At 49.4% G+C, this 70,129-nt stretch overlaps 3 protein-coding genes across 3 annotated transcripts; all 3 read right to left on the reverse strand.

The window, feature by feature from the left end:
- Window positions 1-7,292: 7,292 nt before the first annotated feature.
- GPR174 (G protein-coupled receptor 174) lies at window positions 7,293-8,273 on the reverse strand. The gene has a single exon (XM_054388643.1). The coding sequence runs from the start codon at window positions 8,271-8,273 to the stop codon at window positions 7,293-7,295; it is 981 nt and encodes a 326-aa protein (XP_054244618.1).
- An 11,812-nt stretch (window positions 8,274-20,085) lies between these two features.
- Window positions 20,086-21,201, reverse strand: LOC128972601 (putative P2Y purinoceptor 10). Its single transcript, XM_054388671.1, has one exon. The coding sequence runs from the start codon at window positions 21,199-21,201 to the stop codon at window positions 20,086-20,088; it is 1,116 nt and encodes a 371-aa protein (XP_054244646.1).
- An 11,100-nt stretch (window positions 21,202-32,301) lies between these two features.
- Window positions 32,302-33,324, reverse strand: LOC128972628 (putative P2Y purinoceptor 10). Its single transcript, XM_054388704.1, has one exon. The coding sequence runs from the start codon at window positions 33,322-33,324 to the stop codon at window positions 32,302-32,304; it is 1,023 nt and encodes a 340-aa protein (XP_054244679.1).
- Between the last annotated feature and the right edge of the window lie 36,805 nt (window positions 33,325-70,129).

Consider the following 70,129-nt stretch of genomic DNA (forward strand, 5'->3'; position numbering starts at 1 on the left):
TCTAAGTTTGTAGTCTGAAAAGAAATGAAAACATTTCTGCTTATCTGGGACAGCTGTGCTGCAGTGCAAGCTGCTCTCCCTCATGTCTGAGTTCCTCCTGCTCTTGTCAAAGCTTTGCTGTTCCTGCTCTTGACAACTCGCTGGCTGCCATTGAATCAGGTGGGTATCTGAGTGGCTGAGAAGCAGGAATGATGCTCCAAAGACAGCCTCCTCCTGACTGCCTGAAAGTTTGCTTGGGTAGAGGTGGCTAGAAGATGTGTCTATGGGTGGAGAAGAGCTTGCACCTAGAACTGCTGAGTGCTGGTGTATTTCTAAGGCTCTGTTTTCACTGTAGATAGAGACCCTTGATTTTTAATAGGCCAATGACTCATACTAGAGGGAAAACAAAGTTTCTGGCAGAGAGCCTTGAGTGTAAAGGAGTGAGCTGCAGATCTCCACAACTTCAGTGTTTCTTTTATAAATATCCTACTTGCAGATAGACTGGATGGGTGCCCTTATTTGCAGGCTCACAATATTTGTTGTTTCTTAATGGAGCTAAAGGTTCCCAACTCCAAAACTCCTCTTTTTGCTTCCTCAGCACCTTTGGGTTTCTTCTTCTTCTGTGTTTTCATTTACTTTTTTTAGGATAAAAACTTCCAGTGCTACAAAGTTGGGTCCTCTCTGCAGACCTGAGATCTACAACAGAACACTGACGTTTGGATGAGTTCATAGAATGGTCCTAGGCTGGAAGGGACCTCAGAGATCATCTACTCCAACCTCCCTACTACAGGCAGGGATGGCTCTCAACTAGACTTGGCTGCTCAAGGCTTCATCCATCCTGGCCTTGGACATCTCCATGGAGGAGGCATCTGCAACCTATTTCAGAGTTTCACCACCCTCATACTGAAGAACTTCTTCCTAAACTCCAGTCTAACCCTGCTCTCCCTCAGCTTCAAACCATTCCCCCTTGTCCTATCTCTAGACACCCTCAGGGAAAGTCCCTCTGCAGCCTTCCTGGAGGATCCCTTCAGGAATTGGAAGGCAGCTCTAAGGTCCCCCCAGAGTCTTCTCTTTTCCAGGCTGAACAACCCCAGCTGCCTTAGCCTATTCTCATAGCAGAGGTGCTCCAGCCCTTGGATCATCTTTGTGGCCCTCCTCTGGACTCACTCCAACAGCTCTGTGTTATCCTTATGCTGGGGACACCAGAACAGAGTAAAGGGGCAGAATCTCCTCTCTTGTCCTGCTGGCCACATTCCTCTTGATGCAGAATGGCAGGCTGGAGGGTAAATGCCTCCTTTTCTGTCCTACAGAGAGAAGGTGGCCCTTGCCCAAACTGGCCATCAGAGTTTGACATCATAGAATCATAGAATCAACCAGGTTGGAAGAGACCTCCAAGCTCATCCAGTCCAACCTATCACCCAGCCCTAAGCAATCAACCAGACCATGGCACTAAGTGCCTCATCCAGTCTCCTCTTGAACGTCTCCAGGGATGGTGACTCCACCACCTCCCTGGGCAGCCCATTCCAATGGGCATCACCCTCTCTGTGAAGAACTTCCTCCTAACACCCAGCCTATACCTCCCCCAGCACAACTTGAGACTGTGTCCCCTCATTCTGCTGCTGGTTGCCTGGGAGAAGAGACCAACCCCCACCTGCCTACAACCTCCCTTCAGGTAGTTGTAGACAGCAATGAGGTCACCCCTGAGCCTCCTCTTCTCCAGGCTAAACAACCCCAGCTCCCTCAGCCTCTCCTCATAGGGTTTGTGTTCCAGACCCCTCACATCATGGGAGACCATTGGGATGGGCCAGTCAGGGACAAATGAACCCAGAGGTAAAAAAGCTTAGGGTGAAGGAACCCGCAGGAACAGCACCACACCGGTGTGGGCAGGAGTGCTGCTGTTATCTTTGTGCTTGTGATGGTGCTGCTTTTGTTTTTATAGAGTGTTAACCAACAGGAACAGGCTGAGATGGGATGGTTACTGTTAATTCTCCTAGCTAAGAAAGCTCTCACTGAACTAGAAACTCACAGCTGGATGACTTCTGGCTTCTTTTTTCCTTAGGTCTCCAGGAACTTTCTCTTTGGCTGTGCAGACCTCTGTCTGACCACAAGGAGATACTATTTCTTTGTGGATGGACTGTGTCATGTAACAGTGGAGGTTGGGCAAGATAATGGTGGTGAACCACAGGACTGTTAAACAGGCTGACAGCAGGTTAGAGAAACTAGTCAGCCAAGGCAAGAGTTGGGTGGCTTAGGCACCTTAAAATACAGTTTTTTGTCTTGTGACTCCTGTGAGGTGAAGCTGGCCAAGGGGGGGTTAGAGCAGACCATGGTAGCTGCACAGCACAGTTGATAAAAGCCATGACCTTTGCTTATCTGGAGCCTCACCAAGATAGTCCTTTCTTACATCACTGCTGAGCCCACTAGGAAAATGGGCAGGCAGGTGAGTGAAGAGATTTGTTAATTCTCACAGTACCTTGTGCCAAGTGGTGCCATCCTTTCTGCTCATCCCACCTTTGTTGGTTGTTCTGCTTTTGGAGTTGTTCATTGTTGGTGGTTTTTTTCTCTGAATTCTAAGTTTAGAGTAAGGAAAAAAAAAAGCAGGGGTGGAAGGGAACTTGATCAGACTGGCAACAATAATTACCTTGATTATAGCTCAGCCACTTGCTGACTATGGAGATATCTAAACTCTGAGAGGCTTCATTTTGCCTTTCCATGTAACTTTGTTGGCACCTCTGTGTATGCTCAGACAGAGCATTGGTTCTGAGTGGGACAGGCTTTTTTTTATTTGAGGTCCAGCTGGTGCTGAAACAGGCTCTGGGCTCATTGCCAGACCTGCTTTCTTAGAGGTAGCCACTTACACATGGGCAGGATGGACATTCCTTAAAATGGAGCCCTAACTGCCACCAAAAAGCCCCACCCAAGGCCTGCCAGCAGCTGGGGATGTTTACAGAGTGTATCCCATGTTAGTTTGACATAAGCTACAGAAATAGGGCTGGAAGCAGGAACAAGCACCCAGGTCTTCCCCATTGAGGAGACAGCAGTAACTGCCAAAAGTCTCATTCATGCCTGTTCCCTGTACCCAGGAACCTGTGTACTGGGCTGTGATCTTTTCTTTTTCTCCCACTGATGGAAGAGCAGAGGGACCACCCAAAGGCATTTTCCTATTGAACGGAAATAGGCAAATCTCGTAAATTGAGGAATTTTAACCATTTTCCTTCCTTCTTAGGCAAGGACTTTACTTATAGGAAGGGACAGTGACAGCCTTTTCCCTTGCTCACGTTAGGGCCCTCCCAGAGAGATTCAGGTGATGCTGAACTGTTAGAACCCCCAATTCTCCATGGAATCTAACCCTCAGTGTAGCAGATGGATGTGCCTGACCCTGGGCCAAGCATTTCCTCCTGTTGGCTCAGGAGTGCTGTGTGAGGAAGAGAAGGATGACAACCCCAGAAGCAGACAGATTGATGCCCCAAGCAGCCTCTTTTACGGATGGAGATTATTCCTAAAAGCAGTGCAAGGGTAAGGAGCCTTTTAGGTGAACAAAGCACATGGTCATTCCCCTCCTAGCTACAGGAACCACAATGAGAAAGGGCATTTCTGTTGTTTCTGTCCTCTGGTTGCCCTGACTTTGGTGGAGCAGAGCCTTAGACAAGGATTGAGCCTTCAGGATTGCACCAAGGACACCCTCTCACATTGCCTGATTTAATCTGAAACTGTTGTGGTGTTCATCCCCACTTCTTCCTGGGAAGGTCAGTGGTGGTGTTAACAGCAATGAATGAGCATGCTAGTACCAGTAGCAGTCTGTGTGGAGTCCAGGCTCTGGAGAAAAGGAACCTCATCTCTCTCTTCAGCTCCCTGAAAAGGAGGTTGGAGCCATGTGGGTGGATTCCCAGAGGTCTCCTCCAATCCCCATCATGCTGCAGTTCTGTGATTCTTTTCACACAGCAAGGAGGTCTCTTGCATTATGTGGCTAGCTCATGGGCAGTGGCTGGTGATGGCAGAGAAGATCAGATGTGTTGGAGGACTTGTTCTGTGGCCAGGGTGCAGCTGTGGGGTCAGAAGGGGGCAGAAGGTGGCTGGGAGTCCTGAGCACAGGCAAGACCTCACCTACACTGAGTTATGAGTTGTGTGGAGGAGGTGAAAAGGGAACCAGTCACTGGTGCTGCAAGAGGAAAGGATGTGGAAAGATGTCAGGTGACTGTCTCAAAGCTACAGCAGTGAGCTTCCAGCAAGGCACCTACAGTGTTGTGCATGCACAAGTAACAAGTGATAGGGCAAGAGGAAACTGGCCTCAGGCTGATCCAGAGCAGGTCTGTGCTGGACATTAGGAGAAATATCTTCCCCAGAAGGGTTGTCAAGCCCTGGAACAGGCTGCCCAAGGAAGTGGTAGGAGTCAGCATCTCTGGAGGGATTTAAAAGCTGTGTAGATGTGGTGCTGTGGGACATGGTTTAGTGGTGACCTGGTAGTGCTGGGTTCATGGTTGGAGTTGATGATCTTCAAGTTCTCTTCCAAACAAAACAATTCTGTGATTCTAAAATCATGTCCAGTCCGAAGGGATTGGTGAACTCAGGTGTGTGGTGGTTAAGCAGGTTGGAAAAGAGCTTTTTGTGGCTCTGGAGAATGATGCTTTTGGTGCAGCTGCAGGAAACCTCACAAGCAGTGTCTGAAGGGGGCTGTGCCTGGGCAGAGTTGCTGCCTACAGCCCAGTGTCTCAATGCTCTCCCCAAGCCCATCATCAACAGCACCTTTGGTGATCTCTGGTATGGCTCAACACAACTATCTCCTGAAGGAGCAAAGAGGAGAACATGAAGATGAGCAGGTGTGTGCCCTCCCAGCTCCAGAGGAGGCTTTGCTTCCAAGTAGAGCTTCAAGTCTCAATGTGCAAAACCAAACAAAACCACCACCAAGTCTTTTCTCTTGATGACTGTGACAAAGGAAGCTCTGAAAAGTGTGATGAGATTGGCTGCAGCTGCTGCAGGCAGCCCTTGCACTTTCCACAGTGCGTGGGTTTGGAGCCGAGCTGCTGTGTGGGAGGCCATGGAAATGGGGGGCTGTGATGTTTGGAAACACACCAAGGGCTCTGCTTCCACCCAGGGCTGTCTCAGCCTCATTTGCCTTGTTTCATGTATGAAAAGACCACCTAAAAAAAAGCCTCAATGCTGCTTCTGAACAGCTTAAGATCCCTAAGAATCCCAGCATGGTGGAGCTTAGCACCCCTCTAGGGGTCATGTAGTCTAACATCCTTGCTGAAGCAGGATCACCTACAGCAGGTTGCCCCGGCTCAACTCCAGGCAGGTTTGGAATCTATCTAGAGAAGGAGGCTCCACAACATCTCTGGGCAACCTGGGCAAGGGATCTATCACCTTTGCAGAAAAGAAGTGTCTCCTTATGTTCAGATGGAACCTCCTGGGTTCCAGTTTGTGCCCATTGCCCCTTGCCCTGTTGCTGGGCACCAATGAGAAGTGTCAGGGCCCCATCCTCTTGCTCCTTGCTGTTTTGGTATTGATGAGCATTGATCAGATCCCCTCTCTGGCTGCTCTTCTCCAGGCTAAACAGTTCCAGGTCTCTCAGTCTTTTCTCATCAGAGAGACACTCCAGGCCCTTCAGCATCTGCATAGCCTCACTTTTTAGCAGGGCCTGTTGAGACAGTGCAAGGGGTGATGGTTTGAAACTCAAAGCGGGGAGGTTCAGGCAAGATGGAAGATGTCCTTGCCAAGTCTATGAGGCTGTCTTAGATGGCCTTTAAAGATTCCTTCCCACCCAAACCATCCCATGATTCTATGATTAGCAAGGCTTATTCAGCCAACTCCCTGGCTCAGACTCCTGTAGGCATGAGGTGGTGAACTTTTAGTTTATTACATAGAAAAAACAGAACTAAGTCTTTGTGTTCCAGCACTCTGTGGGAGTCACATTGTTTGTTTGGGGTTTTTTCCTACAAAATATGGGGGGGTTGTCATAAATTAAATCTAGAAAACAACATTTCCATTAAATAAGCCCAAATATGTTCACAGTATTTTTACAGCTCAAAATGTAACATTTCAGATGCTCAAAGAAGAATGAGTTTCACAAGAAGGTGCACATGAAACACCAGTCAAGCCCAAAGCTTCTCGTTTGATTTTTAAACCCAGAAATGTTATTTAAATACATCCATGTTTGAGCCTTTCTTAAATCTCTTGTAGCCTGTTGGTGGCACCTTTGACTCTGCTTAGAGTGAGTCCCCTTCACAGTAAACTGAAAGGTTTGGTGCCTCTGACTTTGTTTGGATCATGCTGCTGTTAATGAAGAGGAGATGGGATGGGGCAGGGTCAGTTATCAATGAAAGGGATGTGGTTGAGGCTCCATCCCTGGAGACATTCAAGGTCAGGCTTGATGTGCCCCTAGGTGGTCTGATCTAGTTGGAGGTGTCCCTGCTGACTACAGGGGTCTTGGACAGGATGACTTTTGAGAGTCTCTTCCAACCCAATGCAATCTGTGAATTTACCTCATCTTTGTGGAAAAGAGGACCTGGAAGGTTTGATGGGTGTCTAACCTGACTAACTGCCCTCAAAGCACAGCACTAGGAGTTGAAGTTTCTCCAAGGCAGCAATACAGCTTCCAGCCAGAGGGCTTGTGAGCCAGAAATGGGAGATGATGGCAGAAAAATAGTGTCTGGGTGCTTCAATGACTGTGATGTGCAGGTATGTCCCTTGCTACACTCCAAAAGGGAGGGCTGCTTGATTATTTGAATGGGAAGTCCTTTGGAGCCACCTTACACTCCTCTCTCTGTGGTCAGCATGGTTTGGGGTGAGTGCTCTTCATAGAAATGAGTCACTGCTGGATTTTCTTTTGCTTCGGAAGTATTTAATACTGTGTCACCCTCAGATTATTTCTGCATATCAAGACGCTAAAGGCTTTGATGCCTCTTGGTGAAATCGCAGTGGGTGGCCATGACATGGCCCAACATCAGCATCCCCTCTCACCACACGTCCACCTCTTCTTCTTACAGCCAAAGATACCTGCTGCTGGCAGCCCATCTTAGAAAAGGGGCCTGTGGGAATTGCAGGGAAAACTTGCAACCAGAGTATTAAATCAAGACATTTTTGGTCAGGGTTGGGTTCTGGTGGGGGAGTTTTTTTTGTTTTTCTCCAACCCTCACTGAAATCAGCAGAAGCTTGTCTGAGTCAGCACTCTTAAAGTCCTGGGGGAACAAAACAGTTAGGCCAACCTCCTCCTAGGCTGGACTTGGATGATCTTAGAGGTCTCTTCCTTCCTGGTTGATTCCATGAAAATCTAGTGACCCTTTGAAGTTCTGGCCACAGCTTAGGGAAGGCCACTGCTAGCAGTCCGTGGCATCCTTCCTCAGCATGTCCCTGGAAGTCTTCCTCACGTAACCAAGGCTGTGGAGCTGAATGCTGTCTTGCAAGTCCTGCCTGGAAAGACGTCTCCTGAACTCATCTGTAGTAAAGTAGTAGATGACAGGGTCCACGCAGGAGTTGAGGCTGGCCAGGCACAAAGCTATGGCATGGAACACCGAGATCACCTTCTGGACACACTCGTTCCTGATCATCTTGGTTTTGACAAAGAAATCCAAGGGGAAGCTGATGTGGTATGGGGCGAAGCAGATCAGAAACACCAGGGCGCAGGTGAGAATCATCTTTAAAGCCTTTCTTTTCTCTCCGAGGTCACGGGAAGCAGAATTCTTTTCTTTCAGGGATAAGGCAGTCTTCCAGGAGCAGTAGAGGATGATGAGGAGGGGCGTCACGAAGCCCAGCAGCTCTCCGCCGGTCATCATCACCACGGAGACGGAAAGGTCAACCTGCCGCACGGGGAGATCCACGAAGCAGGTGTTGGTGGCGTTGGTGTGGAGCCTGAGGAGCGGGAACGGCAAGCAGCCCACGCAGACCACCACCCAGCCGGCCAGGCTGACGTAGATGTCGCAGAGGCGCTTGCAGTCGCTGACTCTGAAGGGGTGCAGCAGGAACAGGCAGCGCCGCACGCTGATGCACACCAAGAAGTAGATGCTGGCGTACATGTTGACGTACTTCAGGTAGAAGCAAAGCATGCAGAGACCTCCTCCAAATTCCCACGTCCCCGTCAGGTAGTAGAAGATCCTCAGGGGCAAGGACAAGACCTGCGCTAAGTCGGCGATGGCCAAGTTGATCATAAATATCACAGCCCTCTTGGTCTCTTTCATGTAGCCATAGAAGACCCACAGAGCTAAGGTGTTTCCTATCAGCCCAGGCACCAGGATGCAGGTGTAGGTGATGGCGTAGTAGGGCTTGAGGTCTGGTTCGGTGCAGGTCGAGCTGTTGGTCATGGTTGTGTTCCAGACCTGTGCTCAGTCCAGGCATGATACCACAGAATGGCAGAATAAGGAACCTCTGGAGATCATTGAGACTGTGTTCTGCACTCAGGTCCTGCAGCCAGATTGTCCTCAGGTTGTTGATGCTTAGATAAAAAGGTTCAGGCCTGGCTTTGGTGTGTGAGGCTTTGGTTACCCAATCATCATGTCCGGTCTGGGGAGGAGCTTTGTTATGGGCTGAGTGAAGTAAAGTCCTGCTCGTGTGCTCTGCTCATGCTCTTTGTTAGAGGCTATCAGACCTTACTCTGGTCACTTGCAGGGTTGGCATCCACAACAAGAAATGCATTGTTCCATGCTGAAGTGGTCAAGTTCATCACTGGAGCTTCACCTCTGTCACTTTCTTGATGGCATTTCAGCCACTTCTGTCAACGCAGGAGTTTGACAAGTGAGGTGACCCTGCAGCCAGAAAACAAAGTTAGAATGCTGCTGGGAGACACAGGTCTTACAAAGCCAGGAGTATGGGAAAGCTTGAGGGAGTAGCAGGACACCTCTCCAGCAGAAACCTCTAACTAGAGGTATCTGTGGTGATAAGCTCTTCTGCCTAACAAGGGCCATGCCTTGCCCAGTGAAGTGAACTGCAAACTTACTGAGGAGTAAGTAGGAAATGTGTTTAATTGCTGCTACCAACCAGCCTCCCATGCTGTACCACCAAGCAGAGGTCACCCCTGATCACAGGGTGTATTTAACTTGCTGCCAGCTTTCTGCAGCTGCACCCTTCCTGGCTCCAGCTTTTCCATCCAGTTGCATTGGTGTTCTCATGCCCAAGTGCATGGCAGGCACAGAGATGCTCCGATCAGCACTGTGCCTGCATCCCACCTTATCTCTGTGCTGTGGGCAGAGGGATACTCTTGCCTCACATAGCACTCAGGAGTTTAATTCTCCCTTGGTCTTCCGAGAAAAGCCCTTCAGAAACATCCCACCCACACCACAGCTATAGACAGCCAAGAGGACAGCACAAACTCTGCTCCTTATGTAAATGAGCCTGACACACACCTCAGAAAGGAACATTTTCCACTACTGCTGCAGCACAGAATATAAGTCCCAGGCTGGTGGCTTTCACTGAATTGAGGTCAACTTCTTCAGTTATCTTTCATAAATAGATTATAAACTATACTTGCAGCTTGCCCAGGATCACAATCTCCAGGTGGGTTTGGAATCTCTCCAGAGGAGACTCCACAACCGCTCTGGGCAGCCTGCTCCAGAGCTCCAACACCCTCACAAGAAAGAAGTTTTTCCTTATGTTTAAATGTAACCTCCTGGGTTCCAGTTTGTGCCCCATTGTTGTTTGTCCTATTGCTGGGTAGCACTGAAAGGAGTCTGGCCCTGTTCTCTTGCCTCCTGCCCTTTAGATACTGATCAGCATTGAGAAGATCCCTTCTCAGTCTTATCCAAGCTGAACAGCCCCAGGTCTCTCAGTCTTTCCTCCTCACAGAGATGCTCCAATCCCCTCATCATCTTTGTAGCCTCCACTGGACACTCTCCAGTAGTTCCTTGTCTCTCTTGAACCAGGGAGCCCAGAAGTGGACCCAGTAGTCCAGTTATGCCTCTGCAGCGTGGAGTGCAAGGGGAGAACAATCTCCCTCAGTCTGCTGGCTACACTCTTCTTAATGTACCCCAAGAGAACACTGGCCTCCTTGGCTACAAGGGCACATTGCTGGCTCATGGGGAACTGGTCCACCAGTGCCCCTGGGTCCTTCTTCACAGGACTGCTTCCCAGCAACTCAGGCCCTCACCTGTACTGGTGCAGGGAGTTATTCCTCCCCATGCACAAGATTCTGCACTTGCCCTTGGTGAATTTCATGAAGTTCCACAAACCTAATGTCTCAGTCCTCTCAGGTTGCCTTTTTGCTTTAGCCTGAAGCATTAACCTAGAGCTGTTAAGTGGGAAAAGTTTGTAGGTGCCCCCTGAGATGCCAAGGCACGTTAAGAGAGGCAGAATGATGCCCTGCTGCAGCCCCTGATGCTTCTTCCTCTGTATTAAAACGTGATCATGAAGCTTATGTTCAACACTTGGCCAGGGAGATTGCACTGAAACTCTGAAGTAACTTTGAGTGGAAACAGAGCATCTCCTACAGAAGGAAATGGCTCAGGGGGCAGCTTTCCTGGGTCTCTTTGTGCAGTTTCTGTTGCACGCCGTTGCGTAACGTAACCAGAGCGGCTCAGAACAGAATCCTCTTACCCTTCAGAAGCAGTGAGTAATAAGCTGCAGAGTTAATGATCCTCTTGTTCAAAGACTTTCCAAGACTTTTATTAATTCTCCACCAACCTGCACCACAAAGGCTAGAAAATGTGAGTAATCTCTCTGTCATGCAGGGAAACTAATCGGTGCTCACCTACTCCTTAGGTTTTATCTGTCACTGGCTGATAGCATGGGCTGACGGCTTCCATTTCCAAGCTGGAGCTTGACTGGTACAAGTCAATGGGAGGAGGGTTTGGATGTGGCTGGTCTTTGGCAGTACCTTTCACATCCTGGGTCATTAGAGCTCACCTTCTGCAGCTGGCTAACCCCTTTGGGGCTTCCTGACAGTGGCACCCACTTTGGGAGGGTTCCTCTCTGCTCCTCGGTGCTGGGACTGAGCCAAACCAGTGGGCCAAAAACCAGTACATCCTTCCCAACTGGTCACAAATTGCCTTGCTGGGTTTGAAAAAATGCTGAGTGTAGGTGCAGGCAGAGCAGGCTGTGCTGGGAAAGCATCCAGAGCTGTTTGGTGGGCACTGGCACATAGGGAGGATGGAAGGGAAGCTCTCTTTTGCCTTGGTTTCCCATGGTGATGCTGAGGCCCTCTGAAAAGGTGTACATCTATACTGTCACAGCAAACTCCTCATGGATGTGTCCAGATCCTGCTCCTGCTGGGCTGGCTGGGCAAAACAAGTGTTGTTAGATTCCTGGGCTGTGCCCAGGCCATAGGACTGAGGCACGAGTGGCTAGGTCTGTCCTCTCACTCCTGGGGAGCCTCTCTATTTCTCCTTGGCTTCCCAGACACCAACACTGTAGCCCTGGACACGAGCAGCCTGCCTGGCAAAGTGAGGGCATCTCACAAGGAACTGCACAGCTTTGCCTTGTGTTCATTATTTGTTTTTTCCACCCTAAACTCCTTGCCTGAAGTTTGCTCTGAAGTGCTGGCAGTGACTGTGGTGCCATCACTTGCTGCCCATACAGGTGTCCTGCTCCTGCCGCTGCCCATGTGCCCAGCTGGCACCACTGCTGTGAATGCTGCTTGGGCAAAGCTATGCCTAGACCACATGCAGGGGTGTTTGTAAGACAAAGCCCTAAACCTGTATCACTCAGCTCTTCCTCCAGTGATGTTTCTAAACCAGCTTGTCTTTCATCTCTTGCCCAGGCAGGGAGACTGAATCATGCTCCTTTTCCTCTGGCTGCATTCCCAGCTGGGAAAATCCACCCTGCCTGGGCCATGAGACATGTGAAGAGAATGACAAGGTGCAGCTTCAGCCCCTCTGCTTGCCCACAGCCCCGTGGACACACACACACACATGCATACCAGCATTTTTCCTGCTGCCTTCCCAGTGTCTGAGTTTCTCCATCTATTCCTGCAACACCATCCTCTGTTCCTTCCAGCCCAGGGATACACTTGCAGCACCTTCTGCTTCTCCCTGGGGCTGCAAACCTGCAGCATGAGGCATCCCAGAAAGCCCAGCTCAAGCCAGGGAGCAGTGAGGGTGCTCAGCCAGGGCACCCATAAATGCCCCTGTGAGAGCAGCTGCCCTCAAGCAGCTGCCCTCAGAGGAGAGGTAAAACCACAGCAGCGTGAGAAACCACGCTTTGGAAATCCTGAGCAGTAAGGCTGCACGGTTCAGCCAAATATGCTATGTACAAACCAGCAGGATGCTAAAAAAAAACCCTCCAGAAAGAGGAAACTTTGTTTCTTGTGCTCTGTGCTCTCTTCCCCTCAGTGCAAGGGGCTGGCTGCAGTGGTAGGTGTGAGACTCTCCCTTTCCTTCTTCTCCTGAGCCACCTCCACCCCTGTTTTACCAAGGAGACCCCAGAGTCATCCCTCTCAGGGCACTGGATGAAGGCTTCTCATTTGTATTTAATGAGTCACACCCTCCATGAGGAATCAGGCTCCTCACCTGCCCAGGTCAACCCTTGTATCATTCTGTGCCTGCCTTAACCCAGCCTGGGCATCCTTGAGGCTCCAGCAGCAGCGCATCCCAACCTGGGTACCAGTAGCCTCCAGAGTACCCTCCTCTTGCCCAGCATCTGTTCTACACTACACATCAGGTGTGCTCTGAGCTGCTGGAATCCATTTGCTGATGTTGTGCAAAGGAGCATGGATGGGAGCAGCACTTTGATTGTGACTTGGCTGTGGAGCACAGAGCCATTGCCTCTTCATCCCATCCCATCTGTTTCTGTGGTTGCCTGAAACATGAGTCATTAAAGGTGGTGAATGTCTGTTCCAGGGGAAAATGCAGTGAAACAGGCAAGATTATACAGGTTAGGAGTGAGAGGTGTTGGCACAGTGGGGTAAAAAGGTTTATTTCTATTTATTATTCCATTAATTTCTCATTTGCTCATTATTCAGTTGAGAGAGTGTTCCTGTGCTGCTCCCACCCCCTGCCCTGTTCATGCTTCCTGCCTTTCTGCTCATGCACGTGCTGGGAGCTGCTGGAATCTGCTTGAGGAATATGCCCACTCTGGCACTGAAAACCTTGGGAAGGAGCTGTGGGGCTGGAACCCTGGGGAGCTCACTGGCAAGAGGGACTGGGCTGTGCTGGTAGGCAGTGAGTCAGGCAGGCAGGCAGGGACACCAGGGGGGGATTTTGGCTGGGTAAATTCCAAGAATATGCAGAAAAAAATAAACCCCCTGATTTAATGCCATGGGAAATACACTGCTTTGGCCTTTTAATCCTTTGCAAAAGCTCTTGTCCTCCCTTGTTAATATTTATCCTGGTTAAAAAGGGAGAATAAACCCAGAGTAGGGATGTTGTGCATTAACCTAATCCTCAACCCCTCTTCTGCCTTCCCAGTACACCCTGACATCCCTGGTAGATGTGCATGGTAACAAGTACCAAAGCAAACTGTCAGCACACACTCCAGGAAGGAGCAGCTGCTGCCTGCCAGGTTGTGAGCAGTGGTGGTGGTGGCACAGCTAACCCTGCCTCCTCCCTCCTGGGTCTAGCAAACCAGTGGAAAATTGCTGGTGGAAATTCCTCTGGCTGCCTCTTGGGAGGAACAGATCATTTAGGAAAACCACTGGGCAAACAGGGTGAGAGGAACCCAAATGAGATCTGGAGCATAGAGTAAACGAGAGCAACTATCCCTGTGCTTGTGGAGATGGGGCTGTGTGGCCTCAAAGTCTGCTTACAAAGCCATTCACGAGCAGCTATGGGGTTTTCAGAGGTTCAAAACCACTGCAGTTGGTGTGGTACTTTAAACACAGCTTCTTGACACTCACCTAATAGTAAGAGAAAGTGGGGCTTGGCTCTCCTGCTGCCTGTTTTGGCTTGAGCTGTCCCCCTCCTCTCCCTTGGATGCACAGAACATCTCATAAGTGCTCACAGCAGCTCACTGTGCTGCTGATCAGTGGAGATACCAGCTCCCTGCCCAGACCTTAGCCTGCATCTCCTCATCACTACTCATTTACTTTTGGAGATCCTCAGGGGTGGGTGGTTAATGCTGCACCCTCCTGACTCTCGCTGCGTTGTCCTCATCCCCTCTCAGCGCTTCCAGCGTAAGTAGGAAGAGCCACCAAGTTATATGTTGCAATGACAACAGAACAAGTACAAAAATTTCAGCCCACCAGCCCAACCCAAAGATAAGTGGGGATAAAAGAACACCAGTCCTACCTCTGCTGTCCCTGGAGGCTGCTTTGGTGTGACCCTGTGGGTGCTGGCAGCATGTCCCCACCCCTCTCGACGTGCAAAGCAAAAGTGCAACTGCAGCTGCCTGCGCCCGCGCAGGAGGGGAACAAAGTGAGGCCCTCCCCAACCAGCATCGCTTTCCGTGCTGCTCCTCCTGCCCCCGGGGCCGAGCTGGGCTGCACCCTATCTCCTTTTTCCTTTGGTTACCTCTGTGTCTGTGTGTGAAGGCACCGCTGGGCTTGGAGTGTTTTGGAAGCTGCTGCTGCAGCCTGGCCATGGCTGTTTGCTGTGAGGCTGCTGCCCATGATGGGGACCTGCAGGGGTTGATGCTCTGGCAGCACCCTGCTGAAGCAGTCATGCTCCCGTGGGTGGGACCCTGGGACACTCCTTCGCTTTCTCTGTTTGAACTTTGCAAAGAAAAATTAAAAAGACAGTTTCAAACCATCACACCCTGTTTGCAGGGCTCCCTGCTGCTAAGGACACCAATCTAACAAGTCTGAGGAAGCCAGATGCTTCATCCATTATTTCCTTCTCCCTTCCCCAGCCTTCTGGGCAAGGTTCCTTCACTCTCATCAGGATGTTTTTGCCTTCATGCTTCGGAAGGGCTTCAAAAAGTCACTCTGAAGGTTATCAGGGTCTGGTTTGGGTTTCTCCAAACCCAGGAACTTCTCCATGGTCATTATTTTCTAACTCATGGATTTCTTGCATGGAACAAACCAGGGCAGCACTGAAGACTCGTCTCATCTGGATGGATGCTTGTCCCATGAAGTGGTGATGCTCATCACTGCTTTCCTGAGCCACCAGGGCCTCTGGCTCTGCTCAGCTGGTGGTGGCCATCAGCAGAGGGCAGTGGTGGCTGTGGCACAAGCTGCTCACTTGCAGCTTCAAGTAGGCTTCTATAATTGTCCATCCAGAGACTTGAGATCAAAAAGCTTGGAGGGCTGGTGATCCAGTTGGTTGCTTTTTAACCATTTCCATTACAAATAGTTTCAGGGTGAAATGCTGCTTTTTTAATTTGCATTTATTCCTTTTTTTTTTGCTTTTGTTTTTTCCTTGCATGTCTGCTGCTCAAGAGAATGGACTTACTTTGCAGCATCACTTGAAGAGAGGGTTGCAGCTCTGCAGAAGGGTCATAGATGTGCCCAAGGGTTGGGTACTGTGCCGTGTCCCCACCACAGGAGCGGGAACCAGGTTCTCAGTGACATCAAAGCATTATTGATTTACTCATATAACAATCCCAGGGGTTTGTAGCTCTGTGGATTTTTTAATTGTGGTTTATAAGAAATTAACCTCTGGGGCACATCATGGCCTTTAACAGCCTCACAGTGTGCCAGGTTTGTCATCCCTGCCATGGCACAGCTCTTTGCTGAGGCTGTGCAGCTCACACCTCCCAAAAGAGGGGTACTTGCCTGTTTCAGCAGCTAATGCTCCTGCTGAATAAAGCTTTAGCCCTTTTTTGAAGTCTGCTGTTTGCTTAATGTGCCTTAATTAATCTTGTGTGGGAGCCAGAGCTTTCAGCACTGTGGGATCCTCGCCGCAGAGTTGTCCCCTTGAGTGCAGGGATGGATTCATCTGCGATGCTTTGGGACCAGAAGTGGAGGGTTGGGGTTTATTGCTCAGACAGGGCTTGTTGCTGCTGCAGAGCTTCCTCTCTCTGTGTTGAGCTCTCTGTGGAGGATGCCAGCTCAGTTCACATTAGTCCTGAAGTGTTTCTGTAATTGCAGGGGGATCTGGGCTGCAGTGGGATCTTGGACACAAAAATTTCCCCATGCTTGCTGCCTCCTGGCAGCTGTCTCTGCCATCTGCTTTTCAAAGTGTTTTCACTGGAGTGACCTAAAGAAAACCTTTTAATTCCTTCCCCCTCACCCCAAAATTCTGTCATGTGAAACCTGGCAGTCCCCAGGCTCTGCCCCTACCCCTCCAGCCTTTTCCTGGCAGCCTCCTGACTCTCAGAGTGATTGTGGGGAGAATGGTTTGGACACTGCTTGGACAATAAAACTGAGGCCAATCTCAAGAGTAGCAGTGGTACCATCATCCACCATGGCTCAACAGAACCTGGGCTCTGTAGACTATGTTCCCTCTCTTCTCCCTTCTCCCTTCTCCCTTCTCCCTTCTCCCTTCTCCCTTTCCCCTTCCCCCTTCCCTCTTTCCCCTTCCTCCTTCCCCCTTCTCCTCCCCACTCATAGGTGTGATGGATGCTCAGTTTTGCCCTTTCATTTCTGCAGAAGCCAGCCTATTTATCAGAAGCACAGCCTGCTCTCAGGGCAGCAGTGTACCCAAAGATTTTTTAATTTCAGAAGCACTTCTCAGAGGTGGAAACAACCATATCCTGTTTTGCTGGCTCCGTGCTCTGGGTGCAGATGAGCTTCATGACCGCCAGCATCCATCCCATTTCTCGTCACTCCAGGAGTCATTGTGTGTGGTGGCATCAGCTCAGCTGCTCCTTGGGCTGTGTGGGTGGGAAGTGGAAGGTACCCTTCTAGTTCTGCCTTTACCAGCAGCCAGGGGCTAAAGCCCTGGACTTTTGTTCCCAGCTTTGGTGCCTGGCCTGTCTGCCTACAGTAGGGAAATTCTCTCTTAAAAGGCAAAAAGTTTCCCATTAGAGGAGCAGGACTGAGAGATTGGGGTGGCAGCTCCTGCTAGGAAGAGATTTTCTGGCTGTTGCAAGGTTGAGGTTTTGGCAGTTTCTTGGGGGAGAGCTAACCCTTACAGTGCTGAATGTGGCTGTGACATCAGCACAGAATTCCCAGATCTCTTTTCCTTATGCCAGAAGCAAGACCCTGCAGTGCAGGAGGGGCTGATGGACAGTCCTAAGACAGCTCTAAACTGGTGCTGTCCCATTGAGCACCAGTGCCTTGGGTGTTGCAGGGTGTTTCTGACTGTGCCCATGGATGAAAAATTGGCCCTGGGTCTGATGAAATCATGGCTGTCTGGAAAGCTGCTTCCTGGCTTGGCTTGGTGGAAAGCAGCAGAATTTGCTTTCTGTGCAGTTGGGCTGCACTCAGAACTGGAGTTGTTGGTGTCTGTTCCTTTGCCAGCACTTTCCCCTCTCTTTGGTGTGAGGTGGGTGGATGGAGAAGCTCATAGCCAGCAGTGGTGACTGTCAGTGCTGTGCCAGAAATCATCTGAGCCTGACTCTCGCTACAGAGTTGGTGGTGTCAGCTCTGCAGAGAGCTGAGTGGTTTTCCAGAGGCAAAGTCACTTTGCCAGGGCTGGGCTGGAAGCAGACAGTCATGGGGGGAGACAAAAGGTATTTTTAGCAAAGAGAAAGGCGACCTTCCCTCCTTCCTTTTGCTGCACTAGAAAGTGTTGTGCACAGAGGTGGCTGCTTGGATACTCCAAAGTGCTGCATAATTTGGGGTGTGTGTAAGGGTTACCTGTGCATGTGTACATGGATGGACACATCTATAAAACATAGGTCTGTTGGAGCAGGACCAGAGGAGGCCACAACAATGATCTGAAGGCTGGAAGCCCTCTGCTGTGAGGACAGGCTGAGAGAGTTGGGGTTGTTCAGCCTGGAGAAGAGAAGGCTCCAGAGGGACCTTCTTGTGGCCTTCCAGTGCTTGAAGGGGTCTTTAAGAAAGCTGGGGACAGACTTTTTAGCAGGGCCTGTTGTGACAGAACAAAGGCTGATGGGTTTAAACTTAACTAGGGAGATTTAGTCTAGATAGAAGGAAGAAATTTTTGCCACTGAAGGTGGTGAGACACTGATCCAGATTGCCCAGAGAGGTGGTAGATGGCCCATCCCTGGCACCATTCCAGGTCAGGTTGTTTGGGACTCTTAAGCAATCTGCTTTGGTTGAAGAAGTCCCTGTTGACTACAGGGAGGGGGGACTAGACAATCTTTGAAGGTTCTTTCCCACTCAAACCATACCGTGATCCTGTGTCATTGGTACTGGTCGAGATCTGGCTGAGCTGCCTACTTTGCTGTGCTCCCTGAATCCTCTTGTTCTTCTCAGGAGGATGTTTCTGGAGCAAAGTCCCAGTGGTGACTGGAGCTATTGGGAATTGTGGAGCTGGTGCTTCCAATAAGCTTGAAACTGCAGTCTGGGCTTTCTGGTCAGTCAGCAGGACATACAAATATCTAGCTGTGGTTATTGAGGGCTACCTGAGTGTCCACCTCAGCTACTCAGGGTTATATTATTCCCAAAAGACAGTCCCAGGCTAAAACCACACTCCCAGTCAAGGTGCTGGTGGTGTGACTGGTCCTGTCTGTGGAGCCTGCTGGACGTGGCTCTTGCCAGTCAGAGCATCAATGAGGTTTTGCTTGGGTTTCCTGTTTGCCTGCACGCTGCTGGCTTTCTGCCCTCTGGAGCAGCTTTTTTTCAGTCCCAAGCAAAGAAGGAAAATGTCCTTCTGGTTTGCTTTGTGTTGTTGTATTTTAATACAAGAGGAGGAAGAGATCTGGGACGTAGCACACTGCAGGGCAGTCTGGGTTTTGCCTCTCTCAATGTTTTCTGTCTTTGGCACCCTCTAAGTACCAAAGCAACTTCCTCCAGCTTGTCTGGATCTCCCCCTGTCGTTGGCAATGTGAGGGGTAAACCACAGCCCACTCTCTGTTTCCCAGAAACTCTGCTAGGGTTGGAAATGTGCATCCAGTCATTGGCAGAGCTGTTTTCTATCCACCCCCCCCCCTTCTCCTTTGCCTCTGTTTACTTGTACAATGCCCTGAGGGGTTTATGGCATTGCAGTCGTCGATGCCTTGGCCCACAAGCAAGGAAACCTTGCAGCCCTCATCCTGGCTGCTGTGCAAGGGACTGTGGTAGCAACAGGACCTCTCTGAGCCTCCATCTGGGGCTCTTCACCTCTGCAGATGATCTGGTTGCCCTGAGAGCAGATGTGGGGCATAATGAGACTATTGACAAGCACTTAAAAATAACACCCATGATGCTGAAATGTTTGTTGAGAGAATTTTATTTCCTCCCAAGTCTGAAGCTTTAAGAACACATTTGAGTCAGTTTTGTAAACTTTCCTCGGTACCCAGCCAGGGCCAGGACCTATTCTGGGCTTTAAAGCAAAACTGAGAGGCTTGAATAACATCTTAATCTGCAGCCACAGGCCTTAGCAAAATGCCAAATAACACAAGACTCCTAATAACACAAGAGACAGCAACACCAACTCCCTTCTGCAGCTCATGCTGGGTCTCTGTGAATAAATGTGCCCTGGGAGAAGTCCTTCATCCTTCCTCCCCTTTGCTTGTGGCATATCCAGTCTCAGTCTCTCTTCCTGGTATTCATCCCCTATTATGAGCTGAGCAACCCAGAGCCCCCCTGAGTCAGAAAGACTTCCTTGGTCAGCTTCTGAGCTGCGTGAGCAGAGCCCAGTTCATTTGAATCTCTTCCTTTTAACACTGGTGTGGTTAGTGGTTAACAACCTTTGCTTGATACACGTTGGTAAGGTTACAGTCTTGCAGTCTGGATTAGGTTGGATGGTTGACATTTGCAGGGGGAAGAGGCTCAGATGACATGGAGATAATTTGTCAACTGTCCTGGTCTAAAGCCTCACACAAGCACAGTGGATGCTCTGAGTCATCATGGGCCACAAGTAGCTGTGGTCAGGGCTGAAACCCCCATGGTGCTACCTCCCTGAGCTGTGCTGAGGCTGAGCCAGCCGCTTACACCTGGGGATCCAGAATGAGTTTTGAAAATTACCAATCTGTAGAAGCACTGAAACAACAGAAAGAAGAGGGACCCCAACCCATCTGCAGTGCAGCACGGGAGCAGTATTGGTATCAGCAAGAGCTATTTCAGGTAGTTTACCCATATCACGATGGAGAACACTGAAAGGAAACAGTCCCCAGCAGCAACACCACAACCAGCAAGTCTTTCTGCATCAAAATCTCCTTCTGGGTCAGATCCTGGCATCTGCTGCACACAAGAGTAACTCAAGATGTACTTGGAGACCTAACACGATTTTCGCTCCAGCTAGGAGAAGCCCCTGCGTGGTTTCAAGAGATGGACTCCAGCAGAAGCTCGTCGGGTGGCACGGGAGGGATTTCCCTGCTGTTTATTCTGCTGAAGAACTTGGGAAGGGACCAGAACTTGAAGCCCCGAAGGTTTCTCCTCTTCATGCGGATGCTGTGCCCGATTTCAGCCACGGAGAGGCTATTCCCCCGGCGCGGGAAGCGAGCGCGCAGCACCGCGCAGCTGTGCCGCAGCAGCTGGTCCTGGAACTCGGAGGTCATGAAGTAGTAGAGGACGGGATCCAGGCAGGAGTTGAGGCTCGCCAGGCAGAGGGAGATGGGGTGGAAGCGCAGCGTGCTCCTGTGCACGGCGCAGTCCTGGATGATGTTCTCGATCACCATCATGAAGAAAGGGAAGTTGATGTGGTAGGGGGTGAAGCAGATGAAGAAGACAGCCGCGCACATCAGGACCATGCGCAGAGCCTTCTGCTTCTCGCCGGCGTTCTGCAGTTGCGTGGGGCACTCCCGCAGCGACTGCCACATCTTCCACGTGCAGCCAGCGATGATGCCGAAGGGCACGACAAACCCGAACAGCTCCGCCACCGTCACCAGCGCGATGGAAGCCCCTGGGCTCAGCTGCTTCACCCCCAGGTCTGAGAAGCAGGTGTCGGTGCTGTTGGACAGGGCTGGGCTCCTCACCACCAGCAGGGGCAGGCAGGCTGCCCCCACGAAGAGCCAGACGGCGGCGCTAATGGCCGCGTCGTACCGCCGCTTCCAGCCCTTGGCTCGGAAAGGGTGGAGGAGGAAGAGGTACCGCTGGATGCTGATGCAGGTGAGGAAGCAGATGCTGGCGTACATGTTGAGGTACTTCAGGTAGAAGCACACCTGGCAGAGGAAGCTTCCGAAGGGCCAGGTGTGGTTTATGTAGTAATACATCCGCAAGGGCAGCGAGAGGACGTGAGCCAGGTCGGCCACGGCCAGGTTGATCATGAAGATGATGGCTTTGCTCTTCTTGCTGATGAAGCGGCACAGGACCCACAGGGCAGCACTGTTTGCCAGCAGGCCGGGGATGAAGATGAGGGTGTAGGTGGTGGCATACAGAGTGGACTGGAAGGACATCTGAGGACCAGTACAGTTCCCGGAGGACACATTGCTCTCCATCTTGACTGAGTCTCTTCGCTCATGGGGCAGTTAAGGTGGATGGAAGCTGCCTGCGGGGAGTAAAAACAAACTGTAAAGCCAAAACCTCTCCAGTATTTCCCCACATGGAGTAAATGCCCTTCAGTACAGAGGAGTAAGCTGTGTGTAGGTATGTGGAGAGCATGTGTGCAGGTCCATGTGGGGAAGGTTGTAGAGCCAGGTCCCACTCACAGGCTGTGATCCTGAGCACCTTCCACAGAGCTCTGCAGGATCTCCTACCCTGCTATTGAAATTCAGCTCTGTAGCATTAATCTCTTTATTGCTAATGCCAGAGAGCTTCTCTAGCTCCCTGGAGTTTTTCAGGCCCACTTTCACTGCAAGTACTTTTCTGTCAAGTCCTGGCAGATCAGTGCTCTCTGATATGTCCACAAGCCATTTTGGTGGGACTGTAAATAAATAGGGACTTCAAATGAGCCTAGACACTGCCTGCTCACATCCATGCAGTGATCTGACACGAAATCAGCAGCGAGGGCAATAATTAACATTGGCAAACAGCAGTGGGGGTGGGCAGCTGACCAGAGCAGAGGCCAGAGGGAGAGGTGCAGACAGATCTATCAGAGCTCTGGCTCCGGATTTAAGGCTGGATTTATAAGCTAATAGCTGGCCAAGCACACGCCAGTTGCTCTGCTGGTCCTGCTAACTCAATTCCCTCACTCAGGGCACATTGCGCAGGCTTCATGTTGTAGCAACAGGAATGACCCACCAGCAACAGCTCAAGACATGAAGGAAGACAAATACATCTGCATTTTACTTAGAGGAGAAACTCTCTTCATCCATTTACCCATTTCAGCTCAGCCAGCCAGCATGGAGGGTATTAGTGGGTCACAGGGAGTTCACAGGTGCAGGTGCAGCTCTCCAGAGGGGTGATGGATTTTGCCATTCGTGAGCAGAGCCCACAGGGAGATTGCTGCTCTTGTGGGGAGAGGCACTTTGGCAGCAGCAGGTTACAAACACAGGGCTTAAAGCATCGTCTGCAACAAAGCAATGCCACTCTCCCCTTGGAAACAGAGCCTGTAGCTGCCTGTCAGGTATCAGGCAGCCTGTCCTGCCCTTCCAGGAGACCAGAGCCTGCTCTGGCAGAGCCCTCAGCACCTCTTGCCACTGAGCCCCCCTCGACAGCGGGATTTAATTAGGCAGCAGCCAGCAGTGCTGTTTCCGCAGCCCTGGGCCTGCTGTTTGGCACAGGGATGGATTTCTGAAAGCTGATTGCTCCTGCACAGAACCTGGCATTGCTTTGAGATGCAGGGTGAAGGCTCCTCCACCCTCCTCCTCATCTAGGCAGCTCTTCAGAGGAGTTGCCACATTTTCAGTTTCAGGAGGAAGGTTATATATTTATGTACACACATATATTATATTTATACACACACACGTCTGTGCACATATATCAAACACAGCTAGCAGCTTCTCAGCTGCCTGCCTACTGCCTGCATCTCTGTGAAGCATTTACAGGCCTTTCTGAGCACCTTGCTTTCCAAACTGAGCCCTAACCAAACTCCCTTCTCCTCTTTGCTTATTTCTCCAGGGTTTGGCTGCAAAAAAAGCCAAAAACCCAAGGCTGAAGTGAAACCCCAACTGCAGGCAGGCTGCTGCATTAGTGCAATTTTGGCTGCTGCCTGTGCTTGGAGCTGGTAGCCTCAGGTCATAGAATCATAGAACAGTTTGGGTGGGAAGGGACCTTTAAAGGACATCTAGTCCAACTCCCTGCAGTCAGAGCCTCAGGTAACCTGACCTGGAATGGTTTCAGGGATGGGAGGCATCTACCATATCTCTGGGCATCCTGGGACAATATCTCACCACCCTCAGCATCAAAAATTTCTTCCTTAGGTCTGGTGTAATCTCCCTTCTTTTAGTTTAAAACCATCATCCCTTGTCCCTTCCATCCTGATGCAATCTATGAATCTGTCCTGTCACAACAGGCCCTGCTAAAAATTCTGTCCTCATCTTTCTTCTAGCCCCCCCCTTTACGTACTCAAAAGCCACAATAAAGTCTCTGTGGGGCCTTCTCTTCTCCAGGCTGAACAACCCCAACTCTCAGCCTGTCTTCACAGCACATGGTGGGTTCCAGCCCTTGCATCATTTTTGTGGCATCCTCTGAATTCACTCCAGTTGGAGGTTTCTGATTTCTCCATTGAGCTAAGACAAGGCAGGGGACCAGGGACATCTGTCAAAAAAGGGACAGTGGGAAACAAACCCCTTTGGTCCCTGCAGCATTCCCAAGTGCTCCTCACCTGCCTGAAAACCCAGGATGGGTTTCTGCTTGGTGCTGACCCTGTTCTCAGCCAGTGCCCTTTGCACTGAGACTATTTAATTGTGGAAACACAGGGGCAAGACACTTTGTCTTCACATCCCTGCTGCAAATAAAGGGGGAACACTGCCAGGGAGCGTGGGGATTGCAGCTGTTCTCAGCTCTTGTCACAGTCTTCCAGCAGCAGAGGTGACATTTGCTGCTCTGGGCTCATGAAGAGGATTATAGAGTGCCTGGTGTCCCTGTTCTGCCATTCCCTCCCTGCCACATGTCTCAGCCCAAATGCTAAACATTATCCCTGCAGGCATGACTGTAGGACTCCTCTTTGCTGCTTTTCTGCATGTTTTGGCTTTCTCTGGAAGCCCAGGGGTGCCTGTTTCTCATCAGGAGGGCTGGGTGTCACTCCTGGTACCCAGTATGTCAGGTTCTAGGTTGCAGCACTTGCCAGGGCACCTGGCAAGATTGCAGCAGGGAGCTCCTTACCAAGCCTGGGTTCAGGGCAGTGCTCATTCACTGCAACACTTCCTGAAAGGGAGATTTCTCAATTCCTTATTGTTTTTCAGTTTTCACCTTCCCTCCCACTTGCACCTTGCCCCAAGCCCCTCCAGCTCCCTCCGTGTTTTGCCTTTGGTGATGTTGGCTTCGGGACATGGCTGCTCCCATGGGCTTTGGCATGGCTTTTGTTCAGCGACTTTATAAAGCTTCTACAAAACACTTCCTGCCATTCCTTGATTGTTTACCGACTTCATCCACACATCCTAGGCAGGAATGGGGTAGAGGGGCATTTTTAAGTGGCAAAACTGAGTTTTATCCAGCTGCACACTGAAATTACAGAGGGGAGACTGCTAGACAACAGGTTGTAGATATAGCACTGGGATTCATTAAACATCAAGTAACTTTGCAACGAGTTGGGAGGTGAAAGCAGCAATTAAAGCCCCCATGTTTCTGTCTCTGAGTGTGTTAGCAGTCTCTGCTCCTGGAGGCGTAGGTGGCTGTCACTGTTGGAAATCGCCTGGTGGCTCTGAATCACCCTGGCCCCACCCAGCCCCACATCACTGTGGTTACTCTGCTTACTACTCCCAGATGCTCTGGCAAACTTGCCCTCATCTTTTCCATGGGTTGGTTGGACAAACCAAGTTAAGCTGTGTTCCTGGTGTGGCTTCAGGAGCCCCAGAGCTGGGGGATGGGGGCAGAGCTGTCTTCCTTCAGCCCTGCTCAAGCCAGGGATGCTGGAGGGAAAAGCAGCCTAGGAAAAATAAAACCCTACATAAATCCACTTTGGGCTTGAAATAAGCTCCCGAGTTAGAGCAGTGGAGTTTTTGACACTTCTGTTTAAAGGAATCATTTTGTTTGTTTAATCCAGGCACTAGCAGGAAACACATAAACAGAGCTGGTCAGTTATGGCAGCTTCCGTCAGTAGCACCAAAACCAAAGCATTTGGGGTAAAGCAGGTTTTCCTGTCTACTGTCACACACAGCAGCCTGCTCACAAGCGCCGAGAGTCACTCACCCACCCCTTGGAGCTGAGCAAGACAGAAATACATGGGCAGAGTCAGAAGCTGCTGAGGATGTTGCCTGATAAGATCTCTTGAAGAAGAACTAGAAAGTGATAACATTGCTCAAAGCTGTGGCAGCTCCAGCCTGCTGAAGAGAGCAGGCAGCAGAAATCAAGCTTACCTTGCTGTGACTCCCATCCTTTGGAGGGGTAACATCCATGCTAGGGAGCAGGAGAAGAGAGCTTTCTGCTTTTCCTTCCTACGGATTTTCTCAGCAACCCCAGCGACTCCTCGTTAAACTTCCACATGGTTTGGGAGCGCTGGAATCCTGCCGGCATCTGCAGCCCAGTAGAGAGGCTGCAGAACAGGAAATCCTCTATTTTCCTTCTCCTGGCCACACGAAACGTGTGCAGCTAATGACGTTACAACAACTGGGAAGGCGATGACGTTGTGGGAGCCAACTGCCCCTCTGACAGAGACCTCAGGCGTGGATTGCTTCCCTCCTTTTGCACAGAAGTTGTGTGAGGTGGTGGTGTTCCTTGGTTGAGCTGCTTCTGCTTTTATCCCCAGCCACTCACCCTTTCCTTGCTAAAACTGTAGAATACAGAAGCAAAAACTCTACCAGTGAATGCTTGCTGAAGGAAAACTGAAAACAGTCCAGCGTATGTTAGTGGAAGGCAGGAATTTTCCTGCCTTGCCTTGGATGCTTGGTTAGCCTCAGATAATCAAGGCTATAGGCTGAGGGCTGGGACTTGGTTGCTGACATAATGTGATCGTTTAAGGTGGAGACTTTCCCAAAATACTGTGGTTTAAAAACAGCCATAATGTGCACCATTCCCCGTTTCTCTCTTGTCTTTTTGCCTCCCTTAACTTCTTTCCCCTGTATGTGCATATATGCATTAGGGGCTACAGAGATGCTGAGGGGCCTGGAGCATCTCTCTGAGGAGGAAAGGCTGAGAGACCTGGGGCTGTTTAGCGTGGAAAAGAGCAGACTGAGAGGGGATCGTGTCAGTGTCAATCAATAGCTGAAGGGAGCAGGGTTCAAAAGGCTGGGGCCAGACTCTTCTCAGTGGTGCTCAGTGACAGGACAAGGGGCAGCAGTCTCAAACTGGAACCCAGGAGGTCCCATTTGAACATGAGGAGAAACTTATTTACTGTCAGGTTGCCAGAGCCCTGGCCCAGGCTGCCCAGAGAGGTTGTGGAGTTTCCTTGTCTGGAATGATTCCACACCTGCCTGGACATGATCCTTGGCAACCTGCTGTGGGTGACTCTTCTTTAGCAAGGGAACTGGTCTAGATGATCTCCAGAGGTCCCTTCCAACCTCCCTCATGCTGGGATTAGGTGAGTGTAAGATGAAACATGCATCTTTCCCCACAGCATCACTGCCCACTGGCTCTGCAGTTGCCAGGGTTTCCCTATGCTGGCAGCAGTGCTGCCTGTGGGGCTCTCTACACTCCCTTTGAGTGCTGCACTTCATATCTCATAGAGAACAGCAAAGAGGGTCCTTGACTCAAAGTGTCCTGTGGTCAGTGGAGATGCAGGTGCCTAAATCTGTTGGGCAACATCCTCCTGAAGGCAAAGGCAAGACCAGTTTCTATAGCAGCCTTTGTAGACTTATCTGTGGGCTTCACTACCACTTGCTGATCCATGGAATCACGGAATCATTTTGTTTGGAAGAGACCTTTAAGCTCATCAAGTCCAGCTGTTAACTCAGCACTGCCAGGTCACCACTAAACCATCTCCCTCAGCATCACATCTACACAGCTTTTAAATCCCTCCAGGGGTGGCAATTCCACCACTTCCCTAACATAAATGTAGTAAGTACCTGTGAAGCCTCCTGCCTCTCACCTCAGCTGAGAGCAAAGTGATTTGGAAGATGCCAGAGCTGCTTAGCATTCCAGGTTTTATTTCTGTGCATCATTCTCAGCAGCTGATGCTGATTGCTGGAAGAGCAGTGCTGCTGTAGCTGCAAAATGTGCAAAGATTTTTAGAAGGGAGGCTGGCACTGTGCCCCATCCCGCTGCAGAAGTTAAAGGTTTATCCCAAAGTGAAGTGGCTGTTTTATCAGGATATCCTGCCTAGGACTTCCTACTTCAGCCCACATCCAGCCCTGTATCCAGCTGTCTCTGAGCCCTATTTTTAGGTAACGTGTTTACTGCAGTGCTGCCAGGGAAGGAGAGGTCAGTGGATGTCAGACCACAGCAAGGGCCACACTCACACCTCAGGGCTCATAACCACATTGAGTCCTTCCTCTGCTCATTGGCTTTTTGGAGTACTGTTGCAGACCTTCCTGGTCATGAAAGGCTGATGGATTGACAAGCCTCAGGCCTCATCCTTCAACAGACACTAATCAACTTCTCCATCCTCCTTTCAACTGCATTTTCTTTGTTCAGCATTTCTACTCCTCTGGCTCAGGACTGATCCTAAACGTGCCTTTTACACCGTGCAATGTTCTGCTTTCAAAAGCAGAAGACACAAAGGATCTTTCAAATAACTGTGAGACTTTATCTAAGGCCTCCAGATAAAGGTTGTCTTCACCTTTAGCCTGGTATCCTGTGGGCAGAAGGCCAAATGCATAGGATCAGCATCTCTTTAAGCACTCAGCATTTGGAAATATCTGACAGGATGCACCTGAAGGATGTATGAAAAACACTGAGCCATTCAAGAGGAGGAGGTCTCAGTCACACAAAGCAACTCACCCCTGTGCAGAGGTTTGATGCAGCTTGGCTGGAGCCATCAGCACCTGGCCACTGGGGCTGGATGAGTCCCTGGTGCCCTGTGGCACATCTGGCTCTCTTGCCACTGCATGGTGGTCTCCACAGAGGCAACCTGTTTAGGAAGTTTTGATTTATTTTTACAGCAAATTATTGTCAGTCACTCTCTACCTCCTTGGACTAAACCCTTGTCTAATCCCCAGACCAGGGATTTTTGGCCCAAACGGAGCAGTTACAGCCCTAAAATCTGTGAAGTGCAGTGAAGGAGTTTCAAATTTTTGAGCTGGCTGCTGGTTGTTATCCAGCACTTCCAGCATGTTTTGAGCTTTTTCTGCACGCAGAGCTGGGGATTTCATTTAAGGAAAGAAAATGAAGCTGAGGCATTCGCATGATTCTGCAGCACAGAACCTGAGGCTGCAGAAAGGCATTAAATGCTGTGGGGTTTCTTCCCAAACACATCCATTGTCTGGCACAGGAGGGCACTTTCTCATCCTGGAGAGACATTACCAGACCTCTGAGGGTCTCTAAGATGAGGTGGCCATTTGCTGGCACTGCAAAGAAACATTTTGTTTTGCTACCCACTGAATGGCTGATGTCCTAGAGAAGGAGAATATGTCCTGGTGTGGCTTTGCCCAGGGCTGTGTTGTTGGAGGATATGCACTGCCATCAGTGTAGGTGGCTTGGAAACCTCAATGTGCTTCCACCTCCAGCAGTTCCCTTCAGGATGAGGCTTTACGCAGCATTGCTCCAGCACCAGGGACCAGTGGGAGTACTTTCAGACCCACCCTTCACAAACCTGCATAGCTCTCTCTACCCAACCTCTCGACTTGGTTAACTTCAGCTTTCTGTGGCACCTCTGTGGAAATCCCTTTTTTGGTGTCTGCCCAAGAAGAACGAAGAAACCTTTTCTTTATAACTAGTGTGTCTGGACAGTGGGACCAGCACAAGAGATAATCCAGGAGCAACATCATGAAATTCTATTTCCTCTTGTCAGAATAATAAACATGCTTTACGGTCACAGGAAACGGAGTGAATTACAGGAACCGGAGCTGGGCACGGCGTGCTTTGAAAGCAGCACAGCACTGGCAGGCAGAGCCAGCAGCTGCAGCCCCAGCTCTTGTGTCAGCTGAAATACTCTCCTCCTTGGCAGTGACCCTGGATTCATCTGCTCTTCTCCTCAGACACGCTGCTGAGCTTTGGGAGGACTCAAACTAAAGGCTTTGAATTTCACAGAAGGGCTTGTGGAGGCCAAATTGATGGTTGTTGACTTTCTACCTGCTTTCAGGCTTTCCCTGATCTCTTTTTGCACTGAGTTGTTGCTCTCCAAGCTAGCTCAGGTGACATCATTGACCATCTTGGCTAACTTTCTGTCCCATCCAGCAGCTAAGCTCCATATGTCTGATTTAACTCTATCCCAGACAAAACCAGTCTGCTTTCTCACACACCAGAAGAGACCATCAGACCAAGTTGTCTAACCTCCTGCACATAGAAGTGATTTGACTCAACAGATGAAAGTGTTGAGTGTGTGACTTTTCCTCGTGGGCTGGGGTTGCAGGATGCTAAAGGACAGTTTTGGAGGGCCTAAGGGAATTCAGAAGGCATGAGGCAGGAAGATAGAAACATGAATGTGAGCAGCCAAGGTTCTTGGGAATGCTATCAAGGTGATGGGGAAGGGTATCCCTCAAGAAGCCACCAAATTAATTGTTAAGGTTAAGGGTGGGAGAGCCATCATCACTCTTGGGACACTGAGGTGCTGGAGCAGGTATTCCCCTACCAGGCTGATGTTTCAACTTCAGTATGTAGGGGACTGCAGTTACCAATTTCTGTTTTACAAACCTTGTCCTACAGATCTAGATCTGCACAATGATCGTTGGATGAGCTGGAGAGAGATGGTTTCTATGGTCCTGCCTGTGTGTAAGGACAGTATCAACCACTCCTCACCCATCACACCCCACACTGCTCTCAGGGAGGACCTTTTTTCCCCCCAAATACCTCTAAATCCAACAGAAATATGGTCTAAAAATAAACAGCAGCCAGGTTAGAGTGGGATGAAAACTTTTCCATAGACAAGCAAGCAATGTGATTAAGAATAATTAAAGTTGCACTCCATTATTTGAACTCTGATTTAAGGAGGAGCTGATCCCATTTTGGTTTTGGTGTTTATTTTTTTTCAGCCATAACTATAAAACTAAGCTTATGTTGGGAAAATGTTGGTTTAAGCATCAGTTTCTGGAAAGAAAAATGTAGGATGAGCTGCACAGTCACCATAACAGTGCCTTCAATTTGTGTTCACCTGAGAAACAGAGAATTGTGTGAAAGGGAAATCACAGGAAACAGCTTCTGGTCAGCTGTTAGATGATCAAAGTCCATAAAAATCATAGAATCCCAGAATCCAACCACGGGGGAGGGGTGTGGAAGGGACATCTGGGCATCCTCTAGTCCAACTCCCCTGCTAAATCAGGGTCATCCAGAGCAGGTTGCCCAGGATCACATCCAGGTGGGTTTTGAAAGTCTTCAGAGAAGCCTTTGGACTCCACAAACATCCCCAAAACACCCACAGCCCCCAAAGTCTCCTTGTCTGACATTGTTATGGTGTGTCTATCTTATGAGAAAGCTGCTACATGGTCAGCAATTTCATTCTTTGTGTTTGACTGTGTGCATCAACCCCTGCTGGCGTGTGGCAGGCACTACCTGCAGTGTGTGAATGTGTAGGTGTGTCAGTGGCATAACATTGCCATTGGCTTCGGTGGGTGATGGGCTGTTTGCCTTCTCTGCAGCTTCCTCACCAGAGAAACCTTCAATAACCCTCCCTGTGACAGCTGCTCCCTTCAGATTGACATATTTTGGTGTCAATCTGAGTCTTGTACTGAAGAACTTCTTCCTCAGCTCCAGTCTAACCCTGCTCTCCCTCACCTTCAAACCATTTCCCCTAGTCCTGTCTCTAGACACTCTCATGAAAAGTCCCTCTGCAGCCTTCCTGTAGGATCCCTTCAGGTATTGGATGCATTGGCTTGGATGGGACCCCCAAAGGTCATCTTGTCTGACCCCCCCTGCAGTCAGCAGGGACTTTAAGTAGATCAGATTGCTCAGGGCCCATCCAATTTGACCTTGGGAAGCCTGTTCCAGTATTTCACTGCCCTCAACAAAAAGAACTTCCTCCTAATATCCAACCTAAACCTACCCTGCTCCAGTTTCAACCCATTGCTTTCTCCCATTTTATTGTACAGTGGCCAAGTGGGAAAACACAACATGCAGAAACCTTTTGGCTGAGTTAAAAGGCAATTAAGTGGAATGGAGTAGTTTGAGTTAAAATCTACTTCATGTTTCTGATACTCCTCCTAGGTTTGTAGCAACATCTAAGATGCTGATGCTGGTGCTCTGAGAATTGTACAAACTCCTTTGCCAAACCATTGGTTTTCAACAGCAAGAACTCAGTGCCTATGTTCAGCCCCAGGTGTCATAAGGATAGCCTTGAAGTTACACAAAGTGGCTGAACTTGGCCAAAGAGCTGTCACCTGTTTAAGTGAGAGGTAAATGACATCTTTCCTTGTCCCTGCTTTTCATGTCCTCATAGCTGATAATGAAACTGTTAATGGGGAGACCATGAGAGGAACTGGAAGAGAATGTCACTGTTAGTGAAATCACCTTGGCAAGGACACCTCTCTTTTCTGACAGATGTGTCAATTGAACTGTTGAACCAAGGTGTCATGGGGCAGATCCACTGCAGGTACCTCTGGGCCCGAGAAGCCAAAGCAGAAAAGAGTGAGGACCTGCACCGTACCACCAGCATGTTCAAATCGACTGGCACCAAAGCTGAGCCCCCAGCAATGGTGGTCCTGCCCTTCAGGGTCCAAAGGTGCCATCCTGATGTCCCCTTTGCCAATGATGGCAGCTCAAAGGGGAAAAAAGTCACTTGGAGCAAGGGAAGGTCCCATTCTCTGGAGTGTTTGAGGAGCTGTTGTCTTGCAGAGGGTCTTGCACCAGCTGTAAGTGCAAACTTGTTATGGGGTTTGTCAGCAGTTAAGAAGTGGATGAGGAGAAATAATGAGAGCAGGGGAGGAGTGTGGGAAAGGTGAAGCAGAGGCAAGTGTGGTGGCCAGTGGGACACACTCAAAGCCAGGAGTGGGCAGTGGCAAGCTGGGGCTGCTGTGCTGAAGCAAGCTTCTGACTTTCACGTGCCTGCAGCCCTTTTCAGGTTCTTGTATGCGTCGTGGGGTTTTGGCAGAGAAGACAATTCATCAGATGTCAGTGTGGGATTGTCTTTGGCTTTGGGATTGTCTTTGGCGTCATCACAGAGCCATGGAGTTGGGAAAACAGAAGAAAAGCTCCTGGGACATTTCCACCATTTCCTAGCAAAAGGTTTGTCACTCCCTCCTGTGTATTTTGTAGTCCAGCTAGGTGAGGCATGGATGGCACAGCAGCAGGTGCAGGCACTACAGTTGTTGCTCATCAGCTTCCAACACATTGGTCTTCAACAGAGTTTTATCTTCTGTGTGTCAAAAGATTTCACTGAATAAACTTGCAAGGTCTTCCCCAGTGGAGCTGGGAAATCATGTCACACAACAGTCCCGGATATCACATCTTCAGTCTTTAAGCTGGGTTTCTCCTCACTCCTTCATTGATGAGCCACTCTCCTTGCTCATGAGCCGACTCCTGATGGCCAAGCTGCTGTGCCTTGTTATCTGGTCCTGAAACTCTGAAGTCATAAAGAAATACAAGATGGGATCCAAGCAGCAGTCCAGACTCGCCAGACTCAAGCAGAAGGGCTGGGTGTAGAGCGTGACAGTCGTCACGAAGCAGTCGATGATGACGTTCTCTTTCACCAACATGTAGAAGAAGAAGTTGATGTGGTATGGTGCAAAACAGACACAGAAGACAACAGCACACATGGAAACCATCCTCAAAGCCTTGCGCTGCTCGCTGCTGCTCTGCAGGGTTATCTGGAAGCCCCGAAGGGAGGCTTTGGTTTTCCAGGTACAGAACAAAATAATGATGAGCGGGCCGACGAAGGCGAAGAGCTCCGCTGTGCCCAGCATCACCACCGTGGCCACCTTGCTGCCGATCTGAGAGACCTGAAGGTCTGCAAAGCAGACGTTGGCACTTTTTGCCAGGCCCTCGCTGCGCATGATGGGGAAGGGCAAGCAGGCCAAGCCCACGAAGAGCCACACCACAGCGCTGATGGCCGCGTCATACCGCCGCTTCCAGCCCTTGGCTCGGAAGGGCTGGTACAGGAAGAAGTATCGCTGGATGCTGATGCAGGTGAGGAAGCAGATGCTGGCGTACATGTTGAGGTACTTCAGGTAGAAGCACAGCAAGCAGAGGAATGTCCCAAAGGGCCAGGTGGAGCTGATGTAGTAGTATATTCGCAGCGGCAGCGAGAGGACGTGAGCCAGGTCGGCCACGGCCAGGTTGATCATGAAGATGATGGCTTTGTTCTTCTTGCTGATGAAGCGGCACAGGACCCACAGGGCAGCACTGTTTGCCAGCAGGCCGGGGATGAAGATGAGGGTGTAGGTGGTGGCATAGAGGCTGTTCTTGAACGTCAGGTTGTAACTGGAGCACGTCTGGTTGCTCTGAGTCATGACTGGGGTGCTGGAAGTGTTTGTCATGGGGTAGGGTAGGGCGGTCATTCCTGTAGAGAACAAAAAGGGGTTGTAAAGGCAATGGCACTGCAAGAGTTGTTGATAGTCACATTGCTGTTTCCTATCTGACTGCTGAGCACAAAGTAGAGGGTTGGGAGTGTCTTCTGTATAAAACACCCTGCTCTCTTCTTCAAAGCTGCCTTTTCAGAGGCCTCCCACTACTCACACTAAGGTGGGGATCACTCATGCTGTGTCAGTCCCTTTGCTGGTCTGTTCAAGTGCCATAAGCACAGATGAAGCTGTGCCATACTGCTAACAGAGGAGCAGGAGAAGCTGCCTGTCCTTTTGGCAGTTCAAGGTCAGCTGTGGTTTGGTCTCTGGACAGCAGAGAAGGAACACATGGAAGCAAGGTGAGACACAGGCCAACTTCTGCACGTGAGCAAGGACCAAACAATCAAAATGTGAGCACCAACCACTGAACTGTACCTGCCACTAAGTTGTATGTTAGGCATTGCAGGGGTGATCCCATCAGTAGACCTCATGGACCCACCTCAGGCTGTGTGGAAATTAGACTCACAGACTGGTTTGGGTTAGAAGAGACCTTAAAGGACATCTTCACCTAGTTCAGAGTCCCATCCAGCCTGATTTTGAACACCTCCAGGGATGAACCATCTAACACCTCTCTGGGCAACCAGTTCCAGTGCCTCATCACTCTCACAATGAAGATCACCAGCTTCCATTTCTCACCAGCCTCAGTTTAATGCTTTTCTCCATCAGATAATTTTAAGTTGCTTCCAATTTCTGTCTCTCTTTGATTCAGCTGAGTAGGGATGGCAAAATGCCCCACCTTGAACTGTTGGGCCATCTTTGGCCAGCTTTTGTAGCTGGGTCTTGACTTCAGTAAGAGCAGAGAGTCAGGAGTGTCTGGGTTTATTGGGTATTTCCCCATAGGGCTCTAGTTCTCATCTCAGTGATTCCCAATAGATCAGTTCATGTTGACTATCAGCTCCCCAGTTCATGTGGCACTGAGGGAACTGATTCATTCCTTCTGACTCATTTCCTGTACCACTGGCAAGGGGCATTTGCCAGAAGAAGTGTCTCTGCAGGTAGATATTAGTAACTCACACCCTGGTACTAAGATTTTTTTTCTTCTTTCATGTTCCCAAAGATGACAAAGAACACAAAGAGATGGTTTTTTTCAGCTTGTTAATCATTGCTCTGCTTGAAACAAGCAGGAAAGATGCTTCTGACTATGGCTTTATCTCCGCTGCTACGAAAAATCAGTGTTGAAGGCCTCTCACTCTGCTTTGTGGTGCTCTTCAGAATACTGAGACAGAGAGTGGACAGGACATGGAGCTGAGCACTGGGATGTCTGCTCAGAGTGTGGCTTCTCAGAGTGGTAAGTCTGGGTTACATCTCATTTCTTTTGAGTGCTGTGGATTTCTGGTGCTCTGCAGGTTTGTTTTCCCTTTCCACCTGGTTTCTCCTCAGCTCTGCCTGGACATGCTGTCTACTGCCCTTACCTCCACTATGAGCACTGCTCACTGCACTCAATTTCTGACCCTCTGGTGACCTCCCACTTTGCCAAGAAGCCATTAAAGAGCCACTTTTAAAGGTCCTTGCTGCCTTGTTTCCTTTGGATGTCAAGGTTTGCGTGACTGCCTGCTGCTCCTCCAAAACACAAGTACTAGATGGCCACTGGAACCATGGAGGACTAGGGGCACTGGCAAGTTGTCCTATTTTGACATGTTTTGACATGCTGGCCACCACACACATGATCTTCACTTCAAATGAGCCACAGCAGACAGTTTGCTTCTTGAAGTTCCTAGATACAGTTAGCCCTCGTTTACATTTCATGTGACAGTTGAGGACCAAACCACACTGTCAGCAATCAGAAGCATCACATCCAGGCTGCTGACTCAAACCAGCCTCTCAATGGAGTCATTTAGGGCAAACCCACATGCCCAGGAGGTGACAGCTGCAACCAGAAGGTGATGCTGGGTGCACACACTTCGTACCAGCATTCAGCCTGCACTTTCTGGTTGCAGCAGTCTGTGCCCAGGCATGCAGATGAGTGCAGGGCTTGGCTGCAAGGGCTGCAGCATGCCTGAGACTGCAGGAGAGACAAGGAAGACATTGTTTATACTGGGGGTGGTGAGACATTGGAACAAGTTTCCCAGAGAGGTGGTAGATGTCCTATCCCTGGAAACATTCCAGACTGAAGAGGGCTCTGAGCAATTTGCTTGCTAGTTGAAGATGTCCCTGCTCACTGCAGGTGGTTGGACTAGATGATCTTTCAAGGTCCCTTCCAACCCTGAACCTATGATGGAACCCACAGCACAGAGAGGTTCCCCTTTGGCCCTCATCTTCATCTGTTAATTGTCCACAAGGTGTCAGAGTTAATCAAGATTTCTTTGCCCTCCTCATTAAGGTATTTTTCTAACCCCAAGAGGCTCAGGCTGTCTGAGTGGTGGATGGGAGAGGCAGTGGTGTGACTACATTCTCATGAATTTATCTTGCTATCTTCTGGGGTGATCTCAAACTGAAAGTGATGCTGAATAACTGATATTAGGGGGGGAAAATGCTTCCAGTAATCCTCATTGTTGGTATTTGCAGGCAGAAGAGTCAATGCTCATTTACACTTTGCAGGGAGCCAGCTCCCACTGCAGCATTGTTTTCAGAATATGAAATGTCCCAAAATGGGTAGTAAAGAAATCCATCATTATCTAACTATTGGTTGGGGTTTTTTTTTTTTCACAAATTAATTAGAGTTTGCATTTCTGAGACTGTTGTAATGGCATAAGTAAATGTGCACATTATTACTTGTAGCTGGACATTTGGATCCTAGGATAAAGATCTTCATCTTGCTAGGCCTGGAGAATGACTGAGGCACACAGAGTGTCATTCCAGACTCCTGGATCTTTCTGGCATGCCTATCAGCAGGCCAGGTTCATTGGTTTAAAAGACATTTGGATGAGGAGGAACATGGTCTAACAACTGTGTACAGGGAGATGTTAGGTCATGGCTGGACTCAGTGACATTAAGGTCTTCTCCAAGCAGGCGATGTCTATGGTCTGATTAAGTCCCAAGTGCCTCTATACTCTGCCCTGCTGGCATGGCCACCAATCTCTCACACTATTGCACTTGCACTGGGGTATGAAACCTCTGTAGTCAGAAGTGGAAAGTTCTGTTGTTAAGGGTGCTGCTTCTGCTTTTTCTCTTCCAAACACACACACCAAAAGAAACCCCATGTCTGTCTTGTCTGATCTGTTGTGATAAGATGCTTTTCTTTTGCAACACCAGCCTGATTTTTGCTTGTCTCAGGCAGCTGAAGCAGCAGGTCATGCACACGTGGGAGGACACCAGCAGCCTCACTGCAACACTTGGGAGATGGCCTTCCATCATGGATTCCATTCCCATGGCTGGTGATGTCAAGGTCCCAGCGCTTTCACTTGGCGCCAGCAAACAAGCCCTAGAACAAAACCCACCCTCTCACTTCCCACCTCCTGCTGCTCCTCTCCTGCAGAAGTCTGCAGCAAGGCAGATCTGACACACTGCCTAACCTCTTTTGCTGTTGCCTTTTGATTCACCACAAGAGATGGCAGATTCAGGGGCCACCCACTATAAATCCTGACTCTGAGCACCACACTGCATCTGTGCTGCTCTGCTGGGCTCCCATCAGAGCCCAGCTGCTGCTGCAAGCAAGTGCAAGCCCATCAGCAACCTACCTTGGACAAAGTGCAGTTTAAAAGCTTCAGTCTCTGAAGTAAATTGAGTTTTAATTCAAGCCAGTGCCTGCAGTCTGAATGATGACTTTGGGCTGCCTTAGGATTCTCATTAACAACTCCAAGCAATCTATTTTTGTCCTCCTGACTAATATTAATTTCCTACTGTTGCAACTCAAATTGCCCTGGAGGGCACAAAGACAGGCAGTATGTAGAAAACGTTTGTGTTTTGTTTTGTTTGTGGTTTGTTTGTTGTTGTTTTGTTGTTTGTTTGTTTGTTTGTTTTTGTGGTTAGAAAAAACAGATTTGCAAGTTGCTAAGTAGGAGTTTAAAGGGAAAGATATTCCCTGAGAAATCAGGCAAAAGAAAAACCTTGTGCCTGGTGGTGACACTGGAGAGCAGCTGGAGAACCACTAATTGCCCAGGCTGTGACATTTTGCTTTCTCTAGCGAGCAGCAAGTTCATACCGCCGCTGTTTCACCTCCTCCATGTGTTCAGACAGAGGATTGGCGCCCAAGGAGGGCTGCTGCTGCTTTTGTGCCACAAATCTCCTCCTAGCGTGAGCCAGCCCCTAAGAAAAAGCCCAAGGAGCGCAGCAGCGTTTTCCATAGGAGACAGCACCTAGAGCCTCATTAACGCTGGTTCTAGATCGCAAAGAGAGTTTAAAAGCAGCCTTACCTTATCAGGCAGGAACCCGGCGAAGTGCAACTGTGCTGTCAGGAGGAAGTGGAGTGTGGCGGCTGCACCGCACCAGCCTTGTTTACATGAGCACAGCGACCTGAGTGACATCACAGGGGGCTGCAAGGTGCTGCTTCGCCTGCGGCTCCGCGCCGGGGCTGCGCTGGGGCGGGCGCCGGCTGCCAGCTCCTACCTGCTTCAGTGGGACTCGCTTGCAGAGCTCCCAGCCCTGCAGAGCCGGGTCCCGGCCATGCACACACACGCGGCTGTCCCAACATCAGGTCTGCGCGCCTTTGTCCTTGGTGTCTTCTCTCCTGCTGCTCCACCAGGCTCGCTCAGCACCCCGTGGGCTGCTAGGAGAGAAGGCGTGTGGGGAGCTGGGTTGCTGCTCCGTGCAGGACAGCCCCTCCTCCTCTCCCACTCTTCCTCCTCTCCAAGGACAGCTCCAAGCTGATGAGCGTGGAGACACTCTGGAGGTTCTGCTTGTTCCTCTTGGGCGGTTCAGCTTTGCTCATGCCTCCTGATCGTTAGGCTGTAGTCGGTCATTGCTCTGCGTGACCCTCAGCTAGCGGTTGCTCTGCTTCACCTACTGCTAAGTCCTCCGTTGGTGAAGTCCAACTTCCCAATGGCTTTTTATAGCTCTCTTGTGAGCCTTGTTGACATTTCTCTTGGGCACTAAACAAGAAGGCAGCTCAGTTTACAGTTGCTGGAGCTGCTGCCAGTGGTGCCAAACAGTGGCACTTTGGAAATCTTTTCAGGGAAGAGGGTGAAATCCAGCCTCACCTGTATCCCAGGGGGTAGATGCATTAGCAAGGTGAGGACTTTACCCACTTAGAGGATCTAATTGTTTGGGTTTCTAGAAAGCCACCAGGAATCCGACCTGTTTAGCCTCTTCAGGGTCAGCCTTTGGCTTGCAGCACATGACTGCCCCATAGCTCAGCAGTTTAATCACAGAATGTTAGGGGTTGGAAGGGACCTCGAAAGCTCATCCAGTTCAAACCCCCTGCCAGAGCATGATCACCTAGAGTAGATCACACAGGAATGCATCCAGGTGGGTTTTGAATCTCTCCAGAGAAGGAGACTCCACAACCTCCCTGGGCAGCCTGCTCCAGTGCTCCATCACCCTCATACTGAAAAAAAATTTCCTCATGTTTACATGGAACTCTCTGCTTTGCTGTGGTGTAAAAGTGTGAAGAAGAATGTCACTGCAGCTACCACCTGGCTCAGGGACGAGAGAGACACTGACGTCAGACTGCCCAGAAACCTCAGAGCCCCAAACCTGCTGGCTCTGATTCAAACAGGAACGGCCTGAAATGAACACCCCTGAAACACAGCACCATGCTGGTCCTCTTTCCATGAATTGTCCAAGGAGGCTGGTAGGAGCTGGAGATTGTCAGATGTTTATTTTAAAGCTCTTTATATGGGCTTCATGAAAAGCAATCATGAGCTTTTGGCCGATGTCACAGTGTTTATCAGTACATCCTGTTTGGCTGATCTCTTAACTTGTTCATCAGCAGTGGGAATTTCTTTGCTGGAATCTATCCAGTCACAAAGCCCTCTTTCAGATTAAATCACCACACAATACTCTGCAGCCCAACAAGCAAAGCAGAGCCTCACTTGGGGAGCCGCCATTCAGAAGTTCAGAATCAGTTCTGGATTTCGAAACAGTTTGTGGCTTGACTCAGCTGGCATTTATGGAAAACAAACATTCCTGACTCCTCTGCAGATGCTGTCTGATCTCTATGAACTTCCATCTCTAAGCTTTCATCCCTCACTCAGTTGTCACCAATAGGCCTGAGTGATTTGATTCCTTTGTGGAAAGGAGAGATGGAGTGTACCAGAGCTGTGCTTCTACATATGAATAAGCAAAATATTAACTAACTGCAAATGACCACAGCAAAAAGGGTGCTTGGGAAAATACCCTGCATGCTTCAGAGCACAGCTTACAGAAGAGATGAGGCTGCTGGAACTGATCAGGGGACCTGGAGCACCTCTGCCCCAAGGACAGGCTGAGGGAGCTGGGGTTGTTCAGCCTGGAGAAGAGAAGGCTCCAGGGAGGCCTAATAGCAACCTTCCAGTACCTGAAGGGGACTAGAAGAAGGCTGAGAGGGACTGTTTGCAAAGGCCTGCAGTGCCAGCACAAGGAATAATAGTTTGAAATGAGAGAAGAGGAGATTTAGATTGGACGTTAGGAACTTTAGATTGGATGTTAGGAACAAGTTCTACACCAGGAGGCTGCTGGAACACTGGAACAGGTTGCCCAGGGAAGTAGTTGAGGCCCCATCCCTGGAGATATTCAAGGTCAGACTTCACAAGCCTCTGAGCAACCTGCCCTGGGAGAGGATGTCCCTGCTGAATGCAGTGGGGTTGGAATACATGACCTTTGGAGGTCCTTTCCAACCCAACCCATTCTGTAACACACTTGGTGTTGGAGGAGGACTATTTTATAGCCAGCCTGGGGTACTTGAGCCTAGCTTGTCAGTGTTGCCTGTCAGTTATGCTGCAGGCAAGAAGTGGGGAAGTGGCTTTTGCTGCTGATGAAATGGAAGTTGCCATAGGGATTGTGCAGTTTTAGTGGTCACAGCTGTGCTTTCCCTGTACTCACCCTAATGACCTAGGCAAAATTTGGATTTGCATAGCAAATCCTGCCCTTGGCTTTTGCTTACCAGAATCAGGAGCTTGCCAGAAGTGTTCACTGCCCTAATTACACACACTGGAGGAGAGCTTGGTTCCTGCAGACCATGGGCCACATTTCCTGCAGCTCAGGGAAAGGCCTGGACTCTGTTTGTGCTGCTCTGGGTTGGTCACTTATGGACCAACTTGTGGAGCCATGGAACAGGCTGCCCAGAGAGATTGTGCAGTCTCCTTCTCTGGAGACTTTCAAAACCTGCCTGGATGTGTTCCTGTGTGGCCTGTCCTAGGTGATGCTGCTTTGGCAGGGGTTTGGACTTGGTGATCTCTGGAGGTCCCTTCCAACCCCTGCCATTCTGTGATTCCTCAGGGTGATCTGCAGCATGAGTTTGTGTCCTCCACTGCACAGAGGAGCAGCCTGTATGGAGCAGCCTCCCTGGTGAGAGGATGCCATGGGCTGCTCCAGCTTGCAGAGCTACCTCCAGTTTGGGAGGTGTGAGGCTTCAGCACAGCAGCAGCCTGAACGCTGGGTGCCACCAATGTGTGAGGAATGATCGAGCAATTCACACTCTTGTGGCTTCAGTGCAAAAAGTATAGCTCCACATTTCCCTCTTTGTCTGTTCAGCAGCCTGTTTGAACATGCAAGGCTGAACATAAGTAGAGCCAAGTTTCTGTGCCTTTGTCATGCTTCTTTTTCCTTTCTGAGTTCTTTTCCAGCACCCACAATGAAGCTGCTGCTGTGTGTCTTTGCAGGTAATAACAGCAGCAGTGCACTTTGGTCCAGAGAGAATTTGAAGCAGTTTTTTAGGTATGTGGGGACACAGGGAAGGGAAAACAACAGAAAAATGAGAGTGCAGGGGGTTGTGATGAGTGGGACAGAATACAGTTGGAGGGCTGTAGCTCACAGTGTTCTCCAGGGGTCAGGACTGTGTCCAGTCTTGTTCAGCATCCCCTTTGATGAAGGGACAGGGTGGACCCTCAGCAAATCTGCTGATGATAGGAACTTGGAGGAGTGGCTGACACACTGTCAGGCTGTGCTGCCATTCACTGAGACCTGGACCTGGGTGGAGGGAAACCTCATGAAGACAAGGAACTGCTGGAGAGAGTGCAGCAGAGGCTACAAAGGTGATGGGCTGGAGCAGAGGCAGGCTGAGAGACCTGCAACTCTTTAGCCTGGAGAAGAGCAGACTGAGAGAGGATCTTCTCAATGCTTATCAATATCTGCAGGGTGTGGGGCAAGAGGATGGGGCCAGACTCTTCTCAGTGCTGCCCCAGTGTAAGACAGAGGGTAATCTTTAGACTGAAGTACATAAATGTGTTCTTTATTGTAAAATCCTCCCTCATGCTATACATCAGATAATAAAAAAAAGGGAGCACAGAATGGCAAATCCTCCAAAATTCTCTACTTTTACCTGTGTTTGGGCCCCCAGATCATCATCATTTTGCCTCTTTGCAAAAACAAGAAAAAAGAAAGAGAAAAAGCAGAGGAAAGGTAAAAGCTGGGTGTAGGGTGAGAAATAATTTCTAACGACCTGCCTGCATTTTCATGGCAACTGAAATCTCATTGCTCATTAGTGACTCTTTTTGCTGCTTCAGAGCTACAATTACATGGCCTCATTAAATCATGCTGCTCAGAATTTCTTCTGGTCCTAGTGCAGGCACACTCCTGTCCAAAATTCTGTTTGAAATAGATAGGGTTTTAATTCAAAACAGGAGGGTTCTGCTTTAGTTCATCACTGACTCCATCCCACAGCAGTGGGCTCTTGAAACTGTGAGTAGATAATGAAGTGGAAACATTCCTGTCCAAGTGTTTTCACAGTCACCAAAGTAGTTCTCTCTCAGCAGAAAGAGAAAGGAAATCTTAGAACGCTGTGGGGTCTGGGATACCCAAAACCTTGGAAGCTCACCCCAGCTTTCATTGAGACCAGCTGAGAACCTTGAATTCCACAGTCACAGCATGGTGGGAATTGGAAGGGACCTCTAGAGATCATCAGATCCACCCCTCTGCTAAAAGCAGGGTCACCCACTGCAGGTTGCCCAGGATGGCATCTGGGTGGGTTTGGAATCTCTTTAGAGAAAGAGATTCCACAACCTCTCTGGGCAGCCTGGGCCATCTCTGTGACTGGATGAAACTCTGAGAAGATTTTCTCATGGGAGATCTGGGGCTTGCCAGCACCAGCAGCCAGTAGTCACCCACAGAACCATTGCTCTTTTGCTATTGTTGTTTACTTCCCAAGTTCTGTTTTTCATCAGAAACTGAAAAGGAGGAAATATGTCTTCTACTGTAGCACAGCAGAGCCTCTGAGAAGTATTTTCCATGCAGCTGATACTAAAAATAACCTCATCAGTTGTCTTTGCTAAAGCTGCTTTGCCATCCTTGACAGATCAGAACCTCTTGACACCAAGAATCCAGTAAGCTAACAGCCTTTTGGAGGGGCTAAAGGGACAGCTGGGGGAGCAGGACCTGCAGGGGAACACATGCTCATGTATGGTGCTGGGGACTTTGGTTTCTTTTCCCAGTTTGTCCAAGAAGAGGACAAAGAGGCCTCTGTAGCAGTGAGTAACCCTGTAGTAGCTGCTGCAAGCCTGCACAGGCCTTTTTCTTACCTGCACAGCAAACTGAGCACATCCCTCATGTGCCTTTAAGAGCTTTGTGCTAGCTGCCATTGCTCACTGCCCAGCAGTGTTCCTGGAGGAGAAAGACTGGAATGATCTGCTGACATCCAACTAAATGCAAAGATTATACAATTCACAGGCTTTAGAGCTCTCTGCATGAGGATCTTCTAGTAACAGATCACAGAATCACAGAATGCTTTGGGTTGGAAGGGACCTTAAAGATCCAACCCCCCTGCCATGGGCAGGGGCACCTTCAACTAGACCAGGTTGCTCAAGGCCCCATCCAGCCTGGCTTTGAATACTTCCAGGGTTGGATCCTACACAGCTTTCCTGGGCAACCTGTTCCAGTGCCTCATCACCCTTGTGGGGAAGAACTTCTTCCTCATGTCTAATCTAACTCTGGCTTCTTCCAGTTTGAGGCCATTGCCCCACATCCTGTCACTATATGCTTGTGTAAAAAGTCCCTCTCCAGCTCTCCTGTGGCCCACTTCAAATACTGGCATGCTGCTTTAAGGTGTCCTCAAAGCCTTCTCTTCTGCAGGCTGAACAATCCCAACTCTCTCAGCCTGTCTTCACAGGAGAGGTTCTCCAGCCCCCTGGTCATCTTTGTGGCTCTCCTTTGGACCTGCTCTAACAGTTCCATGTCCTTCTGACCATCATCATGCTAAGGGAGCCAAGATCAGCTCAGAAGGTGTCTGCTAGAGTTGTGTCAACTCTTCCATCTGGTGACTAACCTTTGTTCTAATGGCAAGGCAGCTGTAGAATGAAAAGAGAATAGGAAATGGAATGAAACTGGCTGTCAAATGAAAGTCTGTGACAGTGCTGTGAACTTGCACATCCTCAGGTTCTTGCCATTGGGACCTGACTGAAATATAGCAGCTGGCTTTCAGAAAATGAGGTTTTCACCCTGTATTGGGATCACTGGGGCATTCCCATGCCCACAGCTCATTCTCCCATCTAAGACAGTGGATACACCAGCTGTGAAAGGCAGTAGTGGCTGGGGCAGCAGGGGAAAACTCATGATGCTGGTGTGGGAAGAGCCATGGCACAGAGTTCAGCTGTTGGCATGTTTGCAGACCTTCCTCTCAGCACACCTCTCAGGGACCAAAGGAGGCCCCATCTGTTATGTGACCAGCACAGGAGTGCACGTCATGATGTAATACACATGGAGAGGCAGAGAAGTGGGCACTAGAAAGGCTGGAAGGAACATGAGGGTGCTTCAAAAGCCATTGGTGTGTCAGTGTCCCAGATGTCATCTGTGACAGTTGCAGGCTTCAGAGCAAAGGGCAAACATTTGCATGTGAACTGGAACACAGAAAGCAGTGAATTCCACAGGGGGGATTCCCAAGGCTGGAAAAAACCCTCCTAGCAAATATGAGAACCTTCACCTAGCAAATGTGAGAACCTTCACCATGTTCTTCATCACATTTGCATCATAATCCAGTGCTTCCCCTTTCACTTCATCTGAGTGGACAGCAAGCAAAAGTTTCAGCAGACAATGAAATCTAAAAATAGGAACAACCTGAAAAGAATGAGGTCAGGCAGGCAAATGAGACCAGTGCAGAGATCAAACCACACCAGAGCAAATGGCATAGAATCATAGAATAGAATCACAGAATGGTTTGGGTAGGGAAGGGACCTTTAGAGGTCACCTAGTCCAGTCTCCCTTTATCTTTAACTAGATCAGGCTGCCCTTATCTTCAACTAGATCAGGTCAAAGCAAGTCCACTCAACTCAGTGCATCCAATATTGATAGGGCCTTGGCACTAAAGCTAATCCCCTGCAAGCCTCTTTCCTGTCTTCTGCCTGAAACCAAAGCCAACTGCAGCTGAAGGAAGACTAAATCCTTCACAGCTTCACTGGCTGTCCTTCAAAGTAAGAATCAAGTATGTGCAGCCAGCAGTGCCTGGGCTAAGGGCCCAGCAGCTATACATGCCTAGCAGGAATCCAGGCTGGAAAGATCTCCCCTGCATCCAGGCAGAAGAGAGACCAAAAGTGCAGAAGGGCAGGGAGCAGTGGGGCTGCGATGGGAACACCTTGTGTTGATGCTCTGTAAGACAAGACTGGGCTGCAGATGAGCTGTGTGCCTTAGCATGTGTCTACAGCCCCAGAAAGTGTGCAGAGCTGGCAGTGCCCTGCTGGGCTGGTGTGGTGAGAGGCCTCTCAGGTGCTGTGGAGGACAAAGTGTCTCACTAGCATAAACACAGGGATGGGGATGTACCAAGTTATCAAGATGTACACCTGTCCAGAAACCAACCCACCAAAAAGCAGGGCAGGGACATCAACAACTACCACCAAGAGATAAGCAGTAAAAAGAAGTTGTATTTCAGGTCTGCTCTGAGCAGCTCCAACGTGGTACAGAACTCTGAGGAGGTCTTTCTTCATGGGAGAAAAGAGGCTCAAGGAATCATTTTAGCACTTCATTCAAGTCAGGACCAAAACACCTGCCACAAGGCTGTCACTGCTTGACTGGGATCCTGCAAAGACATGAGCAGGGTTTGCTCCTGGCACTGCTTCCCCATGACTCTAGCAGCAGGATAAAGTATTGGGAGCTGGTTTCATTTCCCTGCACAAAGGTAGAGGCGAGGGGATGTTTGCACAGGAAGATGGAGCAGCTTTATCTCAGCCCTCCCTGAGAAACATCAGCTGAGGATAACTGGGCTTGGAGTGGGTTTTTTGGGTTTGTTTTGTTTTGGGTTTTGCTTATAAAGATCTTTTTTAAGCTGTCATTCTTGCACTAAGTGCCTACGAGCACTTGGACTCCACAGAAGGTGACCAGTTAGGAACACCAGATTTGCACATTTCTGTGGCTATGGACAGAACTGCAGCTGAAGATCTACAGCACACCAAGTTCTGGGCAAAAAGGCAATGGAGAGCTGGGAAGAGGTATGGGAAGGAGCTGTGGCATCCCACAAGAAGATGGATTTGGTCTGAAACTGGTGGGAGGTAGCAGAGCAGGAGCCAACAGGACTGTGTGTCAGACCTGGTGCCTGCTTCCCATCTTGGACAATGCTGTCCTGTGCTTGCATCCCATGAGGACTGTCAAATCCAGCTGTGTGCTGGAAGGACTGAGTAAGCCTTTACTATTACAGGCAGCTCATTTGGAAAGAGGAGTCAAGATTTCCTTGGCAGTGAGAATTCCTTGGCCCTGTCCATTTCTTCATCACTGCTTCTCCTGCTGATGATTTCTGCAGCATCTCAGTATTCAGCTTGTCTCCTTTTTTTCCTGTTTTCTCTTGCAGATTTGTCTTTCATCCATCAGCCACTGTTTTTCTCTGACACCTGGGGAGGAAATGCAACACAATAACATCTTAATTACATCTGCAGCATTCTGCAGTATTCTGCAGTTTTGCACAGTTCCAGCAGCAAGCATCCCTTCACATTCTGAGATGATACAATGGTTAAGCTACATCCTATTTTTCTTGCTTTTCCCCCCTTATTTCAGTTTCCAACCATAATGTGGAGGGCAGCAAACTACCAAGTCCTTACATAGTATTTTTGAAGCTGGAGGATTGATTTCCTTAACGGATTTGACACCAAGCTGGCGTTCCTAACCATACAGGATCAGATAAAGGATTCATGAGTTAGGAGAAGGAACATTTGCTGCCTTTCAGTAAGTTGAAATCTATTTTCGCCAGTGCACTACAGTTGTACTTGGAGAGGCAAAGCCCAGCTCCCAGCTGCACCACCCTTGAAGCAGAACCACAGCTCCTACCTATTCATAGAATCAGGGAATCATTAAGACTAGAAAAGACCTCCTGGGTCATTGACTCCAACCGTTAATCTAACACTGCCAAGCCCACCACTAAACCAAGTCCCTAAATGCCACAACACTTCCAGGAGAATGAGTCCACCCCTTCCCTGGGCAGCCTGTTCCAGGGCTTAGCCACTCTTTCAGTGAAGAAAATGTTCCCAATATCCAATCAAAACCTCCCCTGGGGCAACTCGAGGCCATTTCTTCTCATCCTGTTGCTTGTTACCTAGAAGAAAACAACCAACCCCCACCTCCTTTCAGGGAGTTGCAGGGAGCAAGAAGGTCTCCCCTCAGCCTCCTTTTCTCCAGGCTGAGCAACCCCAGTTCCCTCAGCTGCTCCTCACAAGACTTCTGCTCTGGACCCTTCACCAGCTTCGTTGCCCTTCAGGAGGTCTTCAATCCAAGCTTTAGCTGGCAGGACCTAGGGCTGGTGAAGTGTTGCAGGCCCACTTGCAGTGTGTTTGAGCTGGAAAGGGAACTAATATGTGGAAGAAGCACTGAGCAGTTACTGTATCAGGGATTTCAAGTTAGCTCGATTAACATGGACTTATTAGATTGCTGCAGAGCAAAAGCCACCAGGCTGCATCAAAGCAACATCCTGCCTTTTGTCAGCAGCCTCCACAGATGCTTTGAAGGAAGGAAAGATGTGCCATCCCCAGTGCATGTGGCAGTGAGACAGCAAGGATCAGAGCAGGAGGGAAATTCCAGAGGGGGCATGTGAGGGCTGCCGTGAGGGCAGCCTCCAGCTGCTCTTACTCACCACGGCTCTGCTCTGGCTGCTGCCTGTTCAGGCAGCTCAGGCAAGGCAGAAGTGTCTGTGCTCTGAGAGGTGGCTTCATGGGAGAGGTGTAGGAATCAGCAAGGGCTGAACATGTCCTAAGCAGTCCATGGAGTAACTTGCAGGAGGAGGAAGGGAGAGTGACCATGTAGAGTGTGGCCCTGGGAGGGTGTTAGGCACAGCCACCTTTGAACCACAGAGCAGTCTCTGCAGAGCAGTGAGACAGAGACAGGGCTGGTTTCACACAAAGGCAGGCTGGATCTGCAAGCAGGAAATGTTCATTATTTGCTGGCATTATGGTTTCTTCCTAAAGCTGGCAAAAGTGATTACTGCTATTCTCATGGAGAGTGACTGAGTGATGGCAGCAAAATCCATTTTTCCTCCCTAAAACACAGCAGTGAGAAGAGCTCTGCAGCTGAGGGGACTCATTGTTTTTCTGTCCTCATTCGATCCTCTCTGTTGAGAAAAGATTACCCAGAGATGGAGGGAAGGTATTTCAATCTCGTTGTGCTGTTTAAACATCACCCTTTTCACATCACATCTCTTAGCAGCCTCTTCCATTACAGCTCTAATTCCAAAATCTCATGTTTAAGCCTACGACTCAGCTGCCTTTCCCCTCATAGCTGCTGCTTCAGACAAGGCTGCAGGTAACTTTCAGCTGAAACTGGCCCAGAGCACTACATGGCTGCTTTCTGCTCATAAATGCTGGGGCTAGACCCACTGCACCTGCACATCCTTGAACAATAAGCACTCTTATGCCTGATGTTTGGAAACTCAAGCAGCTGGAGAGGCTTGTATGTGGCTCCTGGGTTTCTCTCTGTGGCAGAGTGGGTGCTGCAAGCAGGGAGCTCAGAGGAGAAGCTGAGCTGATGGGTTCATGACTGTTGCCTCCCTCTTTTGGCTCAGTTAAGTCTTGAATTCTTGGCTGCACAAATGGAAGAGCTGAGAAAGGAAGGGTGGGAAGGCACCCTGCCTTTTTACCAGGAAGAACTGCCAAGAGCAGTACTTAGGGCAGTCTCCCCTGAGGTGTTTGGTGTGGGTGGGAACCCACCTTGAAAGCCAGCAGTGAGCTGAGCAGGTCCTCCAGCCACGGACAGGGGCAGCAGAGGCACCACCACAACCACCAAGCACTTGGTTTCTGCTTGTTTATTTTAAGCATCACTGCAGCTGCATTTTGTAAGGAACCTGATCCTGTCACTCTAAGTGTGCCTGGAACACAGGGACTGGATGAGCTGAGAGGATTCTGATGGCTTTCTCCTGGATTCCTGCCAGAATGAGGCAGGAGTTTGGTGTTGAACTGCTCTGGACAGGTCAGCTCCAGGCATGTGGCTCAGTTCCAGGCACCTTCTGTAGCCCAAGTGGAAATGCAAAGTGTCTAAAGCACTTGGGCACATCCAAGCCAGTGCTGGCTGCCTGTGACTGCAGTTTGGGTACCCCTGGCTTACCAAACCCACTTTTGAGAACCCCAACACTCAACCTCAGATGGAGTGTCTGGTGCTGTGCTTGCTGATGGAAAGCTGATCACCAGGGAAAACAGGAAACAATCAAAAGGTTTCCCTATGCAGAAAGCTTAAAAAAAAAAAAAAAAAAAAAAAAGACTTTGAGGAGCAAATTTTTTTTTTTTTGTTTTTATGGTTTTTCTTTTCCACAGCCTATTTCTCTGCAAGAGAGCAAACTTGGGCAACAGGCTGCTACTGCGGGATCATTGGCCATGCAGCTGCATGCCATGCAGCACTGACCTGGCTGAATTCTCTGAGGGCTCACATTTACACATGACATTTGCACTTGAGAGCAGCATGGTTGGGAACTGCCTACCCCTTTTGCATAACTTTCTCCTGTACTCTCCACTGCTTGCCCTGATTGGTTTGCCTGAAGTGTGACTGCCTCGAGCAGAGTCTAAATCAGCTCTGGCCTGTTGGATATCCTCGTGGTGCACAAATCCCCATGGCTGCAGTGGCTGCAGAAGGCTTCACCCCCAGCCTGTTCAGCTCCAGCACTGAGCAGCATGGCTCTGACAGCTCCTGGCATGAGCTGTCTGGATGTTGATGCAGCATTGTGGGCACAGTTTTGTGCAGCTGTGGCTAGACTGTTATTAGCTCCCCAAGCAGCATGTCTGGAGGCCCCTGAGCTGTCAGATGAAGCAGAGACCAATGTGTGTGTATTTATATAGCTGCCCTGGTTAACTGTCTGAGCTCCTTGTGGCTGTTAGCAGGTCCAGGCTGGATGAAGGGCAATGCTGTTAGCTGTGTTTCACAGAAAGAGGAAGAAGAAACAGCAAGGGCTCAGTCAAAAAGCTTCTGATTTCTCATTCTCTTGGTCCCTTTATCCACAGCCCTTCATGCCAGTGGTTGTTTGGCTCTGCCTGCCCTAATGAGAGATCTCCATGTGCAGAGTTTCATTTGCACAGCAGTTCTGCTATGGGCTGCAACCACACCAAACCAGCTGGCCAGCACACGGCCCTCTAACAAGATCCTCACAGATTTTAGGGCCTTTGAGCCTTCCTAAGGACCAGAAAGTGTCCAGCAGACCACAGCAGTCTCAAAACACTCCCTTCTGAAACAGCTGCTGGCTCTTAATCCTTTCACAGCTCCATCTAGAGAGAGAAGCAGCTGCTGTGCCATCAGCAGATGCAACTTGCATTGCAGGGCTGAGAGCTCTCCCTGTTTCTGTGCTTGATAACCCAAACTTCACTGTCACTAGGGCTGTGTCATCCCTTCTATGGACTTGCTGGTGTGGCCTTTGCCACCTTCAGTAGTTGCTCAGAGGCAGCCCCAGTGCAGAGTGAGGTAGCTGAGAGGAAGCAGGGCAGGCAGGTGAACCACAGACCATGCACTTTCCTTTGTCTCACACAAACCTCACAGTTATTTCATAAGCTCTTTGGGCCTTGGCTCCTGGCTCTTGCCTCTGCATAGCTGATGGCTTCTGTGGTGGAAATTGATGTTCCTCGAAGCCCCCTGACTGCTCTGCAGGATCCTCCCCTGGAGCCATGTGGCAGGTAGGGCATGCAGGGTCTCCCACAGCATGCAGGTGTGACGCAGAGCAGGAAAGATGGGAGGTGAAGACCATCACCTGTCTTCTGCACAGGCACATCCTGTCTGCGTGTGAGAAAGAGGCCAGCAGAGATCTGCTGAGAGGAAAAGATCAATCCTTGGTTCATGAGAGCACTGTGGTCAGTGGTTACACTGGGGGTGAAGAGAGGGAAGAGGCTGCTGCTGTGCAGATAGGGCACTGGGTTGCTGAAAAAGGAAGAAGAGTTTTTAGGGGGCTGCTGGTGTGGGAGTGACTGTGTGCCTTACTGTAGAAAAGTCTGGAAGGCTGCAGGGCTCCACAGACAACCATCTCATGGTCATGTTCAGCAGGTGCTCCACCCAGCTGCAAAATCTTTTCTAGGCTCAATCCCCCTTAGTTGCCTTGAACATCCTCACCTGGGACTCCCCCGCACCTGCCATGGCTCTATTTAAGGTCAGTGTGGGGCCCTCACCTCCTTCTTCAGTGTAGTGTGGCTGTGCCCTCAGCTGGCTCTGCTTCCGAGCTGGATCTCAGCCATGCAGGTAAAGTGTCTCTGGGATGCACATTGTAGTTTGTTTTCAGTCTGGGGTTTGGCTCTTGGTGGGAAAGCTTTGGAGCTGTGTTACAGCCTGGTCTCCAACCCTGCCTCTGGATCTGTTTCCCTTTGCTTTTCCCTGGAATGTCTGGATGGATTCTGGACCTAGCTCTGGGTCTGTGCTCCCTATGTCTGGGGCTGCTGTTAGGATGAGTTGCTAACTGGGAGGGGGATTGTACCCAGTGGGAGAGGGCACAGCCTGAGCTGGGATCACCCTCCTGCTCCCTGCTGGCTTCCTGGTCAGTCTGAGGTTGTATGCAGCTTTCTGAGAATGCCTGAATAGCTGTTTCCTCTCAGACGAATGAGTTAAGGCAAATAAAGGACCTGTAGGCTTCAAGGTTGGCGTTCCAGTGACTGATTTTAGGTTTTGGAGTGAATGCAGAACTATACAAGGTGTTGGTACTTCCCATGTGTTCCCAGGGAGAAAGTAAAACATCTTAAAATGGGATCTGGAGCAGGCTGTGCAGATAGCAGCCTGAGCAGAGCTCATTAAGAGCAGAGTCCAGGCACCAGTTTTTACTTGTTGAAGAAAATGCTGCCTGTGTTGGAGCTCTGATAGCTTTTGCCATCAGGAGAGTACAGACAGAGGCTGTCTGTTGGGTTCAGAGAGTCTGTGAGTACCTCGGGTGACAAGCAATGCTGTGAACTACTCAGGCTGGGCTCCTCCTTTGCTCACCAAGAAGAAATGGCTATGGGTAGGGTGTGATGACTTTAGGTACCTGTCCTAGGAGGAGCTAAATGTTGCTGTTGGAAGCACCTGGTTTTACCCAGTGACTAAAGAGAAGCCAAGATGACTAATTAGCATCTAAGATGATGTAAGTTTTGTCCCATGCCCAGTGTCTGGAGCCATGAAAAGATGGTGGTGGGGAAAGGAGACATGTCCTACAGAGCTCAGACAGAACTAGCAGAAACTGCAGAGTGTCAGCTTGGGATTTAAGGTGATAGATTTCACTTCTGTGAGTTGCCAAAAGCCACCTTGGACCTAGCCTGGCACACCTGGTGTAAAGGTCAGAGCAGGAGCTGGGCTCCCTTCTTGTTCATCCCAGTGCCTTCCCAGCTGCTGCTTACTTTCAACAATGAATCCTCTGCTCTTGGAGCCATGGGGACCCCTTCTTCCCTGCCAGCCTCTGGGACCCATTTCCTTCTCTCTGGCAGACCTGGCTGTGGAATTCATTTCAGACAATTGTATTTGCAGGGCAAATGATTTTGCTAACTATGACTTATGAGCTTCTTGGGCTTGCTTGCTATTTTAAGCTTATTTTTCAGCTTCAAGTTTGGGTTAAATGGACTTTCCCTTGCTGAAAATGTGCTTTTAAAGCAGGAAGGAACTTGGCTTTGTGGAGATTTATGTCCCTTTTAACCCAATTATGTGACTATTTGTAACAATAAGCTTCAGTTCCACTTCAGATAGTAAAATTTCTGTAAGCAGGGTGTTGGGTGGGTTGTTTTGGGGTTGTTTTTTTTTTTTTTCCCCCAGGCTGTAAGGTTTCTACTACTGAAATGCAATGAAATGGAGTAATTTGTACATATAAAACACTGGAAATGTGTCATTGAAGTCTGGACCCTGTATTTAATTGCCTGTGCAGAAGTCTGAGGATGTGGAGTTGTTAATGCAGTGGATGTGGAGAATCAGAAGGAAAAAAAATGTTTATTTCTAAAGAACATTGAAGGTAATTTAAAATGTTTTCTGGCTGACATGAAAACAGGAGGAGTGTTTCTGTAGGTGTAGGGAAAGTTGGGAGAAGATTGAGGAAATGTGATTAGGAAAAGATGCTTCATTGAAACAAAATCCTGGTTCAAAGTGTTTCAACACCTTTTGGGCTGATGATTCCATTCAATCAAATTCTGAGCAGTCAGTATGTGCCTGATGATGGTTTTAAGCAAACATTCACTTCAGCAAGCACTTCATTTTGCTTCACTCCCCCCCCCCCATTTCTTACTCTGTGCAGCTGCTGTGTGTTTTCTTTTAATTAAATTAGCATTAAATGGGCACAAATAAGATCTCCCTTGTTGATGGCACAGCACAGGGCTCCCATGACACCTGGGCAGCCTGTCCTTAGGGATGCCCTGTGCTAAATGGTGACAAAGAAGGGCCATTAGCTTTGGGGACAGAGGAAATAGTGGCAGAGGGGCTGCCTCTGGCAGTGAGATGAACCAGACTCCATTGTGAGGGTTTGCTCTCAGGTGCCTCTTGGCCCTGGGAGCTGGGACCATGCTGAGCCTCACAGGGTATGAGAGGCAACCCACAGGTGATTGCCTTGCAAGGTGATGAGCACTTGGTTGGGGCACCAGTATTAACATAGGCTGGGGGTGATGAGGTGGAGAGCAGCCCTGCAGAGAAGGGCTTGAAGGTACTGGTGGGTGAAAATTTGGCTAGAGCTGTCAGTGGGCACTTGCAGCTCAGAAAGCCAAATGCATCCTGGGCTGCATCAAAAGTCGTGTGGCCAGCAGACTGAGAGAGGTGATTCTGCCCCTCTGCTCTGCTGGGACCTCACCTGCAGTCCTGGGTTCACCTCTGGGGTCCTCAACACAATAAGGACATGGATGTGATGGAGTGGGTCCAGAATAGGGCCACAAAAATATCCAAACACTGGTACCCCTCTGCTGTGAGGCCAGGCTGAGAGAGTTGGGGTTGTACAGGCTGCAGAAGAGAAGGCTCCAGGGAGACCTCCTTGGGGCCTTTCAGTGCTTAAAGAGGCTGATCAGAAAGATGGGAACAGAGTTTTTATCAGGGTCTGTTGTGACAAGACAAGGGATGAGGGGTTTAAACTAAGAGGGAGATTTAGATTGGAGAGAAGGAAGATTTGTTTATTTGTTTGTTTTTTCTGGCCCAGGCTGCCCAGAGAGGTGGTAGATGTCCCATTCCCAGAACCATTCCAGGTCAGGGTGTTTGGGGCTCTTAGCAAACTGTTCTAGCTGAAGGTGTCCTTGCTGACTGCAGGAGGGGTGGACTAGATGACATTCAAAGGTCACTTCTAAGCCCAAAGCATTCTGTGCTTCTCTTTGGGGTGTTCCACTGTTGCTACTTTTTCTTGGGTTGTGTGTTTTTGGGTGTGGTTTTTTTGTGTGTGTTCCTTTTTCTCCTTTCAGAGCAGGGAAGCACAGAACCATGTTCCTGCCCCTCCCCAGGGCAGGGGTGAGCAGGCAGCATGTCCCCTCTGGCACCAGCCAGCCATACTTCCTTGCAGGTGCAGTAAGCACCAGCTCAGAGCACTTTGGCTTCGTGCTGCTGGAAGCTGGCAGCAGCCCTGCTCTCCTGAGGGCAGCCCAGTCAGGGTGGAAGGGCTGGCAGCCACATTGGCAGAGCCCTGTTGTGGAGAGGAAGCAGCTTGGGTGTCTGTGGTGAGGTCTGTCCCTGCTGGCACACCCCACTGTGCCTCAGTGCTGGCTTCTGGAGGAAGATGCCAGTTTCAGTTAACTGAACCCAGCAAGCTCTGATTTTCATGTCTGCACAAGCAGAACAGCCCTGGGCAGCATTTCTCCCTCTGTGCCTGTCCTGCTTCTCTGCTTTCCTCCTCTCACTCAGGTTTTTACCCCTTACCCTTTCTTCCCTCAACCCTGGCCTCCTTCCTTTCTCACCAGTACGTTTGCATCCTTAGTTCTGGAGACCACCTTCTTATGCAGACAGATAACTCTCTTTATCTTTACATCTTCCAGGCTTGTTTCCACCACCATTTCTGACAGCCTGCCTCTCAATTGGTTTCCTGCTTTGTTTTCATTACCTCTCTCCTTTTTCCTTTTATGTCTCTGATGATATCTTTGCCTCTGAAAGACTTCATCCTCACCTCCTCCTCACGTGTCAGGCACTGCTTCTGTCTTCAACCATGTTCACTGTCACCTCCCTTGTTTCTGCTTCACCTCAGTGCTCCTATGCCCTTTCTCTTCCTTGTCTCCTAGCTCCTGATGGGGATCTTCACTCAGCCAACTTCTCCAGTGTCTTCTCAGGCATCTTTGTCTTCTCTTGGCAGTCTCTTCCTCTTGTCCTCCATGACCTCAGTGATTCATCTTGCACTTTTGCTCCTTCCTGATGTTGCATGGTCCAGCCTGACAGCTTCAGGCTCTGCCTTTCATCCCATACTCCTCTAGTCATGCACACACCTGGCACTGCCCTTCTGCAGTGTGATTTCCTTCTCAGAAGTCGTGGCTGTGTGCTCAGCAGTTCTCCTTCTCTGGGTTAATCCCAATTTCACAGTTCTGTCTTCTCTTGGCCAGAACTCCAGAGTCTCCTGTTTTTCCTGGTATGACTCTAGTCCTTTTCTTTCAGAATCCATCTTCCTTCCTAACTTCTTTAGGCTTCCCAGGGAACTCTCCTTCACTGTTTTCTGTTCTCCCTCTACTCCCCATCTCTGGCTGATCTTCCAAACCTTTGCAGATGCTGCAGGATGTGCAGAGTGAACTCCTTTGGTGCTTCCTTTGTCGAAATTACAGCCTCAGGGCAACCAGATGCCCACTCCGGTTTGGTGTGGTCCTTACTCTTGTCCAAACTCATCACTGGATCCCTTTTAATCCCAAAATAACATAAAAATTGCATCTCTGTCACATCACTCAGCAAACTCATTTGAACTTCATGATTCAATGCCCTGATGTGTGTAGAAAGCAGCAGCCAAGGGCCATCTCTTAGCCTTTTCACATACTTCAGCTGTTTCCTGCTGGGTTGCTTGGAGAATGGGGATGCCTTCTTAATGGAAACCTTAACAGTTCAAGGCCTTTAAAAGCCATCTAGTCCACTTGCAGTGAGCAGGGACATCTTCAGGTAGATCATGCTGAGGTTAGTAACTGCCCTCTCTCCAAATATCATCAGCAAGTTATCTCCCAGACTCAAACATCCACTTTTGTGAGCAAAAAATACCTTTGGCTGCTGGCATTTAGCTCCTGCTTACCTGTTGAGAGCATTGCCAGCTGGTCTTGTCCTTCAAAGCTTCCAGTGGGCTGCAGAAGCACTTGAACATGTGGCTGAGTAGAGCAGCAGGGCGAGAGTGAGCTGGGTCAGTACTCAGAGGTGCTCTGGGCTGTGCCTGTGCTTCATCACAGAAGGTAAAAGGACATCTGCCCTCCAGCAGGGTGATGCTATGGGGGGTCCAAACGAAGCACCAGTGCTTTCCAGCTGGGAAGTAAAGGAGTTTCTAAGAGGTGTGAAAGTGGGGAGCAAAAAGAGCTTTGTTCTTGTAAATCTCCAGGGAGAAATAACTTGAATAACTTGGCTGGTGTTTGAACTTCAACAGGTGGTTCTTTTTTGGGGTTGTTCTTGAGTTTTAAACACTTCATCTGTGCCTGCTTTGAAGGTCTGCCAGTTTGACATCAGCTTTTCATGAGAGGCTCGGATCTTGCTCTTCCAGATTGTGTCTGCTAGCAATATCCTTGATCAGCTGTGCAATTGTGAAGACCTTGGTAGCTTGACCATAGATGCAGAATGGTTGGGGTTGGCAGGGACCCCCAAAGGTGACCTAGTCCAACCTCCCTGCAGTCAGCAGGGACATCCTCCACTAGAGCAGGTTGCTCAGACCTTCTTCAAGCCTGACCTCGAGTATCTCCAGGGGTGGGGCCTCAACTGCCTCCCTGGGCAACCTGTTGCAATGTTCCAACACCCTCATGGTGCAGAGCTTGTTTCTAACATCCAATCTAAACCTCCTCCTCTCTAATTTCAAACCATTGCCCCTCCTCCTATCCCTGCAGGCCTTTGGAAGCAGTCCCTCTGCAGCCTTCTTGTAGCTCCCCTGCTTGATTCAGACTGCTTCAGAGGTTTTCTTAGTCTCACCATCTCCACAGCTATTTGAGGGCAGTGCTTTGTTGCACACCAGTCAAGTACCCTCAAGAGGCATATGCAGGCCTGTTAGGAAGAGACTTTGTATTGCCAGGGGTATCTTAGAGCTTATTTGGGTTGCTTGGAGCAGCAGCTGGAACACTCATGACTAGGAGCAGCTGATGTTGGGTGATGGCTGGGAGGTCTTGCAAAGCAAAGGTGTTCTCACCACCCCCCTGCTGCTTAGGTCCATCCCTGCTCTTGTTTCTCTTCCTGAACACATGAGGGCACTAGGTGCCTTAAGCACTACTTGAAATTGTTAGCTGTGAAAGCAACTGAATGCAAAGTTCTACTGCTTTGCAACAGCTTGTAAGAGATGAAAGGTGGATTTATTCCCCCAAGCCTAAATATCTCATCTTTCTTTCCTCTATAAAAAGCTCTTCCCCTTCCCCTTTATTCTGCCCTTATTCCTTGCATTGCCGAATTTCCTCCTGCTGCTGTGTCATATTGCTTGGAATCACAAAGGGGTTTGTGATGCTTCTCCTGTGGATATCCTGTGTGGATAACACCATTGGGGGATTTTTACTCACAGGTCCACCTGCAGCTCAGGCCACTGCAATGAGAGAGTTTCTGGTGCTGGAGTAACAAAGGTTTCACCAAAGGAATCTGCCAGTGGTGGGATAAAAGTGGCAGTCTGGAGAAAGAGGGCCTTGAGAAGCAGTTGTGGAAATTCCTGCTATTGCTATTTGTCAGTAGGATTTGGGGTGTCTCAGGCTGGCATGGATAAACAGCTCTTAGATGAGCTCCTCTTAGAGGAGCTGTTCATGGAGAAACCTTATGAATCTTTTTTCCCCCTTGTCTTTATTTACGAGGATCGTGTTTTTCATGCAATCCCTTCCCTCCAAAGCCACCCTGTGTCTCCTGTGCCAAGGCAGCTGTCGTTCTGCTGTGTTCCGCCCCTTGCTGTCAGTCTAACCCTGTTTGGCTGAGGCGTCCCAGGGCTGCCCTCTGGTGTCGCTGGGCTCTGCTGAAGGCAGCGCTGCCTTACCTCTGGTTGTCCCCGAGCACGGAGGCTCTGAAGCCCTCCCTTACTGCTGGTTTGCTTTCATGCTGCTCTTCTTTTGCCGTTGCTGTATCTCAGAGTCTGATCTAGCACCAGACTTGCATTAGCAACCTCTAATACAGGCATAATTTCTCTTATAACAAATTCCCCCCCCCCCCCCCCCAAAAGCAACTTTTGTTCTTTTTCTTCCTTTTGTGTTCTTCAGTTTCTGCACATCTTTCTTTGATAGAATCACAGAATTGTCAGGGCTGGAGGGACCTCAAAGATCATCCAGTTCCAACCCCCCTGCCATGGGCAGGGACACCTCACTCTAGATCAGGTTGCTCAGAGCCACATCCAGCCTGGCTGCAAAAACCTCCAGGGATGAGGCTTCCACCACCTCCCTGGGCAACCTCTTCCAGTGTCTCACCACCATCATGGAGAAGAACTTCTTCCTAACATCCAATCTGAATCTCCCCACTTCTAGTTTTGCTCCATTCCCCCCAGTCCTATCACTCCTTGACACCCTAAAAAGTCCCTCCCCAGCTTTCTTGTAGCCCCCTTCAGATACTGGATGGCCACAAGAAGGTCTCCTTGAAGCCTTCTTTTCTCCAGACTGAACAACCACAACTCTGTCCTCATAGCAGAGGAGCTCCAGCCCTCTGCTCATCCTTGTGACCCTTCTCTGGACACCTTCCAGCACCTCCAGGTCTTTCTTGTAATAGGGGCTCCAGATCTGGACACAGTGCTCCAAGTGGGGTCTCACCAGAGTGGAGTAGAGGAGGAGAATCACCTCCCTCAACCTGCTGGCTATGCTTTTCTTGCTGCAGCCCAGGATATCTGATTTGGCTTCTCTTCTGTTGAAGCACATAACCATCTTGTCTGTGATGCAGTTAAATCTTCACACAGGAGGGGAGGAAAAAAAGAAAACAAACCACAAAACCAAACAAAAAACCCACCAAAAAAAAAAAAACCCAAGAAACAACCCCCACAAGAAATTGCAGCAACCAAACCCATGCATGGCTGTTCCCTGGAGTGGGATAATGGGCTTGGTCTAGCAAGCCAAGAAATCAAGTTCAATAATTTGGGAGCACCTTGGATTCATTCTTTCAAGCTTTCTGGAACGACCAGTGATGTGTGGGAAGTCAGGGGGGTGTTGGTTGGTCAAGGATGTGCTGACCAGCGGTTCAGGTGTGGATGTGGAGCAGACCAAACCCACTGCACTGCTCTAAACAAGCTGATTTTAATTTCTGAGAAGAAAAAGGAGCTGCTGCCTGGACCATAGGTGACTTACATTGTGAGTTAGGCTGTATCTAATCAGTGGAGAGCAGGGGAAAGAAACTTTTGAGGAACTTAATGAGGTCTTGAGAAATCAGCATCTCCACTCTCTCTGATGGTTTCATTAAGCTAAACATAAAGAAGACTTTGAAGGTGGTGAGCCACTGCCGCAGGCTGCCCAGAGACAGGACATGTTGATGTCCCTGCTCTGGGATGTTTAGGTGTTCAAGTAGCTTGGGGACCTGGCACTTAGGGGTGTGGCTTAGTGTTGAGCCTTCAGTGCTGGGTGGAAGGTTGGACTGGATGAGCTTGGAGGTCTATTCCAACCAGGTACATTCTGTGATTCAAGGGTCAGACTTCTTCGGAGTGCCTTAAACGCTGGCAGGCCAGCAGAGTGCGGAGAGCTGTCCTTAGGGAAGAAAAAAAAAAAAAAAAACAGAGGAGGAATTTGTTTGCTCTGTACTGCCTTTGGGAGAGGCAGGTGGAGACTTAAGGGTGTTGGAAACAAGTTCCTAGCAAAGCAATTTCAACCCTGAAGAGGTTAATTGAAGAGGCCCCAGCCCTAATGACAGTAAGTGCAAGACAAGCCATTCCCAGTTTCCTGTGGAGTGTATTGACACAGTGTCCCTGCAGCAGGACCATCCAGAGAGGAGACAAAGTCACTTCTGCCTTCTGGGAATTAAGACAAACAAAGCATCAGTGCTCCCAGTAGCTTTGGCCAGCTTCCAGACCTCCTTGGTGGGAAAGAAGTGTTAATTTAAAACTTGCCAAAAGCTTCTTACTGGCATTGCTTAAAAGGAGGCTCTGAAACAAATCTTCCTCCTCCTGATTTCTAAGGTTTGATGTTTATTTTTTTGTTTTTAATCTAAGTTAATTTTTCATCCAATCATCTGCAGATTAAATGACAGTGGGCACAGCTTGGAGAGCACCAGCTGGTGTGATCTGCAGTGAAGTAGGAGAGAGCCCTGAAAATCCCTGGTTTCCCAAATCTAGGATTGGTTCACATCTCAGCTGAAGACTGCAGCATGCAGGCTTGGGAGTAGGGGGCAGGGGGTGGAACCTCGTCTGTCTTTGAAAGAAGAAATTGTGGCTTGTCACCTACTGAAGCTTTGCAGAGCAGAGAGCAGCAAGAAAAGATTATTAAGAAGATACTAGAGAAGGGGTTTTTATTAGGGATATTAGGAAGAAACTCTTTCCAGTGAGGGTGGTGAGGCACTGGAACAGGTTGCCCAGTGAGGTCATGGATGTCCTCTCCCTGGAGGTGTTCAAGGCCAGGCTGGATGAGGCCATGAGCAGCCTGGGCTAGCAGAAGGTGTCCCTGCCCATGACAGGGAAGTAGGACCTAGGTGATCTTTAAGGTCCCTTCCAACCAAAACTATTCTCTGAATCTATGAATAAAGCCTTGGAGAATAGGGACTGGCAGAAGCTGGGTGCTGGGGAGCTGTGAGGAAGTGACCCATGCTGATTTCCAAGGTCATAATAGCTCAGGACCAGCTCAGCAGAGACCTCTAAGGTTTTGGGGGATGGCTTCAGGAAGGTCTGGATGCAGGATGTGTTTGGGGTCTGTATCAGTCCTACCTGTGTCACAGCTCCCTCTGAGCTGAAGCTGATGGGGGAGTGCTTGTTCAGAAGCAACCAGCTGAAGGTGTGCAGCATGCTGGGCAGGTGTTCTTCTTTTTAGTGTGTGTCTAAACAGTACAAATGTCACTGCTTCAGCTAACAGGAAAAATCTAGACTGCTTTTAAAGGGAGGTTTTCTGTCAGCAATCTTTTGCCTCTTCCTCTGTCAGTTCTGTGGCTATAAAAGATAATTGCTTCAATCAACATCAGGGTCTACAGCAGAGAAAACCTACTCAAAAATCTTTGTGTGATTCTCTAGAGTGTACACCCCTGAAAATGAAGCCTCTTTGGCTCTCCTGCCTACACCTTCACCAGAAAGCTGGCCTCTTCCTTTAGGAAACAGGGATTTAAGTGCTGTGTGGATATACGGGCCACACAGAGCAAGAATGGGCAGATCCAAAACTGAAAGATTTTCACAGAGGAGGATTTTCTGCTTTTAAATAGGTCAGACTTCAAAATAAATACAGTTCTTGTGCTTGGCATCAGGTTTCCTGTGGAAGTAAGAGGAATAAGGTATTTAAGCACTGACCTTTTCCCCCTTGCCAGCTTTCTCTCCTACCCTGAAGCTAGCTCAGAAAGACTTGTATGGGAATTCAAACTTGCCAGGCCATATGCATAGGATTAGAGTTTGACTAGGAATCAAGAAACAAAAGGAACTGGATGAAAAGTCTTTTTATCTGAATACACATCTTCAGCAGTGATCACTTGTAATCAAAATTCCTTCCCTGGTTTCCTGCTGGAGATACCAGGCTGCAAGCCTGGCTGCAGTACAAGAGCAGCTAACATGAACCTAGGTTTTGTCACTATGGTGCTGGGAATAAATAGCCTGCTTTAGGATGGTCTCCAAAATACCACTGGAGCTTGCTAGCTCACACAGCCATTGACCCCTGCATTATCTGCATCCTTTTGCTTCAATTTATCCTTTGTTTCCTTAGTTCAGACACTGGGGAGGGAGCTTTCTCCCTTACTTGCTGTTTGTGTTCCCAGTGTGAACAGAAGAGGATGAATCAGAAACCTGCTACCAGTGTTCCTGAGACATGAAGTGCCAAACCTCTGATCACTTGTTTTGAGCCACTTGTTTCTTGAGGTCTGAGTGCTGTGACACTGAGCTTCACCATTGCATTACAGGGTTTGGAAGAAGGGTTTTTATTTTGTTTGTTCCCCCTCCCCCAGTCCTGTGAAGTAACTGAGACAAGTGGTCTCTTCTCATGGTGGGAGGCTGCAGTTGGACTGTGCTGTTTGTGACCTTGAGCTGCACAATCTGGCTGGGCTTGATAAGAACCTCACAGTGCTGGCTCAGTGTTATGAAGCCAAGACACACAGCTTTTCATCAGCTCTGTAAGGTGCCTTTAGGCCTCTTGCAGAGCCCCTGACTCTGCCTGCAGGGCCATGCACACTGACAATTAGCTGGGTGAATTCTTCCTGTGAATGCATCCTTTGCCCTGGCTCTGGAGCTTCATGGTGTGGCCCAACCCATCCAGTGCCATGCCAATGATGCAGACAGATAGCAGGCCCTGGCCCTGTTCTTTATCCAGAGCAGTCATGCATAGACTACTGCAAAAAGAAAGAAAGCAGTGGGGGGTAGGGGGAAGGAGGAAAAATATGCTTGATGTGTTTTCATGGGAGTGCTGTGGAATATGCTCTTTTACTTTAAACTGCAAGAAAAGGAAGTCAATTTGATCTCTGCTCCTTGCTTAGCCTGAAGGTTTCTTTCTCTAGCAGTCAGCTGAGACAAAGCCAGTAAAAATATCGCCTGTTTGAGCTGTTGGTCTCACCCTGCTCCAGCTGCAACTGTCTGGCCTCACCAGATGAAATTTTACTGCTGGAGCTTGGGCTATGAAACTGAGCAGGTTTTATGAGGCACTGTTTTAAATCTGTGTTACCCATCTGCCCCTGCTGAAGCACTTAGTAGAAGAGCAAAAGAAAGAGCAGCCCAAGGAGAGAGAGGTGTGAAAACACTGCCAGCAGCTGCTGCTGGAAGAGTCACTGCTTGCCCGGGGAGCCCTGCCTGGTGTTTGCTGAGAGCTGCTGTTTGAAGCACCGAGATGACTGCGGTGCTGCTCACTGCGAGCAGATAAAGATCGTTGGCAATGGTGAGACCACAGCTCAGCAGCACTACCCCAACTGGGGCAACTGGAGTGTTTGGTCTAGTTGGGGGTGTCCCTGCCGACTATGGGGAGGTTGGACTAGATAGCCTTTTGGAGGTCTTTTCTGGCTTGGACCAGTCTATGACTCCATGGTATAGGTTGCTGCTTCTGTAGGGGAAAGCATTAAGCACAGCCATTAGCAGCAGAGGTCACATCCTTCTGGTCTGCAAAGCATCCAGAGGGCACCTCTGAGACTGGGACCCTTCCCAGCTCTTACATCCCAAAGAAAACTCTCAGGATGGGAACTCCTAAATGCAGACAGGTGCAAAGATTTGCACTCCTGAGAGCTCCCACGCAGAAGTCAGCCTTGAACCACAGGGTGTAATGCCAGCTGTAGCTGTCACTGCCTCACACCACAAATTTCTCTGCCTACTCAGGGGCTTGGTCCATCCATCTCTAGAGTGGTTCACAGCACCTCCTTTCTGACCGGCATCTCCCTTTTGTGCTGAGATGCCCCCCTGTGTGCTTTGCTGAGTGCTGTCCCTGGCTGGCTGTGCTGCTGCACGTTTTCCCAGCACTGAGGCCAGGCTTTTGGCTCTCTGAAATCCCTGCCAGCTCTAATCTGCAGCTCAAGTGACTTGGCACCCATTTCTCACAAAGGCTCTTGGTATCCCACACCTCTCTGCACACCCTGGATGCTTCTATTTATCTTTGCTTGATTAGGGCTCCTCTGCGGTGGAGTTTCTGCAGATGTTTCTTTATTTAAACCAGACTTTGTGAAGGGAAGGAAAGGGGAGCCACATGCAGAGGAAGGAGGTGTTTCACAGCATTGCTTACTCTGAAGTGAATCCCATGCCAGGAAAATGTGCACATTGCTTGTAATTCTTTTTGTCTCATTTTGGTCTTCCCTCCTTCTCCCCCCTCCCTGCCTCCTTGAGGAAAAAAAAAAACCCAGCAACAGGAATTCCTTACTTCCTCACTTCATAATTAAATCTCTGCAATAAACCAGGCAGGTCTATCAAGGAAGGCAGTATGTGGTGAAATGCTGGTTGGAAGAGCTCAGCAGGAAATTTGGTAGGAAAATAGGCCTTGAGCAGCTTAGCAGGCTTTATTTTTAGGGCGCGTGAGCTTGTTCAACTCCAGGCTGCAAACTGCCACACTCCTATTGTTGTCAGATGGCTCCTGGCCCACCAGGGTGACTCAAACTGGTGACTCACAGGCAAGGAGGAATCTCTTTGGCAAAGCATTGTGACTTTTCTTCTCCCTTCCTCCAGTCTAAGATGCTGAAGATGATTAAGCTTTCAGCTGAAGATGATAAAACCTCCAGCCAGGGATGCTAAAACTTGTTTGCAAGGCTGGTTTCCAGCCTGTTCTGGTTAAAAACAAACATTTTTTTTTTTTAATTAAAAAAACAAACAACCAACCCTCATTGTCCTGCAGAACTACTGTCTTGGAGTTGGGTGCCTCTGCAGTTGGTGAGGGCTGTCCCTGGTCGTGCTCTGGGCTGGCCAGGTGTGAGCCAAGCCCCAAGTGGAAACACCAAGGATGTGTTAGCTCAGCCTTGTCCCTCAGCCAGCAGCCCCTGCAGAGAGCCAGGGTTTATTAAACCTGCACTGCTGTGCTGTGCTGAGCCAGGGACAGGGAATTCAGGTGTGAGCTGGCTGGCACCTGGCCAGCTTGGCAAGTGGTTGTAAGTCCTGTGGGAAGATTCAAGCCTGTATGTTATTGGGGGGAAACTCTCATTCTAATTCCAGTGCACAACCTCTCTCCCTCAGTCTTCCTCCTCCCAAATCCTTGCCCTCCTCTGTAGTACAAGCTGCTGCTTCTTGAAGTCACTCAAGCAGTTCCTCCAGGCATATATGTGTGGGATTATCTTGATCTCCTTGCTGTGCTTGCTCCTCACCCTCCTGCCCTGCTTGGAAAGCACTACGTGCAGTTTGACACCGCCTGGGCTGCAGCAAGAGGGTGCTGTCAGGCTGTCACCCAGGCACAGGAGAACCTTACAGCACTGCTGGTGGCTTTCTATCACCATGTGCTCTAAAGCAGGTCAGAATTCTGGTGCCTTGCAGGAGGGCAGCACCTGAGCAGTGTGGGGTGTGCATCACTGTGAGCACTCCTGTATTTCACACCTGGGTGTGTAGTTACTCCTGCATCAATCTGTGTGTAACAAAGGCAGTCACCCAGAGTGGAGAGGAGGTGGAGGACTCCAGATTATTTTTTTTTCAGGCTTGCTGTACTTTGTAACTATCTTGTGAGTTCACAGAATCATAGAAATCACTCAGAGGTTCTTTAGAGGGAATCACAGCCTTTGGAAATGGCCTCAAGTTGCACCAGGGGAGGTTTAGGTTGGACATTAGGAACAATTTCTTCCCCAAAAGGGTTGTCAAGCCCTGGAACAGGCTGCCCAGGACAGTGGTGGAGTCACCATCCCTGGAGAGATTTGAAAGCTACATAGCTGTGGTGCTGAGGGACATGAGGGCTGACCTGGCAGTGCTGAGTTAAGAGCTGAGCTCAAGGATCTTAAAGACCTTTCCAACCCAAACAATTCCGTGAGCCAGACTCGTGGCTTTTTCTTTATCACAGTCACCAAGAGGCATTTGGCTCCAGTGTCTGCATGTGGGTCAGAGCCCTGGTTCCCTGCATTAGTGTTCCCTAGGCATTGCTGTTGCAGCTGTAAGGCACCAAGGACATGAACTGTGGCTGTCAGTGTTGAGTTATGCTTGAGCATGAGCCTCTGCCTCTGAGACAACCTCTTACTCTGTAGGTCTCCTCAGTGAGGGAAAGGTGGATGGCTGCAGCACAATCAGTGTGGCAATGATTCTGCTCTGAGCTGGTTTATTTTGGGTTAACTCGCAGCAACTGAGGCACTGAAGGGACTGTTACGAGTTGAGAGTTTGCTGACTGTTTTAGTTTTGAAGCACTCTTGCTGCAGTGTGTCCTTGGGCCCTGCACTAAAACGTTCAAGGTGAGCAGGAGGTACCAAGTTCAGGGCCTTTGGTGTGGGACAAACCCATGTGTGATTTTCTTCCAAACCCAAAATAGCCCAAGTGCCCAGTCCTGCAATTTTTACATCAAAGTCTGTCTCAAGGCCATGAGCCTGTCACATACAAGGACTCCTCCCACACTCAGGCAGTGGTTATCCTGATTTCTTTTCCTCTTTGCCCTTGTGTCTGACCCACACCCTCAAACTGTCCTGCTTTGTCTAGCAGGAATAAAAAGTGAGAACTCTCTCTCCTCAGCTGCAGGCTTCTTGATAGCTGCAAATGATGCTTTTAACTCTGCCCTGTTTTGTTTTGTTCTGTTTCTGCTCATGTTAGGAGGGCTGGAGTGCAAACCCAAACAGGTTCAGATAAGTAAATAAAACCAGAGAGAGCATCAGGCTGTCCAAGGCAGGTGATTGTCTGCTGGGAGATGCATGCAGGCAGCTAGGCTGTGCAGGGGGTTCACTTCTGTATTGAACAGTGGAAGTGTTTGAATTACCCTTGGAAATCCTGATCTGAACAGATAACAGAATCTATTGGGATGTGTACATCCAGTGGCCTGGCACTTCAAAATTTCAGAAGTACAGGGCCTTGGTTGACACAGGAGCTCAGTGCACCATAATACCATCAAATTATCAAGGGGGAGAATCTATAACTATTCAGGGAGTCACTGGTGGATCTCAAGAGTTGTTTAAGATAGAGGTTGACATAAGTTTAACTGGGAAGCAGTGGAAGAAACATACTATTGTAACAGGTCCTAATGCACCTTGTATTTTGGGAATTGACTTTCTGAGAGAAGGGCGTTTTAAAGACCCTAAGGGTTACAAATGGGCTTTTGGAATAGCAACTGTAGAAATTGATGGAGGAAAATTGAAGTTGTCCATTAGACCTGAGCTTTCAGATGAACCTGAAAGCTGAAATATGTTATGTTATGTTGCCTTTTGTGCTGACCTGTGAGGATAAGCACAGAGCCCCTCTCCCAGAATAAAGAGGTCCCCCTCAGCAGGTTGCCCAGCATCACAATGTCCAGGTGGGTTTCAGATCTTCGGAGGAGGAGGAGACTTCACAAATTCTCTGAGCAGCCTGGGCCAGGACCTTCAGCATACTCCTAGGAAAAAAACTTTTCCTTGTCTTCAGGTGGAACCTCCTGAGTTCCAGTTTGTGCACATTGTTCCTTGTCCTGTTGCTGGGTGCCACTGAGAAGTCTGGCCTTGTCCTCTTGCCCTTTAGCTATTGATCAGCATTGATTGGATCCCCTCTCAGACTGCTCTTCTCCAGGCTAAACAGCCCCAAGTCTCTCTTCATCAGAGATGCTCCAATCATCTCAGCATCTTTATCAGGCTCTGCTGGACTCTCTTCAGTAGTTCCTTCTCTCTTGAACTGGGGAGCCCCATTCAAGCTCTACTGGAGTGTGCTGATCATCTCTTGCTACAATGTCCTTAGTGCCTTGCCTGGGGCAGCATGGTCAGCATCTGATCTTGCTGAACCCTGCTCTGTGCTTGCACTACTCTGGTGGTGGTTTTAGCCTGGGTTACTGCATGGGTTCTGCACAAGGCTGAGATGGACACTGCCAGAACATGCTAGAATTGGTGGTGTCACTAATGATGGGACGTCACTGTTGTACCATGGGAGTCACTAATGATGGGATGTCACTATTGTCCCATGGGAGAACTCCTTTAGCTGTGTGACTGTGGAAAAGCAGTACGAGCACTTCCCAGCTCAAGACTGCAGGAGAAAGCAATTCTGCCCATGATGTCTGCAGGTGCTGACCTGCTACTTAAAGCACTTTCCCCAGCTCCCCCAATGCAGCTAATGTTGATTTGGAGTATGAAATAACATCTCCAGTGCCTGTCAGCTGCTAAATCAGTGCCACATGGTAAGATCTCAGAGCTCACTTTGCTGAGCTGGCTTTTCTGCTGCCTCACTCCCAGAGATCAGGCAGCTTGGTGCCAGCTTTGGGAGCAGCACAATCCTTCCAGTGGTCAAAAGATATCTCATGATCTATTTTACTCCATCTCTCCTATGAAGAGAGACTGAGAGACCTGAGGCTGTTTTGTCTTGAGAGAAGGCTGGGAGGGGGTCTGATCAATGTCTATAAATACCTGAGGGGTAGGTGTCAAGATGAAGGTGCCAGGCTCTTTTCTGTGGTGCCCAGCGATAGGACAAGGATCAACAGGTACAAGCTGGAACACAGAAGGTTCCACCTCAGCATGAGGAGACTTCTTTATGGTGAGGGTGATGGAGCCCAGAGAGATTGTGGAGTCTCCTTCTCTGGAGACTTTCCAAACCCACCTGGATGTGTTCCTGTGCAGTCTGCCCTAAGTGACCCTGCTTTGGCAGAGGGGTTGAACTTGATCTATGGGGCTCCCTTCCAACCCTGAGCATTCTGTGAAGCATGGCTGCAGAAGGAACTGAGGTTAATGATGTACTGTCTCAGCAGAAGCTGGACTGGGGGGGATGTGTGTGTTGGGGGGGGTGTATAAAACAACAAACAGAAATAACCAGTTTCCCATCCTTATGATTTCCAGCAAATCCTCTGTGTGTGCTGGATGTACTCAGAGGTTCTTAGAAGTCTACAGGAAAAAAAAAAACCTTACACTTGATTATTATTTCAGTTAATATGTATGTTGATGGAAGCTCAGGGTAAATGAGCACACTCACACATGCTGCTTTTCCAGGAAAAACTTTCCTTTTTTTTTTTCCCTCACTATCCACACACAGAGACACAGAAAAGAGCAAACAGTGCAAAACATGAATGTCATTAACTTCTGTACAATATTTACACTGGGCAAAATCCCCTGGGCAGAGGAAAGCCAGCACAGGGTTTTCTTAGCATCTGGGCAGCTGAGTGTTCTGGGAAAGCATGAGGGCAGCAGTCCTGAAGAGAAACCACCCAGCTCCTCACTTGGCCCAGTGGTTGAGGGGTGTGGATGTCCTGTTGGTTTTGAATGGAAGTTAAACTGAAGGTGAAAACCAAGAGCTACCAGTGGTGCTCAATATGGAAGTAACAGCTTCAGAGGGAAAAAGAGGGACAGCAGTGTGCTGTGAAACGTGCCTGCTTTATGGGGATTAAAATCACTCTCTTCCCTGACAAGCTTAAGAGTGTCTAACTTCTGCCCTCCTTTTCCCTCATCCCAGCAGGCTTCAACATTCCATCATCCCCCAGCAGGCTCAGCCCTTTGCACATGGCCACGTTAGTGCCACCTATGGCCCTGGCAACCTTTCATGCTTCTCTTGGTGTAAACTCAGTTCCACACCTCCAAGCCCTTACTAATATGCTCAGAGACTGACTGAACATGAAATAAAGAAGATTCTGGCAGGTGGAATCAGTACTTAGAGGAAAGTATTTTGGCCAGTGCTGTGGGAAGAAAAGCCTCATGTTTTGAGCAGGTCTTCCTCACTTTCTAAGCTTCCCTGAGTTTATCCTCTTGATTCTCCCACAAATTGAGTTTTCTGAACAAGATATTTCTGCAGCATGGCATCTTGGGGGTAATTTTGAGTTATGGTCCTCAGGGGCATGTCAGCAAATGCCTAGCTCCTACCCAGGCAGGGTACTTGGGGTCAGCACTCAGAAGTTAAAATTGCAGCTTTTCAGGCATTAGGAGGGGAGCAGGGCTTGGACTTGTAATCTTCTGAAGCACAGCTCTGCCTCTTTCATAAATCAATGCTAAGCAACTGAATCTGCTTACCCAGATGAGAGCTCTTTGTTTCTGCTCTGAAATCCTTCCCAAAGAACTGTTTGCAGTCTGCTCTTCTGCATGCTGCAGAGGTTTGGGGTTATCCAGTGCCTTAGGGTTATGTTTGCTGGGCTGGCACAGTGAGACCCAGCCTGGCTTTTGGTGCCCTGCACCAGGGTGGCTCTCTTGATCCCCTCTGCAGGATGGCCAGCTAGCTGCTACATGGAGGTGGGTCCAACAAAAGACCTAGGGAGTGCTTGTCAACAGCCAGATGAAGGAGCCAGCATAATGGCCCAGGTGGCCAAGACAGCCAACAGCATCCTGGCTTGGATCAGCAATAATGTGGCCAGCAGGATTGGAGCAGGCATTGCCCCCTGCACTGGTGAGGCCACATCTCAAGTACTGGGCTGAGTTTTGGGGCCCTCACTACACAAAGGCCACTGTGAGGTGCTAGGGTGGGTCCAGGGAAGGGCAATGAAGCTGGTGAAGGGTCTAGAGCACAGGTCCTTGAGGAGTGCCTGAGGGAAGTGGGATTGTTTAGCTGAGGGGAGACCTTCTCACTCCCTCCAACTATCTGAAAGGAAAATGGAGCAAGGTGGGGGTTGGTCTCTTCTGCCAAGTAGCAAGGGACAGCACAAGAGGA

Source organism: Indicator indicator, chromosome 17, assembly GCF_027791375.1.
Source record: "Indicator indicator isolate 239-I01 chromosome 17, UM_Iind_1.1, whole genome shotgun sequence".
Classification (NCBI taxonomy): Eukaryota; Metazoa; Chordata; class Aves; order Piciformes; family Indicatoridae; genus Indicator; species Indicator indicator.

Bases quoted from the DNA above. Each gene is read 5' to 3' on its own strand.
- GPR174 (XM_054388643.1), bottom strand. From the start codon at position 8,273: ATGACCAACAGCTCGACCTGCACCGAACCAGACCTCAAGCCCTACTAC.
- LOC128972601 (XM_054388671.1), bottom strand. From the start codon at position 21,201: ATGGAGAGCAATGTGTCCTCCGGGAACTGTACTGGTCCTCAGATGTCC.
- LOC128972628 (XM_054388704.1), bottom strand. From the start codon at position 33,324: ATGACCGCCCTACCCTACCCCATGACAAACACTTCCAGCACCCCAGTC.